We start from the raw sequence: 72,089 nt of genomic DNA on the forward strand, positions 1-72,089 counted from the left end.
GGCCGATTGTGTGAATTTATGCATTAATAGTTGGCGTCATCTATGGAATCGATTTATTATTTACACCGAAAATGAGAAAATGATGATTCCTTGGCTCGTGAGATCATGTCCAAAAAACAAACAGATAAGATTTTTCATACTAATCTATTATTTTCCTTATTTCGTTAACTTGTTTAAAAGAAAACAAAAACTAAATATAAACTGGGGAAGTGCATGGCATGCATTACACATGTGACAGTCGCACTATGCATGCCATGCACAATAGACATAAAGGGTGCATGACGTGCACCTAGTTCTTCCATGTGCAGGATTGCTACCCACCACCTTCATGCACAACGCAATGCAGCTCTGGCCACCCGAACGGACAGCCATACAAAGCCGATAGGAGCCTTACCGCCAGTTCGTCACCACCTAAAGTGCCCTAAAAGCTAGCAAGAAATCAACAGGTCTCCAGTTACCCACAAACCGGTAGGATCACCAACAGCTACCACTAGACATGCCGAAGTATTCTGTCACCAACATAGTGGTCTCAAGCCCCACCGAGAGCTCGAACACAATGCACCCAACAATCTTACCTGCATCTAGTTCGACGATAAAGCCTCCTCGCCACTAGCCCCTTACAAGTGCAACGGTAACATCGAAGGTGCAGACCCACCATCGATAAGATGCTTAGAAATCACCGGGGGCACTATCTACCACCACAATCGTGCTCCTCACCACCATTCCTCGTCATTCTCACCAATGTGCACCACATGAAGCTTGCTCGACACCAACCATCGCTCACCGACAAAACTAGCTCGACCACCACCTAGCTCGCTGGCATACTCTGTTGCTGGCATGGCGATTCCCAAGCGCAACGCCGTCACCGCTCTCCACCATCACTGAACCTCACCACAAGAGATGCTCAACACCACATGGAAGCCATAGGATTCCCATGAAACTGAACCCAATTGTACACACCCCCATGGCGTTGTGAGATGGGCAGCATGCGAGGCATCGGTCTGCCAGATTTTTCTGCGTCCACTGTGACTTTCGAGGCCCCCAATGGAGAGCTCAAAACTGTCGCACCCATTACTGTCGTCTGGTTAAGCACCCACGTGAAGGGGTTCAGTCACCAACACACACCAAGACATCCCGACCTCGCGACTTAGGTACACTGCCCTCAGCCACCTCTTCGTTGTTCAAGGCAGCATCAATGACCTTCCAAGTCCCTCCACTGCCAGCTCCTCCCATGAAAAGAGTTCTACGGGTAGCAACCTTACACCAAGGAAAAAGCAAATGATTTCGACACCAGTCCACACGACGAAGCTCCTCCTCGAACGGCTACGCTTTGCACCATCTTAGAAGTAGCAAGCAAGATAGAAACTACCCATAAATAGCCACATAACTTGGATCCACCACCAAGTCATAATTTGGCGAGCAACTGACCGAGGCAAGAAAGAGCTTAGATGTGAGAATTATTATCTGATGGAGCATGGCGAGCAACAACACACGAACGGGCAACAACTCTGTGGCGAGCAACCAGGCCAACATCTCCACCAAGCTACTGGATGAACGCCTCTCCACTGAGCTACTGGACATACGCCTCTCCACCGAGCAACCAGACCAACATCTCCACCATGCAATCAGACAAACGTCTCCACCGTGCAACCAAATCAAGGTCTCCGTGGCGAGCATTTGTGGTTCCGTCACTGCCCATGACGGTACATGAACGTCACTCCAAGTCCCCACAACAAAACCTCTCCACCACTGTAGGTCCCTTCTTGCCATGAAGTTCACCCACGTGCATCACTTCCCATGCACATGTAGCCCATGCTCTTCATGGCTACTCCAGCATTGTAGCCACCAAACGCACCACGAGTAACGATTGACGAGCAAACCAGTTTGGTTCCAGCACCACTCTCCTCCTCCGTAGCAGCGGCACCAGGTCATGCCAAAGAGAAAGGAAACAAACTCTGCTCTAAGTCACAACCAACTAAGACAAAACCACTGGGAAGCACACGACTTGAACCCCCATACTTAACTCCATCATGAGCAATGCGTTTGTATAGAATGTCTATAAATCAAATAATCTGATCTAAAGCAAACGACTAGGAACGTGAAGACATAAGAGTTGATGAATGGTGCACCTTGATCGCCAATCAACTAGGAGTCCCGATTTAAAAAAAAAAAAAAAAAGACCTCAAACAATATCAATCAACAAGGGTTAAAAGCAATGGCTAAATGGCTTAGGTTTGTCTCTACCAAACTTGCTATTTTATTTACACTAACAAATATAGTTTTTGGAGGTTTTCCACCACAAAACTCCTCAGGTGCCACAGGAGCCCTAGTGGCTACATGCTCTGGGAATATACTTCGTTGAAAACCACCCCTATGGCGCGGAACACCAACTACGAAGCACCTCTTCTGCACCGCTCCAGCATATTGATTTGTTATCATCAGAATAGATCGTTCGGTATCGCAAGCATCATGTGTCCTCATTGTTGCCAAAGCATGGCTACCTATGGGCATCTCCCATGTGTCACCAACCTTCATCACACTCAAGCGAGATGGCTCAAGTTTGCAAATCTCAAACTTGTGATTTGAATTATCTAATCTAACCTGTTTGGTTTCTGAGTACGATCGAGCTCCAAATTCAACCACAAAGTGTGGTCGTGCTTCGACTCCTACCACAACAAAGCAGTCAAGCTCAACTCTAACATTAATGCAGTCGAGTACATCTCCGTCCAAAATCAATGCTCCGCACTCGCACCCATAAGCCTAGTTCCTACACTCACCCCATTTTACATGGTTGAGGCAACCTCTTGCTAACATCTAAGTCGAGTTCCTACACTCTCTCATTTTACACGGTCATCCTTTCGTTAACATCTAAGTTGAGTTCCTACACTTGCCTATTTACGCGATCGAGGCATCCTCCTGCTAACACCTAAGCTAAGTTCCTACACCCTCTCATTTTACACAGTCGAGACATCCTTCTGCTAACATCTAAGTCGAGTTCCTACACTCACCTATTTTACGTGATCGAGGCATCCTCTCGCTAACATCTAAGTCTAGTTCCTACACTCGCCTATTTTACCCGATCGGGTCATCCTCCCACTAACACCTAAAGTCGAGTTCCTACACTCGCCCATTTTACGCGGTCGAGGCATCCTCCATTAACATCTAAGTCAAGTTCCTACACTCGCCCATTTTACACTATGTGGTCGAGGCATCCTCCCTCTATATTTAAAGTCGAGTGACTCCACTCGCCCAATTTATGCAGTTGAGGCATCCTCCCGTTACATTTAAAGCCGAGTGACTCTACTCACCCAATTAACGTAATCGAGGCATCCTCCCACTACACTTAAAATCAAGTGACTCCATTCGCCCAATTAATGTGTTCAAGGCATCCTCCCGTTACACTTCAAGCTGAGTGACTCCGCTCGCACCATCAGCGCAGTAGAGGTATCCTCTTGCCAAACACAAGTCGAGTGTCTCCACTTGCCACAACTGGCGCCAGCGGGTTACCTTCGGGAACGAGTCGACAGGATCAGCAACCGCCTAAGATGGACCCAAAGGGTCGACAGACTCCTTGATCACTAAAGCGCAGGCTACTACAAACAAACTCTTACATCTACACCAAAGTGGAAACATTAAACACCAGCAAAAAATCGCAATACGGGGCAAAAATCCATTAATGCCACCAAAAACCAAAAACAATCACCAAATACGAAAATATGCGCACTTTGCTAACGATAAACAATCACATGCAATCATCAATATACTCAATTATCACGCAAATGTTCTTACAAATAAACTTACCAAAAGCCCATCCTCGAATACCCTTACTAAAAATTTCCCGAATTCTTCTTGAAGATCACCCAGGGAGATCTCCATTACATTTCATAACAGTGGGAAACTATGGACCAGTTCACTGTTGAGTTGAAGATTCTCAAGGCCTTCTTGTTGAGTAAGTCGACCTTAAGAATTACGAGCATCTGTTAGGGATAAAATTGGTTGGGTCCAACCCATTGAAAACCCATCACTAATAATAGGGAAATAGATAAAGCCAAAAGATAAGGCATGGAAGAGATATGGCAAAGAAGAAATAAACCAAAAGAAATTGACTCAGATTCCTAAAAGGAAAATGTTTAACAAGACAAGTTAGACTCAATCACTTCAAAGAAAAAAACATATCTCTATAAAAAAAAAAGGAGATCTCTACAACTTCTCCTTGGAGTGAATGGGGGACTCTCCACAATTTCTCTATGCATATACTCATCTACGCACAGTGATTCCATAGGATCTTCTCTTAAGGGAAGCATCGTCTTCAACCTCATGAAACTCTAAATTTCTCCATTGTAATGAGAGATATGTGAGGCCATGAAATATTGTAAAATCGCCTATTATAGTGAATTTTGCTCCCAAATAACTTGCGAATGTAGGCTTTTATGTCAAACTATGTAAATCTTTGTGTCTCTTTTTATTTATTTTTATTCACTTATTTACTACTATTTTATAGATGAACGCAAAGAACAACGTATGGACACTTGAATCATCATCGTGAACCGAAAATAACTCTTTTTCTCTATTCCATCCTATTGTGCAAATTTACACACTAGCACATCTCTTCTCAACTTTTTTCAACAACCTGATAATCATCTTCTTCCTCAATTTTTTTTATTAAAATAAAATATTTTTTATTAAAAAATAAAACATGACCAATAGTCTAAAAAATATGACAAAAAGAAAATAGAAAATAAATAATATTTAATTCTTATATATAATTTAAATAGATAATCTAATGTTTGATTAGATTTTGAGTGGAATAGATAAAATGTAAAAATGTGATATGAGATGAATTTTGAGTCTCGACTAATGAGATAGTCAAGCTAATGCTAATTAGCATGCTCTTTGCATGCTCTCTCTAATGCCACCACCAAAGCCTTACTACTTGAGTTTTCGAGAAATAATTGTCGCCTTAGCAAGTAATTATTCCAGAAATTGTATTGGAAGACTTATTAAAGCGAGTCTTGTCTTTGTGGTACCCTTTAAGATAGGAAAAACCACTTGTTAGAACCTTTATGTCGCCTTGGCAAATTTGTCACGACAGATATCCACACGTGTTGTCTTGTATAGCTCAATCTCCCAATTTCTCCATCTTATCTGAGACAGTGACAGAGGCACGCAGACGCAGGAAGCGTATTACACGAAGAGAGGGAGCCATGGCGTCCTTGGCTCAGCAATTCACAGGCCTGAGATGCCCGCCGCTCTCTTCCTCGCGACTCTCAAAGCCCTTCTTTCCTCCTAAACAAACCCACAAGCCTTCTGCCCTCTCCCCCATTGTCTCGGCAGCAGTGGCAATCTCAAACGCACAGACCAAAGAGAGGGCCCAACTCAAACAACTCTTCGAGGAAGCCTACGAGCGGTGTCGTACTGACCCTACAGAAGGCGTGGCATTCACTCTCGAGGACTTCCACTCTGCTCTCGACAAATACGACTTCAATTCTGAGCTGGGGACCAAGGTTGGTTGCCCACTCTTTCGTGTCCGTAGTCTGGATGTTTTCTCTTTGAAACTTTGAGTGGGAACTGTTTTTGGAATGGGATTTTTTTAATTGGCATGAGATGAGTCGAGGAATTTTCAATGTGCTTGCGTGAAATTTGTATTGTCGAAGTGAGGAATACACAGATGGTGGTTTCGTAAAAGCTTTCAAAATGGTTGTGGCCTAAAATGGGGAACTTTATGTGAGTTTTTGTGTAATTTGATATTGGGTGTATGTGATCTACTGACGAGTTGATATAGGAAACTGCAAATTGTGACATGTGAAAAGGATGAATTTGTTGATGGCTTGAGTTTGCGTGACAACGAAAATCATTTAAAAAGGAGAACAAGTTTTTTAATTAATTTTTAAAAATATGATCTTGTATCTTCATTGGGTTTCTGCATGCAGGGTTACTCTTCTCCTGAATTATGTGTTATTTTGTCGAGTATCAGTTTGCACGAATTTACTTATTAAAAAGAAAAGGACAATTCATTCTTTATTTTGATATCATAAAAGCGGATTTCCTTCTGAGGCGCAGTCCAGATCAATTTTTTTTCTTAATGAGAGAAAAGAAATAAAGCTATAGCCTATTACTTTTGTATTGCTGCATTATGTTCTTTCATGCCTAATTGCATAGAAATAAAAAAAGTCGCAGACACGCTCAAGAGGAAGATAAGTTTGATGAGTCTGATCATATTTTCTCTCAGGTCAAAGGAACAGTGTTCAGTACGGATAACAATGGTGCCCTAGTTGACATTACTGCAAAGTCTTCGGCATACTTGCCAGTCCAAGAGGCTTGCATTTACAAAATAAAACACGTGGAAGAAGCTGGCATAGTTCCTGGTCTGAAAGAGGAGTTTATAATTATTGGTGAAAATGAAGTTGATGATAGCTTGATCCTAAGCTTAAGAACTATCCAGCATCAACTTGCATGGGAAAGATGTAGACAGCTTCAAGCCGAGGATGTTGTCGTCAAGGGTAAGGTGGGTGCTTGACACCAAGGGTTATTTTTTGTTCTGGTTCTTCTATTGTCTAGAGTATTCATATGTGATCCTTTCCAGTAGTTTTATGCAGGCAATGTGTGAGATGCTAAGCATCTCGAGTATGATTGCCAATAGTGTTGCAGGTCAAATGCTATCTTGTACTGTTGTGAAGTCTAAGTAATCAGTGGAGGAATTTCTTGCCATAAATCCTTCTTTTATGCCTACTCTCAGTATTTCATGAATTTGATTATTCTTGTAACTTTGTGCTTGTAAACAAAATAGAAGCCCAAATGGTTCACTGTGGAATGGCTCAAAACTTGTGTTTAATTCGCATAACTGCTCTATTCTTTCCTATCTTTTTAGTTCCTGGAATCTTTTTGATAAGTAATTCCTGGAATCTATATGCAGGTTGTCAGTGGAAATAAAGGTGGAGTAGTTGCTTTGGTGGAAGGCCTTAGAGGGTTTGTGCCTTTTTCTCAGATATCATCGGTTAGTTCTTAAACATGGCTCACACGTTCCCATGGCTCAATTTGGTTGGCTTGAAACTTATGGTAATCACATGAAAAAATCATAGGTGAAAATAATTTTTAGTAGTAGTTGAATAGAACGAACTGGCTGTAATATTGACCACCCTTAAGCATGTAACAAATGATGATAGAAGTAATAACTATAATAGCCTCACAACAGTACAAGATAGCATTGTCTAATAACAAATCGATATGGGATACAATAATTGAGAAGATTGAACGTAAATTGGTATTAGTGGATTATATTTATTTGAATTAATTCCTATGTTTTATCTATATATTTCGGGTATAGACAGATCTGTACAGCTGTATAGGATTTATATGATTTGTAATTTGAATATTTAGATTGAGTAGATAAGTATGGGAATCACATCTTATCCAAGATTTGAATCTCTTTAGGATAGGAAGTCAGATTTTGAATTTCTGATTTGTGTAATCTATTTTTGGCTATTTAATGAATGAGAAGGAACAAGAGGAGGTATTCAGCCAAAGAAAATTGTTATGGCATTAGAGAAAGGTCAAGAATTCTAGGTTTTTCTGATTCTAAGATTTCGGCTAGGGTTTTTTTTTTTCTGGTTTCCAGATTCTCGGCTAGGGTTTTTCTGTTTCCAGAATTGTGGCTATTTTTTTTTCTCTAGTCTCAAGGGTTGCGGCTAGGGCTTCTTGTCTATCATGTCTTCTGAAATTAGAGATTCTCTTCTGGTTCGATTCAATGGAAAGAATTATGCTGCATGGTCTTTTCAGTTTCAACTATTGGTGAAAGGAAATGAACTTTGGGGTCATATTGATGGGAGTAGTGTGGCCCCGGAGGACAAAGATCAGTGGGCTTCTCAGGAAAGCAAGGATGCTCGAGTCATGTCTTGGATTCTTGGATCTGTTGATCCCCATATTATCTTGAATTCACGCTCATTCAAGAATGTTCGTGATATGTGGAATCATCTCAAGCAGCTGTATACTCAGAATAATGCAGCTAGGAGATTTCAACTCGAACTAGAGATGCTGAATTTCTCTCAAGGAGCTCTCTTTGTGGAGGAGTTTTATTCTGGTTTTTGTAACTTGTGGGTTGAGTATACATATATTGTATACACTTAAATTCCAGCAACAAGTTTGGCCGATATTCAAGCTGTTCATGAAGCAAGTATGCGGGCATAGTTTCTTATGAGACTAAGGCCTGAATTTGAATTTATTCGTGCTAATCTAATGAACCGAGATCCTGTGCCTCCACTTGATATGTGTTTGGGAGAGATATTTCGAGAGGAGCAAAGATTGATGACCCAAACGGCCATGGAACAAGCTACTACAGCTCCTTTGGCATATGCAGCTCAAGGAAAAACCAAAGGGAGGGATTTGAGCACTACTCAATGCTATAGTTGCAAAGGTTATGGGCATCTCGCTGCAAATTGTTCTAAGAAAACTTGCAACTATTGCAAGAAGCAAGGACATATCATCAAGGATTGCCCGATACATCCTCCACATCACCAAAAAACTGCCTATTCAGCTGCTGCTGAGGCTACTAGTGCTGCCAGCTCTATCTTGGCCACTTCCTCTCATGTTCCAGCTTCCACTTCTCAAAATCCCACCTCTATTACACCAGAAATGGTCCAACAAATTATCATCTCAGCTCTTTCAGCTTTTGGTATTTCAGGTAAAACCAAATCTGCCTCTAAACCTTGGTATTTTGATTCCAGTGCCACCAACCATATGACAAGTACCTCTCACTCTCTTGTTAATGTCTCGTAGTATGCTGATCCACTTAAAATTCACACGGCAGATGGTAGTTCCCTACGTATCACTGCCGTAGGTGACATTTCTCCTTCCTTAAATAATGTTTTGGTGTCTCCTTCATTAAATACCAATCTGATTTCTATTGGACAATTAGTTGACAGCAATTGTAGAGTGTCATTCACTTCTTCTGGTTGTCTTGTACAGGATCAGGTGACCGGAAAGATGATCGCGAGGGGTCCTAAAGAGAGTCGGCTGTTTCCTTCATGTTTAGATTCAAAATCTGTTGAGTCAAAGTCTTTATCTTCATTTTCTTGTAATGTTGGTACTTTGAGTGTGAAGGATTGGCATAGGCGGTTGGGCCATCCCAATTCTCATATACTTCATAAGTTGTCATCTTCTGATTTAATTGGCAATAAAGATTTCTATTCTCTTGATCAATTAAATTTTGATTGTGATACATGCAAGTTAGCTAAAAGTAAAGTTTTGCCGTTTCCTTCATAAGGATCTCATGCCCCTCGTGCCTTTGATGTTATTCATAGTGATGTGTGGGGTATTGCCCCGATAGAATCTCATGATCATTATAAATATTTTGTGACATTTATTGATGATTATACTCGTTTTACGTGGATTTACTTTCTTTGCACTAAGAATGAATTATTTCCGTTATTCAAGCGTTTCTTGGCTTATCTCACTAATCAATTCTCTGCCTCTCTTAAGGTTCTTTGCTCCGATTCAAGAGGAGAATATATATCTACTTGAGTTTCAAATGTTCCTTCAAGATCAAGGAATTATTTTTCAACATTCTTGTTCATATACGCCACAACAAAATGAAGTAGCTGAAAGAAAGAATCGTCTTCTTGATATGGTTTGGGCTCTCCTAATTGATTCGGGTGTGCCCTCTCGTTTTTGGTGTGAAACTTCTTCTACTGCTATGTATTTAATTAATAGATTACCTACTCCAGTATTAGACAATGTTTCTCCTAAGTCTTTGCTATTTGGGCACTCCCCAAACTATTCTCAATTGCACTCATTTGGTTTTGTTTGTTTTGTGCATCTTCCATCTCATGAAAGACACAAACTTTCTGCTCAATCAGTCAAATGTGCCTTTTTAGGGTATAATTCTTTTCAAAAGGGTTTTGTTTGTTATGATCCTCGAGCTAAATGCATTCGAGTTTCTCGCAATGTGGTGTTCTTTGACAAACAACAATTTTTTCGTACTCATCTAGACCCTATTCCTCCTAGTTTCTGTGTTTTGCCAAATTTTTCAGATGAGGATACAACTTCTACACCAGCTTCCGCTCGGTTTAAACCTGGTTGTGTTTACACTAGGCGTAAACCATCTCATCCATCAGATCTAACCGCTCTTTTTGCCCCTCCTGAGCATCCGACTGTGGCTCCTGATGAATCCCTTGACACATCTTATGATCCACCATCTCGTCGGCATACTTCTAGAGTCTCCAAACCCCCAAATCGATATGGTTTTTCATCTCATTCTTCTATGTCTGCTACACTTTCTTTTGTTGCTATTCCCTCCTCTTATAAGCAGACTATGGAACATGGAGGAATGCCATGCAAGTAGAAATGGATGCACTAGTGGCCAATGACACTTGGGATATTGTGTCTTGTCCTTCTTCTGTGACACCTATTGGTAGTAAGTGGGTGTATTTTCTAAATCTTAGATCAGATGGGTCCCTTGAGAGATATAAAGCTCGTTTGGTAACTTTGGGAAATAGACAAGAATATAGGATTGATTATGACGAGACGTTTGCTCCTGTTGCTAAGATGACGACTGTTCATCTCCTTCTTGCCATTGCTGCTTCTCAATCTTGGCGATTGCATCAGATGGATGTGAAAAATGTTTTCCCTCATGGTGATTTAAAAGAGGACATTTACATAAAACTTCCTTCTGGTATGCCCCTTTCCTCAGCTAATGATGTTTGTAAGCTGAAAATGTCATTGTATGGTCTGAAACAAGCTCCCAGAGCTTGGTTTGAGAAGTTCTGCAATACCTTGAGTTTCAATTCACTCAAAGTGCGTATGATGCTTCTTTGTTTCTTCATAAGAGTGATTCTGGTTTTGTTTTTCTGTTGGTCTATGTGGATGATATCATTATTACTTGATCCAATATTGAATTTATTCAGAGGGTTCAAATGCATCTTCATAAGGTCTTTCATATGAAAGATTTGGGGCTGTTGACTTATTTCTTGGGGTTGAAAGTTCATAATCAGTCACATGGGTTATTTATTAATCAACATAAATACACCCAGAACCTTGTTCAGTTGGCTAGGTTGGGGGAGACTACTTCAGTTGATACTCCTATGGAAGTCAACATGAAGTATTGGAAGGATGAGGGTGATTTAATTTCTGATCCTACATTATATAGGAAGCTTGTTGGGAGTCTAATCTACCTCACTATCACACGTCCGGATATCTCATATGCTGTCCATATTCTCATTAAACTTATGGACACTCCTCAGCACTTGCATTTAGTGGTTGTTCGTCGTATTATCAGATATTTGATTGAGACTCCTAACCGTGGGTTATTTTTTCCTACTGGCACTTCTCTACAACTTATGGCTTATAGTGATGCCGATTGGACTGGTTGCCCAGATTCTAGGCATTCTACAACTAGGTGGTGCATCTTTCTTGGAGATTCACTCATCCCCTGGATATGCAAGAAGCAAGAGTGTGTTTCTAAATCCTCTACTGAAGCTGAATATAGAGCTATGTCAACAGCTTGCTCTGAGGTGATGTGGTTGCGGGGCATTCTTCAAGAGATTGGTTTTTCGCAAGACAAGCCAACTCTTCACGGTGACAACACTAGTGCCATTCAAATTGCTGTCAATCCAGTATTTCACGAGCGTACCAAACATATTGAAGTGGATTGTCACTATATTCATCAAGCCTATGAGGCTGTCTATTATTCTTCCTCATATCTCTACGGATCTTCAAGTAGCTGATATATTCACAAAAGCGATGACTAGACAGCAACATCAATTCCTAGTTAGCAAATTGATGCTAGTAGATACACCAGCATCAATTTGAGGGGGGTTATTAGTGGATTAAATTTATTTGAATTCATTCCTATGTTTTATCTATGTATTTCGGGTATAGACAGATTTGTACAGCTGTATAGGATTTATATGATTTGTAATTTAAATATTTAGATTGAGTAGATAAGTATGGCAAACATATCTTATCCAAGATTTGAATTTCTGTAGGATAGGAAGTCAGATTTCAAATTTTTGATTTGTGTAATCTATTTCTAGCTATTTAATGAATGAGAAGGAACAAGAGGAGGTATTCAGCCAAAGAAAATTGTTAATTGGCAGGTTGGAAGAGATTCTATTTGTCGAAATGTGGTAGGATCACCTTAATCAAGAGTACTTTGTCAAATTTACCAACTTATTTCTTATGTTTATTCCCAATACAGCAAGTGTAGTGACTTGTATTGAGAAACTTCATCGTGATTTCCTTTGAAGTGGTTTAGGGGATGATTTCAAATTCCATTTGGTTAAGTGGGATAAGGTATGCTCCCCAATCTCTTCTGGTGTGTTGGGAATTAGAAATCTGAGGATTTTCAATTGGGCTCTACTTGGGAAATGGTTGTGTTGATATAATATGAAACCAGAAGCCTTGTGGAAGTCAGTGATTGACTTCAAATATAGAGGTTTTTTTTTTTTTTTTTTTTTTTTTATATTGGGGGGGGGGGGGGGGGGCACTAGGGAGGTACGTGGGGTTTACGGAGTGGAAGTATGAAAGCACATTAGACGAGGGTAGGGGTTTTTGCTTGTCCACTAGACTTGTGTTTGGAGATGGCTTTAGAATAAAATCCTGGTGCAACTTATGGTGTGGAGATAACGCCCTTAAGGTTTCATTCCCTTCAATTTTTAGGATTGCATGTGAGAAAGAAGCTTCAGTGGCTGACTTTATGGAGATATCTAGTGACCTAGTCCAATGGAATGTGAATTTCACTAGGGCAACCCAAGATTGGGAAGTTGGGAGCTTTTCAGATTTTTGACTTTTGTACCGAGCACTCGAGGATCTAACATGTTGTGGCAGGTAGCCACAACAAAAGATACATTCTTGATTCACTCTTTCTATAAGTCTCTCACACAATCAGAGAACAATCATTTTCCATGGAGAAGGATTTGGCAAAATAAGGCACCTCCCAAAGCGGCATTTTTTGCTTGGATTGCTTCTCTAGGTAAGATTTTGACGATGGATAACTTACGGAAATGCAGGGTGATTATAGTGGATTGGTGTTGTATGTGCAAAAAACAAAAAAAACAAAAAAGTGGTGAGACTATAGATCATCTTCTACTGCATTGTGAGGTTGCTAGAGCATTCTGGGAAGATGTGTTCAGCAGGTTAGAGCAAGCCTGAGTTATGTCTGCCACAGTGGTTGAGCTTCTGGCCAGTTGGACAAATTTAGGAGGTATTCCACAAATCACAGCTGTGTGGAAGATGGTTCCTATTTGTATTCTGTGGTGCTTATGGCAGGAGCACAACTACCGGATGTTCAAAGATAAGGAGCACTCATTAGAGGAGCTTAAATTACTTTTTGTTAGAACTTTATTTCTATGGGCCAAAGCTGTAGATTTTAATGGCCTGGTTCTCATGATTTTCTTGTTTCCATTTCTTCTTCCTAAATAGGTGTTACCTCTTGTATAACATCTTGTGCACATAGGCTATGCCTATTCTTATTAATACAATCGTTTACTTATAAATAAATAAAAAACAAGTACCTAGGTTGAACACTTTTTACGTTTCAATAAAATTTTACTTATAACAAAATATGCATGATACCTGTTCGATGTCATGTTGAGAAGTTTCTGCAACACTAGTTTAGGTTAGGTAAGTATTCTACCACAATTTATTTAATTGGATTTTTATCTGGTGTGTATGATTCAAAGAATGAGATCACTTTCACAAATTTTTTCCCATTTGACATACATTTATTTCCAAATATTTTTTAATTATCAAATTTGTCACTCTTTCTTGCATGTATCAGAAATCAACTGCAGAGGAGCTCCTTAATAAGGAGCTTCCACTGAAGTTTGTGGAGGTTGATGAGGAACAGTCAAGGCTTGTCTTCAGTAACCGAAAAGCCATGGCTGATAGCCAGGCACAACTAGGAATTGGATCAGTGGTCATTGGAACTGTGCAGAGCCTAAAACCGTATGGTGCCTTCATTGACATTGGTGGAATCAATGGCCTTCTTCATGTTAGTCAGATCAGTCATGATCGTGTCTCAGATATTGCAACGGTACTTCAACCTGGTGATACTCTCAAGGTACATCCTTAATATGAGTTCTTGGCGGCAGATAATTGATGCTACTCGGTGGATATGAACATTTTTAACCTAATTCTCATGTTGTAGGTCATGATATTGAGCCATGACCGTGAGAGAGGCCGAGTCAGTCTTTCCACCAAGAAGTTAGAACCTACTCCTGGAGACATGATTCGCAATCCAAAGCTTGTTTTTGAGAAGGTATTTTGTGAAAAACAATCCTAAGCCTCACTAGTAGTTGTGTTTTTTTTTGTACAGTAAATTCTAGCGATGGAGACCTGATGGATAGGTCCCTGCCATATTTACCCATTTCATTCGCGATGAGCACTTTTGGTCTGATTAATATCTTGTTGCTTCAGTGCTTAGAGGAAGATCCAAAAGGAAGTCTATTAGCTTGTGTTTCCTTTTTTCTCTGATACATGAAATATTTATCCCGTGTGCAAGCATTTTGGAATTATAGAAAAATATATAGTCATGTTTCTAATTCTGTCCTGACAGTCGGAGAAAATGGCGCTTGTGTTTCCTTTTTTCTCTGATACATGAAATATTTATCTCGTGTCTGAGCATTTTGGAATTATAGAAAAATATATAGTCACGTTTCTAATTCTGTTCTGACAGGCGGAGGAAATGGCTCAGACATTCAGGCAGAGAATAGCTCAAGCAGAAGCTATGGCTCGTGCTGACATGCTTAGATTCCAACCTGAGGTAGTGGTACTTGCTTAGTTATTCCTTAAAAAGTTATACTCAGTTCAAAATAGTAAAGAAATTAGGAGATGCACATAGAAGACCCATATATGATTCGCATCAATTTGAGTTATCAACTTATCAGCTCTTGACCGGCCTTTGCGCCTTGTGGGTGGATGCATGAACTAACAGACCTGAAGGTCAGGGATCCAAGGGCTGGGAGATATTGTTGGCGTGTTTTTTAATGAGATTTTCTGTCCATTCTGGTGAGAGTAATTGTGCATATACTATTTCCATCTGCAGAGTGGACTGACTCTCGGCTCTGACGGAATTTTGGGTCCTCTCACTTCAGACTTGCCAGCAGAAGGTCTAAATCTGAGTGGTGTTTCTCCGGCAGTAGAATCATGATTGAAACTTGGTAGTTTATCTCCTTCTGAATGTTTCTATGTTTACTTAGCTTGTAAAATTATACCCAAGGCTATACTTCTGCCTCTGGCCTAAGATTCCTTTTGATTCCTGATCACAGCGCCTTGATTTTAAAATTTTTTACTTCCTAATGTCACTTAAATGGATTTACTTTCCTGGACGCAGTGATATTGATACTCAATTAGTACTCTTTATTAACTTGGCATTAATAAGCAGCCTAGTCCGCAGAAGTTCTGAAGGCAAGTAAAGTCTATATATCTTGCAAAAAAATTTTGAAATCAACGAGAAGAAGCCCGCATTTGGAGCGGTACTTTTCAGGAATCAAACGAGTATCTGCCTTTTGCTTTCCAGCGAAGCGTTACGCTAATGAATTGCTAGTAGTCACCAAGTGATGTTTGCAGCACGTTGTTGTCGAGATTACAAGCTAGTAAAATTTTCGGCCAGAAAAGAGAGAAGATGACGTTGGGTTGGAGGAGCTGGGAACAAGGAACTTGGATCTTTTACCTGAAAATTAGACTTTTTGACTGAAAACAAAACGAAGGGAGAAGGGAGAAGGACTTGGAAGAAAGAAATGAACTTTTTAGTCACCTTTTAGTTATCGTAAGATTTCAGTTATCTTTTAGGTTAGGGAAAATTATGATCCTAATAAACATCTAATCATTCTAGAACTTTTGGATCAATGGTTGGATCTTTAACATAAAGCTTTGCAATGCATATGAATGAAATCTCACAGAACATAAGTGGAAGTGTGTGGTGACTGGTCTCATGGAGCTTATTAAGGGAAGACTTTTCCCTTTCCCTATACGTAATACCCTTCTCTCTCCATTCCTCTCAAACTAAAAAAATTAAAAATTAAAAATCCAAGAACTGTCCATCCTCCAAAGTTTTTTTTTTTTTTTTTGTTTTTTTTTTTTCCACTTTATTTACTGTCTAACGATGTGTGTCAAAGATCTTCATATTGTTAAAAGACATAATCAACATATAGTCCATGTACTGAATCAATCACGTGACGTAATTCTTGGCATCGACCATCTGCAAACATGCCAACTATTTATCCAATTTTTTAGCAATTGTAAATGATAATCCCTAATATATAGCTCCTACCAAATATATATATATATATATATACACACAAATAGGTCCATTGTATTTTATTTTCCAAAAAGCAGTTGTGTACCATGTAGCACATTCCTCTTTGTTAAGAATAATTCTACTTATCATCCTCACACACCACACCTATTTTAACTTTTTTTTTTCATTTTTTCTATAACAAATATGTGGTGTATGGATAATAAATAGAACAACTCAATTAGTTTAACAAGCATAAAATAAAATAAAAAATAATATTAAAATATGTAAAGTGTGGTGTGGAATGATGAGTAGCATCCCTAGTTGGTTAAATTGTCCTAATGGAGTTATTTTTTCTTCCTTAAAAATAAAAAATAAAAAGTGAGGAAACGAAAACGCCTACTCAAAAAGCAGAAAAAGAGGAAGTCATAACTTCATAAAAGGGACTTCACACACCCTAAACAATATAATTTACACATTAAAAGTCATCTGTTTTAAAATAAGCTTGCCAGCCACGGACTTCCATAGTGGCTCAACCAATGAGAGAATTCAAGAATAAATATCATTTATTATGGCCACACAACGTTATTGAAATCATTGATTCTACACCTGTCTTTTGCAACAATGAGAATTGCAGCTGCTGCTTCTAAGGAACATTTAAGCTCCATGCAGACTATCAGAGATGTGTCATTTACACCATCATCATATATTTAAAAGGTTAGAAAATGAGGGTAAAAAAAAAAATGAGAACACTGCCTAAACATCCTACAAACCCCTACTACTTATACATGCAGTGTCATCCCTTCTCATTTACAGAAATATGTCAATCCAAGTTTTAAAAGATTTACAATCTACAAAATGATGACATTTATATGACCATCTAGCAATGGTCTTGCATGTGTAGGCTTTAGAATGCCTCCATCCATTTTGCAGATTATCCCACATATGTACATTTTAAACTCGAATAAGCAGGCTGGCTGGGAATCATAACTTACATGCCCTTTTATTCAGCCTCCAATCTGCCTTTAACATCTTCAAAGTCTCCTAGGAAGCTCTTGTGGTTATCAACACTTCCCCCAAGAGTGGAGAGTTATATAACTTTAAAATGGTAAATACCATATCTAATGACCGTATTCTTCTCCACTTCCATTTGGCATAGTTGGTCAATCAGCTCAAATCAAAACCAGCATCTGCATTTATAGCATATAGCAACTTCGTTTCCAGTTGCTCTTTGCTGTTTAAAAAAAAAAAAAAAAAAGAGTCGATGATGTTCAATAAAAAGCTGAGGTAAGAAATATTGACAACAATTAATAAGAACAAATCATATCTTGAAGTAATAGTTACAGATAAATCTGCTTCAAAAAGAAAAAAAGAGGATAGTTTCAGATTGATCAAGATTTAAGGTTCTAAACTAATCAAACTAACACACTTAGGCTACATTTGGCCTTTCAAGAAGCAAGTTTCTAATGGAAACATGTAGTTAATTAAGTGCAAAATATAAAATAGAAATCAAACTTTCAAGACACGCCCCAAAGAAATAAACCAATTTTCTTCAGAAAAATGATGAGAACCTTTCTTGGCAAGATGATAGTTGAGACAGATATCCAGAAGAGAATGAAAGAAAGATTTAAAAGATGAGACACTTTGTACACCTAAACTCTGAAATAATACATATCCTCCCAGAACTACTTATTAAAAAACAAAAATCTGGGAGGATATGTACCATGGTACTGTGGGATTAGGCTTCTAACATTGACACATGACAAGTTTTTTTTTTTTTTTTTAATAAGTATTGGCACATGACAAGTAGAAAACTTTTATTTTTTTATAAGTAACATGACAAGTAGAAAACTAAGCCAATAGGTTTCAATCTTTTCAATCAATAACTGGGATGACTGCAGTTATCAAAGCAGCCTGACTTGAAACCAGAAGGTTTTTGAATAAGGTGCCAAGTAGTGCTCCATAAAGTAGCACACGAATCTGACAATGCTCTTTCTTTATCCTGTGTTTTATTCAAGTTATCTTCTGGCAATATGAAGAATCTTTTTAATAAAATCTATGTCACTTTTCTTTGATAGATTAATGGAACATCATATGCGTACAAGATTAAACTTGTGACCTCACCCTCCACATCTTGTTTATGGGAGAGGGGCCAATGGCTCGCCATTTGGTCCCAAGACCATTGGCAGAATAAAATCCCTTCCATTTTCAGAAAGGAAGTTATGATCAGGAGATTCAGGACAAACCTTCTATATGGTGGAAGCTTTAGAAGATTCATACAAGTAGCTGATGTTGGTAACCGGTCAAGAGCCTCCTCAGAGGCAATACCAGCAGCCCTGCAATTAGAGAGACCAACAAACTGATAAACAGAGAGAGAGAGAGAGATCTGGTAGAGGCTCTCTCAGAGCCATTTGGCTAAGATCACCTACAATAATTCTTAGTAAACTGTAGTTGGTGCATTTTTTTATGGGAAAAAAAATTGATTGATAAGGGCATAGCCAAAGTATATACAAGAGAAAACATCTAGTTAAGAAATAGAGAAATTCGTATAAGTTATTACCTTTGTATGCAAAATAAAGGCTCGAGATATCTGAATCCAAGAAGGGGTCCTCGAGAGCACCCAGTGACAAACCTGGAAAAAATATGATCCAGTTATTTGACCATCTGATATCCATTTCCTTTAAAGCTGACTAAACACTAGTAACTAGAGCAGTCAACATAAATAAACAGTAACGTGATGATAGATGATCTCCCTCACTTCAAAAATTTCTTCTGATTTTCCAATGAAAAGCTTTTCAGAACTTCCCAGAACATCTCTACGATGTAATGTTCCTGTGAAAGCAAATAGTAAAAAATTAAGTACTCGCAATTGCAAAGCATATAGTGACTAACAATTGGTTCTCCACGCTAGGTAATGGTACACAGTTAAGTATCACTACCATCTTGTTATCAGACCATCAAACACTTGCATACAGTAATTATATGCATCAAATTGTTTTCTTCTTAGAAACAAAATGCGGAATTTCAAACCAGATATTCAAAATAAAAGCTCTGGTCATTCAAAATGTCATAGGGATAGGCAGCAAGAATTTCAATCTTCATCATGCCTATGAGCTGTAAAGCACAGGCAACCAAGTTAATGTTCTTATAAAATACAAACAAAAGAAGGCAGAATATATTGAGCGAGCACAAACTTCATTGCATGCAAAATCCATCTAGGACAATACACCTGAGCTATGCATTCATTGCAAATACAAATTATCACATACAACAAAAAAGGAACATACTTTATGATAGCCGCCTACATAATTGGTATTCAATCTTAGATCATCAACATCCAAGCTGTCAACTGAACCTGATATCAAAAGCTGTAAAAAAGAAGGTGTCAAAGAGGTAGGAAGTACAAAACATATTAGGTTTCCAAGCGGTTCAAACATGAGCTGCAATCTAGGACAGATGAAAACACCTAGTGGCAGGTAACCACATTTCTATTATCTGAATACTGAGATGGAAGGAAAACATTTCATGGCAAAGAGTTCGGCTTGTAATTATCAATAACAATACCAATTGTTTGAGTGGAAATTATAGTGATTTCAAGATGACAACGTCCATATCTTTGGATGGCATGTGTGTATCTTTGTTAGATGCTTTTTGATATCTATTCTATCTATCGATTATATCCTGCTTATCAAAATCTATCAATTATGTCATGGTCTGTTTAATTGTCTTCCCTGATTGGACTTTGTAATGAAATAGATGGTACATTTATTAACTACAGAGTTGATTATTAGATTAAAGGATCTGTCTTTGTTCCATATCATGTAAATTCTCAACCTGTTCAGTGCATTGAGATGAATCAAGCAATCCTAGCAATAAAATTAAATTTCAATGGATCATCTCAGGGTGAAAATATTGCTGGTCTGGATGTCACTTCTCTTTAAGAACCAAACCTTCACACTGAGGCTATCACAAGGATTTGCCATGCAAAGGTGATTGCATTGTTTGCTGTCTTCATGATACGCTTGGTTTAGAAGATTTACCACCATGACTTTTTATTTCTGGAACCAAGACTTTTCATTTGATTACTTTCTCTTGTATAATTCTTTTCCTCTGATCATCAACTGAACTGGTGTCATTACATTCATTTCTTTGATGCTCTCTTAAATAAATAGTTGTAGGCTTGGTTATTTGCCATTTTGTTATTTGTTGATAATTATTACATACGAGTTTGCACTTGTGTTGTAGCTCAGCTGGTACGGTTTAGATGTATGGTATGATTACTTAACAGCTTTGGAGTTTCTTTCCTCTACTTGTAAAAGTGTGTAATAGAAGGTAAAAGATTTAAATGAGTCTCCATCTGCTTGAACTGCAATGTGATTCAAGAATATGGAAAAAGTCATTCCGCACATAATGACTCTAGATTCTTAATTGGATTACCGGACACTACCTATGAGCAAGACACATCTTGCCATGGGTGCTCTCATACTCATACGATGGGAAAGAGAGCATTGTCTAACAGAGGAAGAAAAACAAAAGAAGTGAAGCATGTTAATGGTCCAGAAGAAACATATTGCCGTAAGCACCATTCATTATGTCAAAATAGCTTTTAACTTCAGAAAGAATGGTTTCATGAATGATATCGAAGTTTCATGCAACTAAACATAATTTTTGGCAACTAGGAGTTACAAGAGTACCTGAAGTTCATGCTCATTAAACATGTCAATCCAATCTTTCTGTATAAGCTGCTGAAACCCCCTCAAGAAATGAGAACTTTGTTGACGTATCTGAAAACAATTTTATTTTATAAGTATATTTGAAAGCAATGTTAGTAATCATGTCATAACAATATGAAAAAACATAAAGACCTGGAAGAAACTTGAAAGAACTAATGATAGAAGATAAAATACCTGAAAATTCAAACGGTGATTGGCCACAAGATGTATAAATGTAATAACGTTCTCATTGGAAACACGCAAGTTCTTTCCTCCAGGAAGTAGCTCTTCTTCAGTCTGCTCTCCATATTCATTATTGACAATAACAAAGTACAGTTCTAAATCTGAAATGTCACCTTCATAATGCTGCGGATCACAGATAAGGGATGAAAGAAGAAGAAATTAAGATTAGAATAATCATTAAGGAGATGAACGGACACCATATGGAAATATAAACATCCCCTGTAGTTTTCCCTATCAACAAAACAAAGAAAGAACAAAGAAAATGGAGTTACACGATCTTCTGCATAAGCATTTGATAGATTCATCTCTCTTTTTTACTAATAAAAAAGAATAACTAATAGAAATAAAACGGACTTGTTCCAAACTCTCTTTTAAAGAAAGGGGGGGCTGTTACTGTGGGACCAGGCTGGAAAGTCCAGGTTTTCTGTTAGTTCTTTTTATAAGGTGCTGATTTGTCATTCTGGTTGTGCTTTCCCTTGGAAAACCATTTGGAGAGTGAAGGTTCCTACTAGGGTGGCGTTTTTCAGTTTGGTGGTTGCTCTAGGGAAAGTTTTGACCACGGATAGCCTTAGAAAATGTGGTATGTGCATTGCTGATTGGTGTGTCATGTGCAAGAAGACAGTGAATCTGTAAATCATCTCTTTCTTCATTGTGAGGTGGCAAAGTCTTTATGGTATGAGGTTTTGAGTCGGACAAGTTTATATTGGGTGATGCCAAAGGAAGTTGTAGATCTTCTTGCATGTTGGAGAGGTTTAGAGGGAAGGAAATGTGTAGCTGCTAGATGGAATGTGAATCCTTTGTGTTTAATGTGGTGTATTTGGCTGGAAAGGAATGGGAGATGTTTTGAAGACAGAGAGTTCTCTTGGAGAACTTCGGAATTTTTTCTTTTCTACTTTGTGTTTGTGGGCTAGGATTTTTGTAAGGTATGATGATAATGTACTGAATCTGTTTGTCTTTTTCCTGCTTCTAGAGTGTAGTAGGTATTTTCTTTGTAAACTTCATGTGTACTTGGGTTGTGCCTATTCTTGGTAATAAAATCTCTCATTAATTATCAAAAAAAAAAAGAAAGGGGGGGCTAATTTAAAATAAAACCCCAATTAACCTTAAGTTAAGCAAAGATTGCTCAAGGTCAAAGTAAAGAAGGCCGCTTTAGGAGGCGCCTTATTCCTCCAAATTCTCCTCCATGAAAACTAGATGTTTGGTGAAAGAGTAAGGGACTTGTAGAAAGAGCGAACCAAGAAAGCACCCTTACCCGCCGGTGTCCACTTCTCAATCTTGCACCACTCTACTAAACGTGACATTCCACTGGACTTGGTCCCCTGATCGAAGCATGAGGTTCCCTACTGAGGCTTCTTGATCACATGCCACTCGGAATATAGCTGGAAAGGAGTCCTCGCACATTTGTCCCACCAAAACTTTATCAGGGAACCCTCGCCCAATACTAATTTGGAATGGTGGTTAAACACCCCCCACCCACGCCTGATGTGCTTCCAAACCCCCACTCCATTAGCCCCACTTACCTCTCTTGTACACCAACCACCCCACAAACCTCCATATTTACAATCAACCACCAATTTTCATAAGGCTTCTGGTTCCATGTTATACCTCCATAACCACTTCCCTAGTAGGGCCCGATTGAATGTTCTCAAATTTTTTATACCTAACCCACCTGACGAGATCAGCCTGCACACCTTATCCCAACTGACTAGGTGGTATTTGAATTCGTCCCCCAACCCACTCCATAAGAAGTCACGGAATAGTTTTTCAATCCAAGCCGCCACACTAGCTAGAATAGGGAACAAAGACAAGAAGTATGTAGGTAAGTTAGAAAAGACACTCTTAATAAAAGTTAACCGACCACCCTTTGACAAGTACAATCTCTTCCACCCTGCCAATTTCCTTCCTATCTTCTCGATGACTGTATCCCAAATGGATGAAGCCCGTGAAGCAGCTCCCAAAGGTAATCCCAAATAAGTCATGGGGAGAGAGGCTACCTTACACCCAAGTATGCTAGCTAGTTACCGAGTATTGCTGATGTTCCCCACTGGCACTAACTCTGACTTATCGAAGTTCACTTTCAAGCCTGACGCTGCTTCAAATCATAGTAAAAGTGTCTTCACTGCCTCCAACTGGTTTTAATCTGCCTCACAGAATAACAGAATATCATCTGCAAAAAGTAAATGAGACAAAGAAATAACACCCCGATTGGGGTCACCAACCAAGAAACCGGCCACAAACCCATTTGTAACCACCGTCGAAATCATCCTACTGAGGACCTCCATGATAATCACAAATAAAAGTGGAGAGAGTGGGTCACCTTGCCTTAAGCCATGAGAACTACTAAAAAAACCAATGGGACTGCCATTAATCAAGGCTGAGAACTTTGCCGTTGCAATGCGCACCAGTTTATCCACTTTCTTCATCTCTCCCCGAAACCACATCTCTCCAGCAAATAAATAAAGGAAATCCCAGTTTACATGATCGTATGCCTTCTCCATGTCTAATTTGCAAATAATCCCCGGGGAACCAGACTTTAATCTATTACCCACGCCTTCATTCGCTATAAGGACTAAATCAAGGATTTGGCGACCCCGAACAAACGCATTTTGCGGCTTCGTTATTATCTTCCCCAACACCTCCCCTATCTGTTCGCGAGCACCTTGGAAATAATTTTGTATACCCCATTAACGAGGCTAATGGGCCTAAAATCCTTTACTTCCGAAGCTCCAATCTTTTTTGAGATTAGTGCAATAAAAGTAACATTTAAGTTTTTCTCAAACTTCCCAGTCAAGAACAATTCCTAGAACACATTCATGATATCCACTTTTACCACATCCCAGCATGTTTGGAAAAAGCCCAAGGAGAAACCATCTGGCCCTGGTGCTTTGTCTTTAGTCATGCGTCTTACTACATCATATACCTCCGCTTCCTCAAACAGATGCTGAAACCATGATGCAGTATGTGGCTCAATAGAGTCAAAACCAAGGCCATCAAGCTTTGGCCTCCACCCCTCTCGTTCTGTCAGCAGCTATTCAAAGAAATACACCACATGATCCTGGATCACTAGAGCCTCCTTGCACTCAATACCATTGATGTTCAGCATTTCAATAGTATTATTTCTTCGATGAGAGTTAGCCACTCTATGAAAAAACTGTGCGCTTCAATCCCCCTCTTTCAACTACAATACTTTTGACTTCTAACACCATGAAATCTCCTCAAGAGATAATACTCGCTCCAACTCAAAGGCCAACTTTGTCTTCCGCTCTACTTCTTCAGGAGAAAGGGCTCTATCCTCAAGTACTCTCTCAAACTACTGAAGCTCCTCCACCGAGGTTTTTTTTTGCTCCCCTATGTCTCCAAAAGAAAGAGAATTCCAAAGCTTAAGGTCATGCTTCAAAGCTTTCAATTTGCCGACAAGAATGTAGGAGGGGTTACCTTCAAATTAATACGATGATCACCATTGCCTAACCCTTTCCACAAAACCTTTCACTTTTAAGCCACATATTCTCAAACTTAAAATAGCGACGACCACCTTGGATTCCACCACAATCCAGCAAGATAGGAAAATTATTTGAGCCAAGGCGAGGCAACCTCTTTTGACACACCTCAGGAAAATGCACTTCCCACTCTGGGGAGGGTAGGTTTGACAAGTGAGATGAGACACAAAATTCTCATCTCATCTTATCATTACAACTTTTTCAAATTCTCACACAAAATATAATAAACAATTCAACTTTTTTAAATCCCAATTCAACTTTTTCAAATCCCAAAACAATAATAATATTAAAAAATAATATTTTAAACCTTCATCTAAAACCAAAAATTATTATCTCACTATCCAAACCTACCCTAAAAATCTATCCAGCTGGAACCATGTATGATTATTAGACCAAGTAAAAGAACCTCCCATGAAAGGGATATCCGACAAGTTTAAGTCAAAAATACAATTTGAAAAATCTATCAGTGTCGGGCGCATCCTGCTATCTCCAGATCTTTCATTAGGGAATCTAATGATGTTAAAGTCCCCACCTATGCACCAGGGGAGATTCCACCAGCTATGTAACCCAAGAAGTTCCTCCCATAAAAGTCTTCGATCATTGTCTACATTCGGCCCATATAAACCTGCAAACGCCCACAAAAAGTTATCTTCCACACTCTTAAAGGAGCAAGCCACTGAATACTCCCACAAAATCCTCTATTTTCTCCACAACTTTTTTATCCTACATCACTAAAATACCACCCGAAGCCCCATTTGATGCAAGGTAAACCCAATCTACGTAAGTGCAACACCAAACACTACACACTATTCTCCTAGAAACCAATTTCAGCTTGGTTTCTTGTAAACATACTATGTCCGCCCTCCATTCCTGAAGCAAATTATTTATACGAAGTCGCTTATTTGCCTCATTCAACCCTCGGACATTCCAAAACACAATTTTCGGCTTCATAAAGGAGATACCAGCCCTTCCCTTTGGATCTAACCCGGCTAGAGTTGCCCTCATAATTCAACAACCAATTGAGTCACTTAAGCTGCCACTGTTTCTTAGATCCAGATTTCTTGGACTGTGAGTGACCCACTTCAATGGCAGTAAGAAGGGCCATAAATTGTTCTTCAAAACCCACACACTCCATACCCACACAAAATTGAAGTTCCTTTACCTTGCGGAAGACCCAATCTGACATAGTGAATTCATCCGGTAACATACGACTCAGAGGAGTGGGCTCCCCATCACCAGGAACCCACTGCAAAAATGCAGACATCCCCTTAGTGATAAAACAGTAACAAAGTGATAAAACGAATTCACATTGGGCATTAGACTCTTAATTCTTAATGTAGTGGTGTAAAAACAAATGTAAAACCTGAGAATAAATAACAATATTATCATGGAAGGGTCCCAACTAATAGGTCTTCTTGTAAAGAATACTAGTGAATTCCTTGTATTAATGGTCCAAGTATGGATGTTACTTATAAAAAAAAGTATGGATATAGCATAACCCCCCACAATGGCGTCGACAATTTTCATATCCTGGACGTATAATAAAAAAGTACACATCATTCATTAAATTGATTGGAATATAGGAAGCATTAAATTAATATAGGTAAGACAGATGAGAAGATAAAAGAAGAAGAAGAATCATTACCTTCAAGAAAATAAGATGGCGATACAGTTCCGGGTCCAATGAAGGTAAGTCGTTCAGATAATTGTACCTGTTTAGTTGACAAATAGTACACGTAAGATATGATACTCAAATGGGAGTGTTCTTTTTTCTTTGTATTAGAAAATCAAGAAGAATTTGCAGGTAAGGACATAAAAGGGAACATCAGCTTACTATAAGTTGTGAGATAAATGGTAAAATATAAGATTAGATACTACAGAAAAAAGGAAGGATTCAAGCTAGTTCAGCCAATAGCAAGGGAATGAAGTGGAACGAAAAGATCAATTGATGAATCCATCAAGAGGAAAACACAAGCCATAATGGTAAGAGCTCCATAAACAAATGTCTTCCTGCAACCAAGCTTTTTTCTTTTTTTTTAACAACCTCTTCAATTACTTATCCAAAAAAAAATCCATTTAGACAATTCCTACAAGTCACTGGTATTTTACTTGCAACCCATAGCCAGTATAGATATTTGGGGCTCTCATCAGTTCATTCATTTCATATAATAAAGAAATAGGATATCAATCTATTTGAAAGCTCCAAGGTAGAGTGTAAACAAGCTAAGATGAGTGAAGCTGACCTTTAGGCTGTGCAGGATATGCACAAAAGAGGAGAATCGGCTATCATACACTTACTCAAGCTTGGTTAGCAGTATGGTTTGCCGGGCTCACAAACAGGTCATGGCTTCATAATTTTAAAGGCCCACAACTGATCTTAAAAAAATGGGCATCTTATTTTAAAAGATAAGGAGGCTCAAAAATTATGAGGGCAACGTGAGACTATGAGACAAAACTGCTAATTATAATAGCTTTGCACTCCCTTGTTCTCAGACTATGAGAAAACACTGTTAACCGTGAGAATAGAGAAGAGTGCCTCATAAACAACTAACGCTTCTTGTTTTCCAATGTGAGACTAGCAAAAACAAAGAACATGATCATGTCTTAATTCATAAAGAGACTCCGAAAAACACCATTATAAACTAATATATATGGCTCTCGATTTGGCATGAACCGTAAGTATAAAAAGCGGTTACTATCATATTTCATCAACTAATGTGTGTGAGTCTTCAATACTAGAAGTGGTTTCTATTATATTTCTTCAATTAATCTATATGAGAAATTACATTTTGCACCCTCAAACTACCATCATTTTGTCAAGTGTACCCTAAAATACCAAATTTTTGCAATTACTAATTAGCATCCTTGGTTAAGATCTAACAATTAAGATTATACCACGTGCCATTTTTTATCTTGACAATCAGATTTTAACTGAATGTGCAAATCGTCAAAATTTGATAGTTTAGGGTGATATGCCATTTTCCATTTAGACTGTTATGCAAATAAATAAAAAAGGGTGGTAGGTCTGAGGGAGAAAATGTAGTTTCCCTGTACAAACATACAAACATACATACTTATATATATATGTGTGTGTGAGTGTTTTAATACATATGTATATCAACATCTGCAGCAGATCTATGTGTCTAGTCTCATTCCCCAAGGATAATATGCTCTGATACAAACTTAAATAAGCTTACCTAATCTTTAATCGCACATATAAGGTGCAGATGATAGATTATAAGAACAATATAACTATAGCCATAAACAATTTGAGAAGGAAAAGAAAAGAAAAGAAACTATTGAAAAGAATAGGGCAGGAAGTCTTTCTGAAACCTTACTTCTGCTTTAATTTGCTCAAGAAGAATGTTGCAAATGGAATATCAACAAGAATCCCTTCAAACATAGCCTTCAAGTAGAAGAGAAACATGAGTTCGCACAAGGAAGCATGGGCAGAATTAAATTAGCACAAAGACATTAAATTCATCCTATACTTTAGGGTTGTATATTGGACGTATGAAAGTAAATTGATTGGGCAACCTACTATGTGAGACAAACTGCTAATTGTAATAGCATTTGCTCCTGTTATGGAGCAGAAAAGATTTTGTCACCTTAACTGCTAATAAAAGAAGTCAATTCATGGAAGTTATTTCATTTTCTTGCTTCATTTAGATTAAATATGGCATATGGATAAAGACGCCAAAAACATTGAAAGTTCTTCAAGCTTCCACCAAACCACATGCAGACCACACTAAACGACAGAAAGAAGGCACTGGTAATTGAAAACACATCTTACCTTTGCCAGAAGACTTCCAAGAAAATGGAAAAATTGGAGATGTTGTTCATGTATCATTCCAGATCCAGGGTTAGGGTAGAGCAGGTGATCAGCTGTTTCCTGGATATTCCAAGCCAAGCAGAGAATCAGTGGAACACAACCCACATTTCTTTTTTACAAGGAATGTAATTTCATTAAAAGTGTAAAGGGGCACAACCCAAGTAAAAAGGAACACATATTTTGAATAATAAAACATTGGAAGACATTGACAAGTATCTAGAATGAATACATTTGAAGTCAGATATGAGAAATAATTCAACTGCTTTGGCCAATGATTCATCGTATCAGGCTACCCATATTGGTTTTAGACAAACGTCTTCCAGATTGTGTTGGCAGCTAATGGGAAAAAAAAAATGGGATGTCTTCTAAGGTTCTAGCATGACTTGGTCACTCAGGGCATTCAGCAGGTGAAGTTCATATATTCTGTGTTTCCCCTTTCTCCCCAAGCAATTACAAGTGCTTCATTAATGCTTCATTTGAAATTTTGATGGCCTTGCAGGAAATCAATTATTAGGCAAAGTGGAGTAGAAAGAAAATAAATGTTTATTTTCCATAACCTGTTGGTTTACAAGAAACCTTAGAGGGCCATGATCTTAATTTTCCCATGACACTTGAGATGATTTGAGGAATTTTTTTTAATAGTAGAGAAGATGATTTGAGGAGAAATGTTTCCTGCAACTGCAAGAAACTTGTAACCAGCGGGTTCCACATCCTTTCCAAACCACTAAAAACAGGAAAAGTGAATAAAAACAAGTTTTCTTATGAATCAAAACAAGCCTTAATGTTGGAGTTACTGAGGGCAATGAGAAATGACCTTAAATAAACCATACTGGACATCAAAAGCTGCTCGAGTAATATTCTCCATGAAATCTTTGAAAATTCCACCACCATCAATACCAGCCTCCTCAACCCCAAATTCATTGACAAACGTTACACGAATCTGTAAGTGAACATAAAACAGTAATTATACTGGTATTGTATTAATAATAAAAATAAAAATAATCTATAGTTATCTTCTGTGACAACAACCAAGGGGTAGAGAACAATTTTCAGAACTTCAAATAGGTAGTGTGATTATATTTTAGTTGCGCGCGTGTGTGTGCAGAAGAAAGGACTTACAACTCCTCGAAGATCCTCTTCAGACAATGCACTCATCTGGTTATAGGCATCTTCTAAAATATGATCCCTTCGTATTCTGAATCGGTTCCTAGTAAAAACAGAATGAGACTCTTGTCTTTGCCGAACTGCCGTTAACTGTGACTGGTAAATGGATGGGAAACAAAAAAGTTGTAAAAATGAAAGAATCAAGTACAAAAAACAATTTTTAAGATTGCATTCATTTGTCTCAAAAAAGAATATGACTAATTCATATAAAAGAAGGAATTCCAAAAAATGACACCACTAATTATACAGTAATTTCTATGACCTATTATTAATGGCATTCTGGCTCAAAATTGAGTGTAAACAGTAAAACACTTACAGTGAATATTTTAACCCTGCTTGTAAATGGCACCAAGAAAGGAGCTTGCTTCAATATATCATTTGCTCGGGTATTTTCTATTAGAGCCTGGGAAAAAAAGAAAGAAAACATGTTTGGAACAAGCAGACCAAGAGATTTTGGTCGTGGGAGCCTAAAAATGCAACAGAAGCTATTACCTGGGAAATGAAAAATTCATTAACACCATCAGCATGGAAGTCACTGGGGGATGTAAATTGCCGTCTATTGTTCCAGTCTTGCAACTATGGAAATGGCATACAACAAATTATAAGTACAAACGGAGCATAACACTCTCAATACATCGTTATTTTCGTCAAATGCATTTGAACAACACTTTTTATTAATGAAGAATAAAGAAGCTCTTCTGACCTACTGGGACTATAACCGCATGGAAAGCCTTAGAATGTCACACGATGAACTCTTAGTAGGAAATAGGATGTACCAAACAAGAACACAGAAATTCAAGAACTCACGCTTAAATATACCTGTGAGAGGAGCACAGAGGCTACAACGCTAACCCTTTCTTGAATGAATTCTTCAGGATGCCTCTTATTAGTAGAGGTGTTGGCGGCGAGTTTCACAGAATTAGCTGGTGTTGCAGGATTGATCCATAGAAGCTGCCATAGCGCCTGCAGAAAAACAGCACAAAGAATTGAAATTGTCACAGATCTAATATTACCAGTTATTCTAGTAGAACAAATAGGCGGCCTCCACTACTGCCGATCATGGTTATCATATTGCTGCTAACCAAATGATACAGAGTAATGCTACTTAGCACACTCCCATCCCACTTTCATCCCACTATGTAAAATGTGGCAATTTTATCGCCCTTGGATCATATTTTAATTTTTTTAAAGAAAATTTCAAAGGTCAATGGGCAATGTCACTTCATCATAGTGGGGTGGAAGTGTGGTATGTAGAATTTTCAACGATAAATGGATTCAAAAAGTATCCAGACATCAAAAAGTGCCTTCAGGTGAAGATTTTCCAACAAGTTACCTGTCTTAGAATAATTATAAGGCATCTAATATCCTTCAATGATAGTGGTTTCTCCTGCTCATAGAACTCCTCATTATCAACTATCATAAGCATGTGCCTGATCAACCACAAAAGATGATCAACTGGTAAATTTAACTTGTATCAGCCTCAGAAAAGCATGTCAGTTTAGCATTAACACAACTGCACTGATCAATACAACCGGTGTACTAAAAGGAATTATCAGAATTAAAGAGGGGTCTTACTTGTACACAGGACAGAAAACAGCCAGGGGCAATAGCCAACCAGGTGCATCTCCAGACAGATATGCAAACTGCTGTGACAAGGATGACCATTTCTGATTCTCATGGCACCGCTTCATAAAATTCCAAAGCACAGGAACAAGTTCAGTTCTGTAAGCTAGTACAGTCATGATTCGCTCAAGAGGTAAAGTGTTAAAAGTGACATGCAGAAAAGCACAAGCTGCACCGACAGCTGCCACCTCCTTATCATCAGGTCCATCGTGTGAACCACCGGCAAGAGAAATTCCTCCAAATAACAAATTTGTCTGCACCAAAAGCATAAAATTCCAAGTCGTTTTATTTTCATTTTTATTTTTAAAAACGTGAAGGCTGTTCTTAGTGATGTAAAATCTTCATTCTGGAGACTAATATGCTGTCTCAAGAAGGCATACCAATTGCAGAAGAAATCGAGGATCTATAGCATTGCATATTTGTCGTTCCAAATCCTTATTCAAACCTATTTCTATTGCTTCATCACCTGCAACTGTGTCATCCTCAACCAGCATGGAACCTGGAGTGAACATATATGTTTCAATCAATAATTATCAAAGAACAGATAAAAGGTTACACAATTTCACTTACAAAAGTTACATAGCCAACCGTTCAAACTGAAGACTTAACGACAAAGTAACTACCATGCAGAGCACATAATAAAAGAGAAAATAATCAGATCTCTATATAGCTTTCTGACTTGCATGCTTGTAGCAAGTATCAGCGATGTGTTCAAGAGATGGTATTGAGGAGAGGGAAACTCAAGCATATAACAAGGAAGAACCATACTTTCTTTACTCTCTCTGCTAGATGATTTCATGGAAGGAAGTGTCTCCAACAAAAACGTTGTAACAGCAGCAAGGTCCACAGCCTGGTCATGTTAAGAGTACAAGAATAAATTTAGCTTTAAAACCAAACAGAATCACTGCACAACCAGATCATGTCATAGAACAAACTGACTTGTTACAAATCTAATAAAATTAAGCATTGAATTCCATCCCTTGGAAGAAAAACTGATATAAAAACTAAGCAATGCTCACAAATTCCTTACCATTTTCATTCTTAAGAGAAATGAAGAATGACGGGTGGTAATCTAATTATTTTTAACAGTTCCTTACCATTTCAAATGAGCAGTTGGGCTGTGATAAAGCAACACCAGCAGTTTCTAAAATATTCCCAAGAAGGCAGGCATAACTAGGATATTCAGCGGATACATCATTAGGAAGTATATTAGCACTATTTTGCATACAAAATGCCATCTGATGTATGTAATGTTGGCTAAGCCCCCGACTTGCAAAAACCTGGATAGCAAAATATCACTCAGATTAGAACGGGCAACAAGCCTCGACAAGAACTAAAAGAAAAAAATAAAAAGGAAAACAAGAAGAAGAAGAGCATTCTGAAGTACTGCAACATAAATAAAACATGAATCAGAAAAACTACACTTTGTTATATTAAGCAGAAACAACTAGGGTTGAGAAAATAACTCAGTGGCTCTTCAGCACTTTATTTTCCACTAAATCATGTGCCAAATGAAGCTAAAAATAAAAACCAAGGGTTATATGGAAAAAATGCTACCTCTTTTAAGTATGGGAAAAGCTGCCACAAGAAAGGAATTGTAAGAATCTGGGATGAGAAACTCGATTGTGGGTAGGTATTTGGACAAGTACATGGCTTCTGACCAACGTGAGGAATTATAAGGCCAAGCACATGCTCCAATGACAAAACTGTACCAATGGCATTACCGGTCTTAGTACTTTCCTGCAGCAAAACAAGAGTGAATGAGTTAGCAAAGGACCAACACAGAATAAAAGAAAAAGATCTAGGAACACAATTACAAGCAGAGTTAGACCAATCATAACAAGAATGCCGACAATAGTGACACATATAACTCCACCTCAATTTGGATATACCAAAAGTGTCCAGAAACCTCTAAGGCCAAAAGGTTTATGTTCCAAAGTTAAAGTTGTAGTGGCTAACATGCAAGTTGCTGATGTATATTTTAAGTTCTAAAGTTCAGAAATCTACATGAACATGACTGAACAGTAGATCTACTTTGGGGTGGAAAAAACTCCATAAGGCTAAAAAGAGGCTGCTTACAACACTCGACTCTTGAGTGTGTCTGGTCAAGAAAAACCACAATATAATGGCTTTCATCATAATTCGACGATTAAAGCTTTGGGATACATCTTAACATGGTATCACAACTACGCAGTTTAAACTACTGAGATCCTTGTTTACCCCCAACTATTTTCCCCCTAACTACTTGAGGGCAAAGATGCAAATTAAAGAAAAAATGATTGCATGCAAAAGATTCATTGTAAATAATAAATTAACAAAAATAAGAAATGATGATATAAGAACCATACCTTCCATGTAAGTGCAATCTCTCTAAATAGGGTGAATGTATTTCTTTGCAATAGATAGCCAACTATATTACAAGCCCATGGAAGTTTTGGATTTATCAATAAAACTACTGTTTCTAGCAAGAGACTCGTTGATGTGCTAGATTCCTCAGGCGACATCAATACTTGCTCCTCTAACCAATTTCTGTCAAACAAAAATCTGAATAAGCAAAACTTGCATTTAACACCAACACCAACAATGAAGACAAGTTTTATTCCCAGAGGTTTAACATTAAGTTCAATTAAATATAATACAATATTATTTATTTATCCAACATATGTGTCTACAAAACTCTATAAGGGTATACTGCACATGTATAATTTAGAACACTTCATCCGTCAACAACTTCCTATACTCTCAAGAAAAGAAAATGCTTTTGGCAAGGAAATGGTTTGTTACAGATACATTTCATGAAACAACTTTTCTAGCATTAGATACAATAAAGCAGGGATCCAACAATAAATCAGCATACTAGTTTTCATATCAAATTCATATAGGCTACACATTTATAGAGAAGCTTAGCTGTACAGGGTCATAGAACTACAGTCTTCGATAGCCATTACTTGGCTGGACAAAATAAGGTGTGTGGAATAGAATGACTCCACTAAGGCAGTAACTACAGTCAAGATAAATGGCTGACATTAATTCCAAATATATTGATTGAACACAACAAGCCCACACATAAGATACAATCAGCCGTTGTATTCAAAGAAGCTGAACCCTCAACAAATTGATATCATTTCCAAAAACAAAAGGCCGTGAGCCAACCTATTCTGATGCACAGCCTGAATACAAGCATATGCAAGTTGCTTCACTCTGTAGTCCACCAAGGTTCTGTTGGATGAATAATCCTTGCCGGCAAAGAGGCCTGCAATGTTCCCTGTTGCGTGATCTGATAATGTATTTTTATAAGTAAGAAATATTTATTAATAAGCACAAAAGAACAACCACTGCACAAGTAAGCAGGGGAGACACTAATCTCGAAGTAGAATGATAAGGTAATGTTCGTACCACCAACTAAAGTTCTAGGCAGCAAAGGTTTCTATGAGATACTGTAAACCCTGTCAAATCACATTTTTCTCTCATAGATTCATACATGGAAGAGAAAAAACTGACAAATACGAGCTTGAATATCATGATAAGCATCATATACAAAGTGGAGAACTGCAATTCAGAATGTATGTTATCCTTTTTTCAAAAACATATATAAATTTCCAAGGATATGATGTTTGAAACATATTAGATTACATATTGTAACACTTAAAAATAGTTTGGATAATAATTAGTTTTAGTATTTAGAAAATACTTCTGGATTTTATCAAGAGGATATTTGATAAAATTTAAAAAAATACAAATAGATATTGTTTTTTTTGTAAGTAAAAAAAAACAAATAAAATAATAAAAAAAGAAAAGAAGAAGAAGAAGAAGAAGGGGATAAAAAAGGTGATGTGGGGAAGAAAAGATAAAGAGTCGTTTTAAAGAGCAAGATACTGTAACCCCCAAGGAAAGACCAAGCCACATCTAGGACCATACTACAAAGGTACTCAAGATAACAACTAGAGCCCCTTGAAATTACTAAAAAGAGCAAGAACATCTCCTACCCGAGCAATGTGATCTCATTCACCACTTTCCTATACTCAATACGGGGTATTAGAATCTCACCCTTACATACCTGACATCCTCGTCAAGCTATTCTATCATAGGTAGCACAGCATCCTACACTTCAGGTTAGGATTGACTATAATGCCATTTTGTAATGACTCAAGAAAAGCACAAGCCACATCTAGGCCTATACTCCAAAAGGACGATCAATGTTACAATTGTAGCCCTTTGGAATCATTATAAAGGGAGAGAACTTCTTCCCAAACAATATGAAGTCTCATCCACCACCTTCTCATACTCAATACAGGATATTAGAAATCTGAAATTAAGTAATCATAAAATAAATACAATTCAAGCCTTAAAACCCAGCATTGTTTACGAGTACTTTACATACATAATTATTGAGAATAGAAGACGGTTAGTGAAGGTGGTGGTGATGAAAATGACATTAATGGTTAAGATGTAATGACCCAAGGAAGGCACAAGCCACATCCGAGCCCATTCTCCAATAAGACTAGTCAATGTTGTAACTGGAACCCTATAAAGGACTTGAAATTCTTCCTCCCAATTAATGTGGAATCTCATTCATCACCTTCCTATACTCAATCCTATCCAGGGAATTACATATGATTGCCATGATGGAAGCAATAGACATTTCAGGTTAGCAATGTGGCAACTTGTAAGACTGGGAGGATGATCTTAATAGTCAATGTGATGGTGGTCATGGTAGTATTGATACATTGATGGTGGTTGCAGTGGTGATGTAAGGGCGATGTGAATGAAAATACTTTTGACAATGCCTTTGATAATTAAAAAATGTTGCAAGGTGGTCTTGGCAACAATAAGAAATGCCAGAGGGTGGTGGTGAAAATTTTATCTCTGCAAACAGGATTCAATTATAAAATTTTCACTCCACCAGCAGCATTTTTTTCAATATTCAACATCAAGAAATAGTTAAGTTTTCAATAACAGAGTTTTTCATGTTATTTAATTCCATACCTCCGCCAATCTTCAGTTAGTCCTGTTTGCCACGTGGCATTAGTATGCCACGTGTCAAATCTTTGATTGGCTGACATGGCATGCTGATGCCACGGTTCAGACAATCAAAGATTAACACTTGGTGTACCATTAATTTTCTAATACCTGGGAAGCTTATCAAACAGCCCATATTCCTAGTAAGGTTTCAGAAATTTAATTGTTGCCTTCATATGTTATGTAAATCAGCAAGGCACATATTGTGACTTGATTTATACTGACCTTATAAACGGACCACCTAGACAAAAACATGCCTATATTATTTTCTCTCTTTTTTTCTTTTTTCTTTTTTTTTTTTTTTTTTTGGATAAGTTCATGGCTATATTCCAAGAGACAAATAACTTTTTTTTTATACATATTCCAAGAGACAAATAACCAAACCAAAAATGCTGCAAATATGGGTTATATTCATAAGTTTTTACTTAAAAAAGACAAAAGATATTCACAAACTTTTTGGACGGGTGGGGGTTGGGAAGAAAATACAGGATTGAAAAATAAAGGCTCCACTAGAAAAGCCTCAATGAAAAGTTTCAGGAACCAAAATAGAGGTCGAAATAAAAAGCAAATGACAAAACTTCGAAAAATAACACTGGTAAAAATTACCACTATCACAAAAAAAATTGCAGAAATAATCGGTGGCATGTCTCCACAAGGATTGCAAAATCACCAAAATTTTGAGCATTAAAGAAAAAAAAGCAACCGGCAGAGGACCAAAAGGCAAAACTTTGAGAAATAACACTGCTAAAAGTTACCACTATCACGAACAAATTGCAGAAGTAATCGGCATGTCTCCACAAGGATTGCAAAATCACCAGCATTTTGTGCATTAAAGAAAAAAAGTAACTGACGGAGGAACTCTGAGTCTGGGCCAAAACAATGCCTGAATGGACAAAAATAATTGAAACAAAATCAATTAATCAAGTGGAAGAAGAACCCATGAAGCATAAAGATGATCAATAGTTCAGAAATAGCATTGCTGAATATACAATCACAGAGATATTAGGAGAAACTAAGAGTAAAGAGGAAATTAAACAGTATTGTACAGTGGCTACAATGGTAAAGAGGATACAACACTGCTACCTGTTTACATTTTGGCAGTGCTTCCCATAGGTTTCATAGAAATGCTCTCGCGCCTTAAAATGTTCAGCTTTCACTGCCTTCCTCCCTCTGAAGCATTTCTGTAGCTAGTAATCAGTCAAAACTTTGCAATAGATTAAATATTTTAATCCCATTTAGGGAAAAAATTAAGTAAGCCCAACAACAGCTGCCTGTATTTGAAATCATATTTTAAAAATAAACTACTTCCTATGATACTAATAAAATAAATAAACAGATATCGGTTCACTCTCAAATAATCACTAGCATTCAATACTATCAAACTTATTCCAATGTTAGATACAACTAAATAAAAAAACTTACAATGCTCCAACCCACGATAAATGATAAGATATTTTTTATGTAAGTAATAAGAGAATTTTATTACCAAGTAAATAGGCATAGCCCAAGTAATTCCATCTTGTGGGGGGAGTGGGAGAGGAAAAGAAATTCCATCTTGTGCATTGGAATAAAGTTTGTTCCCCAATTTTGAATTGAGGATTGGGCGTGTGCAACTTGAGGACTTTCAATAAAGCTTTACTGGGGAAATGGTTATGGAGGTATCACTTGGAGGGGGAATTGTTGTGGAAGGAAATTATTGATTTGTAGACACGGAAGTGCTTGGGGGGTTAGTGTTCCAATGAAGTGAGGGGAGGTATGGTGTGGGTTTATGGAAATTTATCAGGAAGGGTTGGACCAGCTTTGTAAGTCATATCCGTTTCGTGGCTGGAGTGGGTACCAGAATTAGGTTTTGGCATGATGTTTGGTGTGGATATTGCGCTCTTAACACAGTTTTTCCAGCTCTCTATCGTATTGCAGCTAATAGGGATGCTACTGTGGCGGATATCTTCTCATGGTCCTCCCCAGTGGAATATCCTCTTCAATCGAGATATTCATGATTGGGAATTACCCACTATTTCAGATTTTTTCATATTGATATACTCCATAGGGAACACCATGGCACAAGGGGATAAGATGCAATGGAGATCTAATGGCAGCAACAAGTGTACAGTCAGAGCATATTACAAATTATTGAGAGCACAAGCCATTCATTTCCCTTGGAAAAATATTCGGAGGTCTCGTGTGCCCTCTAAAGTGGCCTTCTTTGTATGGACTGCTGCTCTTGGGAAGATTTTGACCACGGACAACTTGAGGAAGAGGGGTTGCGTCGTGATGGATTGGTGCTATTTGTGTAAAAAGAATGGAGAATCACTGGACCACTTGCTATTGCATTGTGAGGTGACAAGAGTGTTGTGGGATGAGATCTTTAGAAGAGTCAGCGTCGCATGGGTAATGCCTCTAAGGGTGGTGGATTTATTGGCCTGCTGAAAGAAGATTCAAGATTGTCCTCAAGTGGCAGCAGCGTGGAAGATAATTCAGTTGTGCATCATGTGGTGTATTTGGTCGAAAAGAAATGAGTGGTGTTTTGAAGATAGGGAACATACAATGGCGAAGCTTCAAAAATTTTTTGTACACACTTTAATGCTTTGGTTTTCAGCCATTGTACTTAATGGAAACAATGTGCATGACTTCTTGTCTTTAATCTCTTGATCTTAGAATGAATTTAGGTATTCTGTTGTATACTTCCTATGTACACGGGCTATGCCTATTTCATTCGTATCAATAAATTTACTCACTCTTATCAAAAAAATAAAATAAAATTATCATCTCATCTCATTCTCCTAGCATCTCCTAATTCTCAATCATAATTTCCAATATGAGCACTTCGTCCAATATGAAATTTGTGGCTGATAGCAAAACACCCACTCCCCTATTGAGACCTAATTCGATCTTCATATATTTCTCGAGATAGTTTTTTACAAAGTTTTCCTATAGCATCTATAATAGCTTCCGGTTTAGGTAGACAGCCTGGCAAATAGACATCCACAGGAATTAGCTTATCGACTCCCCAAACAGTACTATAAGAATCGGTACAGAACATCCCCCTGTAATTTCAGTTTTGAAGCATACAAGATGGAAATAGAGTTGTTTGGTAATCTTACCAAATCAGTTTGAAAACAGTTTCTTTTTCAGATAAAAAATAAGTGCTTTAATGCGTGGACTGTAAGCCCAAATGGCCATGGAGAGATACCGTCTGTGATCCATGGATCTCCAATCAGGAAACCGTATCCAAGCTCTGAGGCTAGTCTGCGCTCTTTGGCTCACTTTTCAGAGCTGCTCCAAGCTCACACTAAAATAATCACATTGGATGTTTGCAAGAGACAGAAAGACCCAAATAAGACATAAGTTTTTTTCTAATTGTTCCTTCTAAAATGATCACATTGGATGTTTGCCAGAGACAGAAAGACCCAATAATTAAACAAGAGTAGCCCCTCTAAACACTTGAACATATCTAAAGGGAGTTTACCATACATGAAAGACACCCTGATTTTACCAAAGCACGTGCAAAACCAATGGCACTACTATTACTAACTACGATCTTTTATTCTCAGGTTTACTTTTATTTTTGATAGATCAACTATGATAATAGAATTTGAAAACCTGCTTTCTTTATTTTCATACCATCCCATTCCATCTAGCCCAATGGGAAGTTAAAAAAAAAAAAAAAACACTTTCGAGCACAAACATCCTTATGCATTCGCACTATTGGATCTGCCCTCTATCTACATGACAGGTCCACTATAATGTATCACCAATTGGACACAAGAACAACTCATCTCACAAAAAAATAGTCCAAAAACCATGTCATCTTTAGCTTCTCTCAACGTTTTACATTAAAAATCAGTTGTATACAAACATTTCATAACCAAGTCTTGCACTCTCTTTTTCCATATAATCTAACCATATCGCACCTAAAGTAGAAGACACGTAAACTGACCGATTCCACAGCAAAGTCTAATTGAGCAAACGCTTCCAATTCCACGACTTAATAGGAATTAAGCAAAGAACATGGCAGTTGATTGCATTAAAAGGAAGCTTATACGCATTACCTAATGTTACCACGCCATTCACACAGTTATCTATCGAATTCTGAGCCCGATGCTAACAAGCACTATAAATTCTTCAATAAAAAATTAAAATCCGAAGATCGAAAGTATGCGTGTGATCGCGCGAAAACCGAACCTGGATTTTGAGCGCGGCCGAGTTTTGCTGGCGTAACCACAAGCGCCGGTTGCGCTCCAACCTCGTCTGCTCCAGAAGCTTCTGCCTATCCCTTTCCTTCGAACTCCGGCCCCCCAAATCGACTCGCTTCCGAGTCGATGGATCGCCCGAGAAGAACATTATCCCGAGTCGACTTGGCCGGCTCTACGCCCTAATTACAATAACACAAAAATAGGAAAGAAAAATCTCAAAGCTCTAACAATTGTTTCCGATTGTTACCGATTGCTTGATGAAGGGGGGGTTTGGTGGGGAGAGTAAAAAAACAAAGAAGCTACCCTAGAATCGGAGGAAGGTACGGTGATGGAGTGAAAGAAAGATAGGGAGATTTGTGTTTAGTTGGATGGAAAATGGAAAAAGGGAAAAGAGAGCTTCTCTCGCTTTCTTGACTGGGAAGATGGAGACAACGTGAGTCGACTAGTTGGGCTTCAGAGAAGTTCACGCTCAAAGGAATTAATTACGCGTAGCTGTACTGCATATAAAGCCAGTGAAAAACGAGCTGGGGACTTTTTTTGTTTTTTTTTTTTTTCGCGAAAAATGTTATTCTTGATTTTTGTTTTTTTTTTTTTTCGTCACGGGATATTACGACGGCGCTGCGATTTATGCCTATGACGTCGACAATTGTTCGTATTTACAAATCAAGGCATGGCTTGAATGTTTAATCATGTTTGGATGCACAAATAATTTTATCCCAACTAATTTTATCATTATAATTTTTTTAAATGTATACATAAAATATAATAAATAATTTAATTTTTTCAAATTTCAAAATAAATATAATATTATAATAATATTTTATTCTACTTTTAACTTTTATCTATAATTATCTCATCTTATTTTACTATTCACTTGTCAATCGATTCCACTAGGGGTGAAAATCGACGTCGTCAGCGTGGTTTTTGGGCAAAACCGACGCCGATCGACGTCTGGAAAAATGAGAGAGGCGCCGTCCGTAACCAGTTGATAGGGAGGAGGACACCAATCGAGGCAGTTCTCTAGCGGTTCTCGATCGGTATAGGTTCTCTGGCAATTCTACTAAAGACAGAGAGAGATGCATAAGAGAGAGAGAGAGAGAGAGAGAGTTATAGAGGAGAGATAGAGAGAGAGTTATAGAGGAGAGATAGAGAGAGAGTTGCAGAGATCAAATTTTGGAAGAAGAGGATTCGGGAAGAAGAAGACTCATCTCGAAATGACACCGTTCCACTTAAGCCGTTCCACTTAAGTTTAAGTGGAACGGCGTCGTTTCAGACTTATTATTTTTTTTGTCCTTAATAAAACGACGTCGATTGGTTTGATGTCAAACGGCGTCATTTCCATTATCTGTTGTAATACTTATTAACTAAAATGACGTTGTTCCACTTAAACTTAAGTGGAACGACGTCGTTTCGATAAAGATATATTAAAAAAAAAAGATTTTATTATATCGGTCGGTTCAGCAGTCCGGTCAGCTTCAAACCGAGACCAAACCACTGAACGTCGGTTTTTTGAAATTTCCACCGCACGCCAATCGATTCTCCACCAGTTTCAACCGGTTCCTAACGTAGCCGATTGGTTCGCATCAATAGCAGCCGTTGGCATCGGTTTCTGTACAACCCTAGATTCCACGACGCATTCTTCAAGCCGACGTTTTCTTTCTTCTTCCTTTCTTTCTTCTTCTTTTTTTTTAATTTTTTTTTTTTTGAAATTCGAGCCGACTTGATCTGTACGATCATATCGCGGTCACAGGTACTCCAACAATAAGAATTTGTAAGAATTTGTTATTTTCTAATAATATCTATTAAATTATTATTATTTAAATAACAAATATTTAAAGTTATCTAAAATATGTTAAAAATTTACTTTGTTCAATTTTATGAGTTTCATTCGACATTGTGATTTCATAGATAACTTGACCATCAACTTAATTATGATAGACATAAAATGTGAGTAAAGATGATAGTTAAAAAAAAGTATTGCTCACTTAAGTCCGTTTGAATAGTAAAATGAGATGAGATAGTTTTATCTAAAAATTAAAAGTTAAATAAAATATTATACGTTAGAATATTATTTTTTATTATTCTTATTGTTTTAGAATTCAAAAAAATTGAATTGTTTCTTATATAGTATGTAGTAATTTAAAAAAGTTGTAATGATGAAGTGATATGAGATGAAATTATTTGTATATCCAAACGAGACTTAAACAATTTTTAAAGCTACGGCCTAACTAAGATTGGCATATCTCTGTTTAAGGTAAATATAAATAAATATATTGCTCAATTAAGAACATGATGTTATTCATTTAATTTTATATTATTCAAGCTATAGAAAGAAATTGATGCCTATTGATACAGATTTCGACCCCCGGCAAAATCTTCAATATTTCATTACTCCGCTACCTGCAACAATTCAGTACTAGGGTTGGTCCGGCTCCATATATACACCTCTGAATATTTTATTTTTTACTTTTTTATTTTTTTAATAAACAGAGTAATGGGTGCTCCTTCAAAAGAAGAAAAATATGCAGGTTTAGAGGTGAGATAAGAATTTTATATTTTGTTTGAAAGTTTAAAATATTATGTTTTAATATTATTATTGTATTAGGATTTGAAAAAGTTGAATTGGAATTTGAAAAAGTTAAATTGTTTATTATATTTTGTATGAGAATTTGAAAAATATATAATAATGAGATGAGATGAGAATTTTGTATCTCATCTCACCCCCCAAACCCTAGAAGATTGTGGTATTGATACGCGGTGGTGGAATCAGGGAAAATTATTCTCTATTGTGCATAGGACCATATTAAGGCTGCGTTTAGATATTGAACTGAGCTGAGTTGAGATAATAAAATATTGTTAAAATATTATTTTTTAATATTATTATTATTTAGAATTTGAAAAAATTAAATTGTTTATTATATTTTACGTTAAAATTTAAAAAAATTATAATAATGAGTTGAGATGAGTTAATAAGAGTTCAAGATCTAAACATACCAATTAGTCATTCATTGAATGATCCATCAAGTCACTTCCTCATTGATTATCCTATTTTGAAGGTTGATATCATCCCATGCAAAACAATCGTGGACTCTTTATTGGGAGAGCACTCCCCTTCGACGAGGGTTTCCGCTTAGAGCATCCTCATTTGAACAAGAAGTTAGTTAAAATTTATATAATTGATGTTAAAAATATTTTACATTGAATTTGACAAATCTAAAATAATTTAGATTTTTACTACAGTGGTTGACCAAATATGGAGAATCATAATTGATTCACCAAATATTAAAATATTAATTTCTCATTCCAAACAAATATTAAAATATTAGTTTCTCACTCCAAGTAAAAATGCTATTTGGTTTGTAATTAAGATGTTTAGATAGAATTTTAAATGAGTTTAATCAAATATTTTTTATTATTAACATTAAATGACTTTTGAAAATATGTTTTTTTAATATTAATTTAATCAGAATATAATTATTATTAACATTTAATTGGCAGAGATACAAAATATGATAAAAATAAATTAAATAAAAAATTATTAAATTAATAATATTTTATTATTATATAGAGAGTGAATGAATAATCTAATGTGGGGTTGAATTTAAATAGAATAGGCAAATGTAAAAATGTATGATATTGGTTAAATTTTAAAGATGAATTTAACCAAACCAATGAAGATGCTCTTAGACGAGCACTTAACCTATCGCGGAGGGATGATGAGGTTTTGCTATTCGTCTTTAACTATATGCTAATTTTTTAGCGTGTCCTGCCCTTATGCCTAAATGGTGGGCTATTATTATTTGAGTTTTATCATAGGATTTTCCGTCCTAACAAAGCCAATTTATGCATTTATATTCTTGTCATCAATTTGAGTTTTATCATAGGATTTTCAGTATTTTTGGCACAATTACTAGTTTCACTCAATAGCTCATAACAATTAGTTAGATCAAGGTTCGAGTCCTACATTACAGTTATCTTGAAAGGGAAAAAAAAAAAAAAAATCTTTCCATCATTTTTATATTTTCATAAGTTGATCTTCTAATCCTCTTAAAAAGTAAGATCAACCTGTAGAGAATTCTCTTTCTCCAAAATTGGACATGCATGATGCATATATTAAAAAAAAAAAAAAAATCAAGGATCCGGCCTTATAAAAAGCATTATTAGTTGTTTATCCATGATTAATTATTGATAAAAAATAAAACACGAGCTCAATAGATCGTCAACCCACTTTAATATTAATTAATTTCGTACATAAGCTCTTTAATATTTGTTGCTCTAAATAAACCTTTTAAACTTAAAAGCTTAATACGTAGCATTCTATATTTACAATATATTATTATACATAGTACATACAACCCATACACACATGCTTACTTAATAGAGGACAGGTTCATTTATATTAAGTTTAGATAGTGAGTTGAGATAAAATGAGTTGAGATAAAAATTAAAAATTGAATTATTTCACGTACGGCTACTATACTAGTGCATTGTATATTTAATTATTATTTGAATAAAATACTTTATAGCTTGTGTATGTATACACATTATCGAACTATATAAACCTTGTGATTAATTTCACTTTTTTTTTATTCTCTTATCCTTTTTAAGAGAAATGTTATATATATATATAATATATATATACTATGCTCGCATTTCACTCGCATCTTAAGTAATGATATATTGAATCTAATTGTCATCTATCAATTATTGAATCTAATTAATAACTGATGAATAGTCATATCAATATAATGGGACGAAAGCGAAATGAAAAGGCAGTACCCTTTTAGAAGATGCTAAACATGCTGTTATCATGCGGCTTGAATGCCGAGGTCTGCTAAAATGCCTTTTGGGTAAAGAGTGTGAGTCAATTTAGAGCACCCACATTAGACGAATGATGGATTTAGGCCTGAGATGAAGCCCAACAGATACCTAACACAATCAGAAGCAGAACCGCAACCTCGGTTTTATATGGAATATTTACGGATTTATACAAGGCCCGTAGGCTGCTCAGCATTTAACTAGGCCACATCGACTTGCCTACGAAACTCAGAACCTGGATTTGTCATTTAAAGATGTAGATGCAAGAGTTTGGTTATGATTAAGTGATTAACATGATAGATTTATCTTATTTATGATTTTGTAATTTGGATGAATGTAAAATATTTTAAGTTTATTTAGAAGTTATTAGGAAGTGTTTTAGATAAGTCAAGAGTGTGAAAATCGAGTACCAATGGTTCTGTAATTATCCATAGAAGAGTTTGAATGAGAAACTGTTATTGTTGAGAAGATTAAGTGCCAGGTGTCAGCCTCCCATCAGGAGAGTCCCTCGCGACAGAGCCGGTCCATTTGCAGAATTCTACTGCAATTCAAACTGCTTTCAGATTTGATAAGAGAATAAGAGATTTCAGCTTGGAGATATTAGAGAGTATATTCTGAGTACTTATGTGTGAGAAAATTCTCTTGATCGTTTTTTCTCTCTTCAAGTGTGATCATGCTCCATGTTGGAGATTGAGTGACCGTAATTCAGCCACTGGAGATCCAGGAGAAAAGTCAATATTTGAATATCGTCAGAGGTTCTGACTGCTACTGTGGTACAGACAAACAAGTCATTTGTCGTGTCAAGTTAGAGAGTCAATTGACAAAGGTTTTGTAATTGAAACTTGCTTATAATTGATTTTCAAATAATAAAATTAATTTTTCTGGGTTTGGTTGCCCCATATGGGTTTACCTTTAAAAAATTCTTTAAAGAGTTTTCCTTTCGTTACCAATATTGGTGTTATACAATTTATTTACTTTATGTTATTGCTTTATTATTAAATAAGTGTGTGGTTGACGACTAATCAATTTGTTGAGTGAATTTGTATATATTTTCGTTAGTATACAGGAACATTTGGATAATTTCAATTGGTATCAGAGCATGGTTCACTCATTCGAGTGTGATTTGTGCCCCTGTAGATCATGTCATCATCGTTGACAGCCCTACCATACTTTGATGGGGAAAACTATGCATATTGAAAAGTTCATATGAGGGTTTTCCTCAAGTCGTTGGATGAACGAATGTGGTATGTAGTTAAACAAGAATGGACTAAACCCGAGACAACTCTTGGTGCTTGGATGAAAGATAAGATTAACAACTGTAACCGGAATAACAAAGGATTTAATGTTCTCTTCATGGTTGTATGTCCTGAATAATTTAAAAGAATTTTCATGTGTAAAGTTGCTAAAGTAGCGTGAGATATTTTGAAAGCTACACATGAGAGGACAAGAATTGTAAAAATTTAAAATTATAGTTGTTAACCTTAAAATTTAAAGAGATTAAGATGCTGGAAGATGAGAGTTAATGATCTCTATGTTACACTTAGCGATATTGTAAATTTCAAGTTTAATCTCGACAAAAATGTGAAAGAGTCAAGAGTTGTGAGAAAAATTTTAAGGTCCTGCCTAAAAGATTTTGCAAAGGTTACTGTCATTGAGGAATGTAAGGATTTGAATGCTATTAAAGTTGAAAAACTAGTTGGTTCTTTGCAAATATATGAGTCATCACTTCCTCAAACAAGAAAATGTAAGTCTATTGTTTTAAAAACTGTGAAAGAAAATCGAGAAGATTTTTCTAATAAAGAAAATATGAACGATGAGGATATAGCTCTCATTGCAAGGAAATTCAAAAAATTCTTGTTTAACAATAAAACTAGTGAAAAACAAAAACAAGGTAAGGAATTTCTTGCAAAAAAAAAAAAATTGATTTTGAAAATATGGAATAAACAAAAATCTAAGAAAAAAAGATAAAGTAAAGTGCCATGAATGTCCAGGATATGGTCACATAAGAGTTGAATGCCCAAACTTTAAGAAAAAAAGGGAAAAGCACTAAATGTCACACTAGTGACAGATCAGAATCTAAAACTTCTAGTTCATCGGCTGATGATGAAAATCGTTTTATGGCTTTTTCCACTATTGTTAGTGATGTTTCTAAAATTGTGCCAACAAAATCTGAGAGTGAATATGATGACAGTGACTCTGATATACCTCTTGTTGATGCTGATCATGAACTAAGTATACCTGAAACTTATAATGATTTAGGTGAAGAAATGGTTAAGCTGAAAAAACTTAATAAGAAGTTGTACAACAAACTCACAGTAGTGGAGAATGAAAAGAACAATCTTTCAGAAACACTAAAAATTTCTGAAGTTGAATATTGAGATTGAAAGCTCAAAAGGATGCAATAGAAAAAAGAACTGAAAAATTCCCAAGAGTGCCAACAAAAATCTGCAACTAAGAAATTGGATAAAACGTTAAGCTTTCAAAAGTCTAATTGTGATCGTATTGGTTTGGGGTACGCAACTTCTGTAATACCCCGCCCAATTAACCATTAGAATTCATCTTTAAACGCCCTTAGATTAAGTTAGATTAAGTTTATGATTTTGGGCTTTAAATATTTTTTATTTTTATTACTATTATTATTATATTATTTTGTTTGTTTATATTATTTATTTATTTGGGGATAGTTAGATTTATTTAGACCATAACACTTAGTGTCATTAATTATTAAACATTAAAGATTAGAGAAGCAAGTCCATTAGTAATCCTATTAAGGCCTTTAGAACTTTAGGACATTTATGGGTCAAGCCTTAGAAACCTTAAACCAAGCCTCATGGGAGTACAAGTCTTGGTAGGATAGTCTTGGCCTAAGTATGAGTAAGGCATAAGCATTTTGGGCTAAGATAGTGTAGGTTTGACCCATGGTCCAATTATGTCAAGGTAAGCCTTTCAAGCACCGTCTGCGTGGATTTTGAGGCCTCTCTTAATCCCTCAAAATCTTGAAACAAGGCCTCCTATCCACTCAAACCCAAAGCCCATGGACCATTAACCCACACTCATGGCCATTTTAAGCCTCATAAGGCCAAAAGCCTTGTTTTGCTTCTATTCACTCTTCAATTTGAAGCCCAATACACCAAATCATGAGTTTTCTCAAGTCCATGTTATACCCTAAGTACCCAAATTAAGTTTTGAAATTGGGTTAAAAATATTAATCAACTTATCCATGATTAGTGATATTTAAACCATATTTTGGAGCTTAATTTTCTTTCTTAATCTTTTTAGTCTTTTTTATCTGAAATTTTTTTGTTTCATTATTCAGTTAAATCATTCTTAGATCATATTAGGACCTTAGATAAACCTTTACACATGTCATTAGAAGAAATGACATATCAAAACCTCAAACTACACTAATCGGCACACATGTGTGCCTTTGTGTACAATGGACTAGTTTGTGATTAATGCATGAAGTTTGATTTATTCTAGCTAGGCTTGATGATTAAGTATTTAGAAAACGTTCTGATTAGGATAAGAATGAAAATACATGTTTTGGGTGAGTTTTGAAAGCATTTCTTTGTGATTTACACTAGGAACATCAAACTTGGTTAATGGAGGATTAATGAATATTAAGGTTTTTAGCTATGATTAAGTGTTGGGATGAACTTGCTCACCCAAGACTTGGCCTTTACCATATCATTAAGGATTATAGTGATTAGTTTTTACTAAAGAATATTTGCATAAACATGTATTCATAGAGATCAATAGTTGAAATCACACTAAGACATCAACTAGAGTGCAAGCCACGGGTTGGAAATGTTTAAGCTAGTTGCACTTTTAATTTTACAATTTTAACGGTATATATGATTTTAAAATACAAAAAATATGAGGCCCATAAAGTTTGGTTAAATTTGAGGTTTGTTTGCAAATAGTGAAAAATTTAGGATCTTAGTGGTAATTTTTGAGAGTTTAAGGGCATTTTTGTAAATATCCATTTTTGAAACATTTGATTATGAACATCTTCTATAGCGGTGTAAATCATAACTTAGTATGAATTTGATTTCAACCGCTACAACTTTTCAAACTTAGGAAGTTTGTAAGTTGGTCTTTAACTTATACCTTGATAAGTTATTTATGATTTATTGATAAATGCTACATTCATATTATAATTTTCAGTTTGAGCATAAAATATCATGTTATATGATACATTGAGTGCATACTTATGTGGCATGTGATATTTTTACCATTTTAGCATATTGCATCTATAAATGTCATTTTCACATGAAGGCTTATTATATATGCATATGTCATGAAATACATTTTTCAACATAGTATGCAAAATAATTTTTGTCGCGAATCCAAAGGCTAAGATGAAGAATTATCCTAGTGGAACTCATCTGTCCACTCCGGAGTGTTTAAGAATGGAGTAGTAACCCTTGAATTGACGAAGAATAGTCAACAAGCTTCGATGGGTTCTTTTGAAAAAACGCTGGAGCGAAGTCAAATGTTATGAAGGCTGGTGAGTGTACTTGTTATGATGTTATGTTATGTTACCAATGTATTAAGAACTAGTCTGCAGACAATGTAATTTCAACGTGAGTTGTACTACGGTCACCGGCAGATACTCACAGTACATATGGGGAACTGTGACGATACTACACATTATGATGTTACGATTAAGAATGAATTGCTAATAATGATGAAACATTATGATTATTTTTGCTAGTAAAGTGAAAATGTTCTCTAAAAGAAAATGTGTATCTCAGTTTTTTTGAAAAATGTTGAGGAATCTGGATGGTAACACACTGATTTTTCTGCATTACATGCATTTTATATATATCATTCATCATGCATAAATTTATCTTGTGCACGTTGGTCGTTTAACTTACTGAGATTTCAAGTAAATCTTATCCCTTGTAGACCTACTATCATTCCACTCGGAATGATAGAAGTTGTGTCAGGACTCGAGGAGAACAGACTAGATGGAAATATGGATCCAACTGATTGAGGAGGAGCCATACCTCAAGAAAATACTTGACCTTATCCTAATATTTATAGCACTAGTCCTTCATACTCGAATGCATGAAGAAGTTGATCTAGCTTTAGAGACTTTTTATGATGATTAGCTATACTAAGATTATGCTACCATTTGGTTTGAATGTATGATGGTTATTAATGAATTGAGAAGTTCTTAGTTATTTTGGCTTAAGCTTTATTTTCATCCTTAATTCGCTGCAAATATTGCATTCTACTAGTTGCACTTATAAGATGTATTGCATGTTAACTGTCATGTACGGGGGTACGTAACCTTGTGTTACATGTCTCGATGTTTTAAGTCTCCGTTCTATCCCAAGTGGAGGTTGGGACATCACAACTTTCCAAGGCAAAGAACCTCTAGCCTCGTCATTCGCTACCATTACCTCTAAGGTTATTGGCCTTGTTAAAGGAAGCCAAGTTTTGGATGCTCCAAATAAAGCCATATCAAAGTCAAATCACTCTAAAAAGTCTCATGAAAGATCAACCTCAAAGAAGCTGAATCTAGGTAAGTTTGTTCATATTTGTTATCATTGTGGTATTTGTAGCCATATAACGTCATATTGCTTTAATTTGAGCAAAGTGTAGAAAAATGGAGGTGAAAGAAAATCAAAAAAGAAGGAAAATTTTTTAGAAAATCAGGTTGAACAGTTAAGTCATCAAATAAACTCCATAAGTCTCAAGTTTGGTGAAAATCAAACTTTTGTCTTCACAACAAAGAAAAATCATAGAAAGTGGTGTTGATGAAAATAATAAATCAAAACTCAAAGTAATATGGGTGGTCAAAAATGATGTCGTATGCCTAATTGCTCACACAGCCCTTAAATTGATGGACAATTACCTTTGGTACCTGGACAACGCATGCTTAAGACATATGTCTGGAGACAAGACCTTATTCAAGAAGATTGAATCGATTAGTGAAGACACTGTGACCTTTGGAGATAGTAGCAAGTCCATTATTGAAGGGAAATGGAGTATTGAAATACCTGGACCGCCTATTCTTCATAATGTTTTATTTGTTAGTGGCCATAAAGCAAATTTGCTAAGCATTAGTCAATTTTGTGATGATAATCTTTTCATGCAGTCTTCAAAGGATAAGTGTCATGTCGACAACCAAGTTGGAGAATAGATTCTAAAGGGCATTAGTTTTATTGGAAGAAGCCGAGCTGTGTCATCAACGACTTGGTCATATCAACTTTAGACAGTTGTCAATAATTTCAAAAAGAGAAACTGTAGGTGGGTTGGCTAAGTCTCTTAAAGCCAAAAAGAAGATTTGTTGATCATGTCAAGAGGGAAAACAAACAATAGCTTAACACAAGAAAGTTTCTGATATTCTCACCTCTCGGCCACTTGAGCTGCTTCACATGGATTTGATGGGCCCAACACAAACCGAAAGCATAAGTGGAAAGAAGTACATTATGGTTGTTGTGGATGATTTTTTCAGATTTACATGGACTATCTTTTTAAGAGAAAAATATGAAATATTTGACTTTGCTAAGAGACTGTTCAAGAGACTACAAATAGAGAATGATATTTCTATCTCTAGAATTCATAGTGATCATAGCAAAGAACTTGAGAATACTAATTTTTCCTCTTTTTGTGATGAACATGGCATTCATCAAGAATTTTCTACTCTTATCACTCCGCAACAAAATGGAGTGGTGAAAAGGAAAAATAAGGCTATTCAAGAATTGACACGAACCATGTTGAGCAGAAAAAAATGGTTTTATATTACTGGGGAGAAGCTGTGAATATGACGCATCACATTCTAAATAAAGTTATTCTAAGGCCTGGCACCAAACATACTTCTTATGGTTAGAGTATTCGGCAGCAAATGCTACATCTTGCAAGATCATGAAAAACAAAGCAAGGCTAGCAACACAAGGCTACACTCAAGTGGAAGGGATTGATTTTGATGAAACTTTTGCCCCAGTTGCTTGTCTAGAATCTATCCGCATACTTCATCTCATTGCTTGTCATCTAAATTTCAAGTTATATCAAATGGATGTCAAGAGCGTATTTTTTAATAAACTTCTACAAGAAGAGTTATATGTTGAACAACCCAAATGTTTCATTAATCACCTCTACTTTGATCATGCTTGCAGGTTAAAGAAAGCACTCTATGGACTGAAACAAGCACCTCGTGCTTGGTATGAAAGTTTGACAGCTTACTTAGTTGAACATGGTTTCACTAGAGGACAAGCTGATAGGACTCTTTTCATTAGGAAATCAGGTAAGCAACTACTCGTTGCTCAAAATTATTTTGATGATATTGTGTTTGGAGCAACACTTGATTCTCTTTCATATGATTTTGCGACTGAAATAACATCTGAGTTTGAAATTAGCATGACTGGTAAGTTAAATTTTTTCTTGGGCATCCAAGTAAAACAAACTAAAAAATGAATTTTTATCTCACAATCTAGATATGCTAGAGAGCTCGTTAAGAAGTGTGGGTTGGAAGAAAAGACTCATGCTCATACTCCTATGAGCACTTTAGTAAAAATCAGCACAGAGTCTACAGGTAAAAATCTTGACCATACTCTTTATAGAAGAATGAGAGGAAGCCTGCTTTATATTACAGCTGGTAGATCCGATATAGCTTTTAGTGTTGGTGTGTGTGCTAGGTTTCAAGCTAATCCTAAGGAATCTCATCTCACAGCAGTAAAAAGAATAATTAATTATCTAAGATAGATTAGAAAATAATTAATAAAATACGAGCTCAAAATTGAAAAGCTCAAAAATCAAGATTCTAAGGTTCATCCTTGTATTCAAATCAGAAAGTTCTTAAAATCAATCCATAATAATTATAATACATGTTAAACAGAAGCTTAAGAGAGCAAGAAAAACAACTAACATCAAAGTTAAACAAGTAGGAAATAGAATAGCCTAATCCGAATGGGTCTAAGCCAAAAACCTCAAAATTACAGCATAAAATTCAAACTAAGAGTAAGTAGAAAGTTAGGGAATGCAAAGAGCAAGTAAGATGGTTAGGGATGGAGATAGGAGGCAGCAGAGGAAGGCTGGACAGCGGTGATTTGGACCTCAGGAGGAGCTCTTCAAAGCTGGCGGTGTGTGTCCATTTTTCTCCCCCATGTGCGTGTTTCTTTCCCCCCAGCATGCTAGCATGCGTGTTTCTTTCCCAGCATGCGTGTTCTTTTCCTCTGCGTGTGTGTGTTTTCTTTCCCCTCGTGCATTTTGGAGAGGAGAGGTGCAGAGCTTCTCTATCTCTCTCTCTCTCTCCTCTTAAGCATCAGTGCATGTCTTGGCCTATATGAAAAAGTATAAGCCAGAAAAAATTAAAAGGAAAAATAAAATCTTAAAAATGTGTTGTGCATGTGAAGAAATATTGCCCAATTAAATCACAAATTATAAAATTAAGTATAAACCATACTATAAACGAATTTAAATTACAATTTGGATTTATGCCTCTTAACCATTTTTCTATCTAAAACCAATAATAATGTCATGACATAATTGAAATGTATTGGTTCTAAATGTATAAAATATGTAATAATTTAGCTCAATCACACTTTCCAACTTGCAGTTTCCTAATCCCTGAGCAAAATAGTGAAAATTATTTGAGATGGATTTTGCATAAAGATCAAAATGCAAACAGAAGCAATCAAACACAATTTCAACTTTTCACAAAAGGTGACACATGACTACTCAACCTCAGGAACTATATCCACCAAGACTGTCTCAACACATAGAATTAAGGCAAATGTCTCAGAACTCAAATGTTTGTCTACCTAAATTAGCTGTGTGTTCTTCATTACTAGCCATGATTTGTCCTATTATTTTTCAACTTTAAGATTAATCATTGATGATTGTAACTACCTCAAAGCTCAAGGGACTAGCAGTTTTCACGCCAACTCTGTTGACTCACTCAAAAATGAGTAGCATAAAGGCTACCCCAAGTGCAGGAGGGTGTCGCGTAATAACTAGGAATAAATTCCTAAATCGTCTCCTCAGGAAAAGTTACTTAAAATCAAACTTGTTTAAAATGGTGAAAATATTCACAAAGAGAAAATAAAAATGATGGAATGTGCAATGAATGGAAGAGTGCAACAAAAATGAAAAGGGCACTAGTCATGGACTAGATTCATATTTTTAGATTTTTGAGTGTCGAAATGAAATGTAAAAGACGAACAAATTGAAATTAACAATCAAAGAATCAACTGAACTAAACAATCTTAATTAATCTGAAAATTAAATAATAAAATTGAAATTATTTAAGTCATACTTAAGGTTTAATCAATCTAATAGCAATGGAATTAAGAGATTAATAAAACTAAGCTAAGAATTAAATTAGATTAGAAAATAATTGACAAAATATGAACTGAGAATTAAAAAGCCCCAAAATCAAGATTCTAGAAATCATGCTTGTACTCAAATCACAAATTCTCAAAATCAATCCATAGCAATTGTAATCACTGTTAAATGAAAACTTAAAGAAACGAGAAAAATAAATAACATGAAGTAAATAAACAGCAAATAAAAATGCCCAAATTTCTAAGCCAAATATCTCAAAAATACATCACAAACTTTAAACTAAAAGTAAATAAATAGTAGAGAGTGAAAAGAGCAAGCCAAATAAATGGAGATGGAGGTGAGAGGCAATGGAGGAGAAAGCTAAAGCGACAATTGGACCCTGGAGGAGTTCTTCAAAGTGCGGCGCTTCCCAAAATATATGTGTTTTTTCTCCCAGCCGAAAAGTTTCTTTTTATATTTTTCTTATGTGTTGCGTCTCACATGCATCTTCCTTTGCGTGTGTGAGTAGTTTTTTTTCTCTCTTTTCCGTGCGTCTTGCAGGTCTTAAGTCTCTTTTAGAGATAAAATCCTTTTTTTTTTTTCTTTTGTTACTTCCGTCCACTATCCAAACACCAAGAGGTTGGTGTCTTTTTTACTTCTTTTTAACTTGCATTTTTTTTTTTTTACTTTTCTCATGCATTTCTTTGCCTATGTAAAAATAAATAAAAATTAGAAAAGAAATAAAATAAAATAAAATAGAAAAGAAGAATAGAATATATAAAAAAAAATATGTTGTGCATGTGAATGAACATTGTCTAATTAAATCACAAGTTATAAAATTAAGCATAAATCAAGCTATGAACCAATTTAAATCACAACTCAGATTTATTCATCTTAACCATTTTTCCATCTAAAACCAATAATAATGTAATAAAATAAATAAAATATATTGGTTCTAAATATATAAAATATGCAATAACTCACCTTAATCATCTGTTTAAAAGTTGAACACTCAACTCTCAAAGTTTTGGGTAACTGTTTCTAGCCATTTACATAGGAAAGCTCCATGAGCCGCCTTTGTCCCCCTTTTTTTATTTTCAGATTTTTATTTTATTTTATTTTATTCTTTATTTGAAGCATGTGATATAAAATCAAAGTAAAATAGTGAATATAGATAAATGTCAAAATGTAATTAAAGAAAGCCGTAAAGGGGAAAAAGATAAAAAAAAACTTTCTTTGGATCTTGCAAGATCTCTTCTTTGGGATTGAAGGGAGTCATAAACGATTTGAGACGTTTTCATTGATAGTGAAGCTATTGCCATTCTTCGGATTGACAATGCCTACGACGCCGTGAAAATGGACCTTCTTTACAATGTAAGGTCCACTCTATCGAGATTTCAGCTTCTCGAAAAGAAGATGCAGTCTTGAATTGTAGAGGAACACTTTCTGATCAAGGACAAGATGTTTGTCATGGATCTTCTTGTCATGTTTGACATGGATCTTCATTCACTCCTTTGCCAATCGGGAATTTTCGTAGGCCTCCCTTCTTACTTCATCAAGCTTTGAAATCAAGGCTGAGCTCCGACTCCAACAGAGTCGGAGCAGCCGTTTCCAAGCTCTGACTCCAACAGGAGTTGGAGTGAAATTTTTGCTCCGATTACGACTCCAAATGGAATCGGAGTCTGACTCCGATCAGAGGTCGGAGCTCCGACCGTCTATTGGACTAAAAAAAGATAATACTAATAGTACTTAAATAAATAATGTGGTCAATTTCTTTTGTTAAATAAATTATATGCAAAAATAAATTTGATCCATTAAGACTAATATGATTGCCAACGCCCAAGTCCAAACCTGTAAAAAAAAATAATACTGAAAAGATAAAAAAACAAAAAAGAAAAAAAAACTTAAATACAATAATTTAAAAACTAAATAACATGTATGATGTAGCCATAAGTTATAACAGTCTAATTTATAACGTAATAACAACATTGACATAAATATTTAATGTTCATGTCACTCAAATCTCAATGGTCTATTGATCTGTGATCATGTTTGAAATGAAAATAGAAAGTCGGAATCAATAAATGAAAAAAAATTGATAAAAAAAAACTGAAAACAGTAAAAGTAGAATTTCATTCTTACCAAGAAATAGGGTTTTCCCAACTCCATCTCAACTCTCAAGGGGCGTCCATCTCAGACTCTTAGTCATCGGCAATAATGTTAGGGTTCACAATTAGATTTATAAAATCATAAAATGTAGAAGTTAGAAACATTAAAAATAATTAAATAATCATTTAAAAGTATATAAAGTTATAAACTTACCCGATTCAAGCCTATACCTCTCGGCAACAACGCCAACGATATTTAGTCCAATGAGCGTTTTACTTATCCAATTTTGTGTGCAAACGAGGGCCACCACGGTTGACGGTGACAATGACCTTCGATAAGCATCCAACCCGCGGCCTCCAGTGCTAAATGCAGACTCTGAGGCAACTGTAGTGACAAAAATAACTAGGACATCTCAGGCTACTTGGAAAATGACTGGATATTTGGTGGAATTAACTTTCCACCAAGTTAATAGCTGAAATATATCATCAGGTGCCTCGGTAGCTTCCATAAAATAATGTTCAACCTTAGATGTACAATACATAATATTTTTTGTTGATATGAGTTGATGATAATGCTGGATAATACGATGGCCTCTAACCCCTATAAATGGGTCAGTATCACCTGAGGAAGCTGTCGACCTCGTCGGCCTTGAATGTGAGGAGCTACTAGCTGCGGATGAAGGCTGACAACTATGGTTGTAGTGATTATATAGGTCATCAATATCACTTTTTAGCACTCTAATAAACTCTACAGCCTTCACTGCCCCAAGGACTGAATTTACCCCAAAATTCTAGAACGGCCAGCTTATATCGGGGGTCAAGGATCACAGCCACAAATAACAATCTATTTATCTTCTCAATATTTTCCTAATATTTATCATATTTGGTATTCATCCACGTAGCCATAGCAGATAACAATCCACCAGAGTCCGTACAACTATTTTCTAAGTGGAAGTAAAGCTTCGAGAGCTCGTTGAAGAATAAGTTCGCAGTCGCATATTTGGATCCAGATAGCCGCATGATTATGTCATAAAAAATTCTTAAAAATTCGACAAAGTAGCTCACATTGGTCCAATCATGTGCATCCGGCGCTCCGAGCCCCTGTCCTGCTGGCTCCAACAAAGCATACCTCAAGCTCCCATCCTGGACCTTCATCCGCTTGAAGGCTTTTTGGTACTTCTGTGCCACATCCAAAATCATGAATGTAGAGTTGCATCGAGTTGAAACGTCCAAGCACAACATACTAGAACATTCAATCTTAAGATCTTTTGTTATTGCCTTAAACTTGGCAAGCTTTTGAGGGGAACCCCTCACATATCGTACAATGCTGCGGACTCGGGTAATGGAATCATCAACCTCTTTTAACCCCTCAACAACTATGAGGTTGATGATATGAGCACAACATCGAACGTGAATAAACTCATAGGCCTAAATGACATCATCTCTCACCGTCGTGTTCCGCTTAAACCAATTAGTTGATGTTTCATTGGCACTGGCATTGCCAACTGTAATACACAACACTTCAAATTTTTCAGTCCTTTCAACAATCATCCATCTTCGCCCCAATGGATGCACTTTTATGATCCACAATATCTTTAAAACCAATAATTTTTTTTATGCAAAATCCACTCACTGTCAATGTAGTGTGCTGTGATACACATGTAACAGACGTTCTGTATGGAAGTCCATGTGTAAGTCGTAAACGACACTCTCTGGCCAGTGGTAATAAACATCTTCCTCATCTCTGCCTTGTCTTTCGCATGCCTCTTCATACAATCTCGCATCACCGTATACCTGTGATGGAATGAGAAATCGTGGCTCAACGAAGTTTAGAAACTTTCAAAAGCCTCTTTTCTCAACTGCGGTAAAGGGCATCTCATCAGTAATTATCATCTCTGCAAACATGTCCCTCAACATCTTCTCATTGTAGTGAGAGATGACCAATTTCTTAGTCTGTGTACAATCAGTGGCTATAGAAGTTTGGTAACTGAGGTTGGTCTGATCAATGGTCGCCAATCCCTTCACTATCTTATATCGTTAGCAATCATTTAGATGTGCTATTAACACACTGGTGCCTTGCTTATTTGAATGGCATCCATAAATTGATCCACAGTAATGGCATCTTGCTATCAGGTTCGCAATATCACCAGGAATTTTGGTGAAATGCTATCATGTCCACAACCTCTTTTTAGAAGGCCGTGGTGGTTGATCTTGCTCAATGGGCATCTCATCCTCTTCGTTGAACATATCCTCATCATCTATATCTACTGGGAGTGGGAGTCGACTACTCGCACAAGATGTAGCTGCTCTAAATGTAGCTGTCCTAGATGTGGCTCTAGGGGTGGAAGTACCCACCGATGTAGGAGTTATAGCATTGGCATCCACCACATCCCCTTGTGGACGATCCATATCACAATTAAAGAAGCTGAAAAAATAAATTAGAAGCAAAAAATTAGTTTAAAAAATAACTAGGCTATATTAAACATTTAAATTAATGCAAAGATATATGTGGTCTTCCAATATAGACTCCACTGGAAACATTTTTTTTTTACTTGAGTATCGTATTTATTTATTTTTTTTCAAAAAGATTATACAGCGCTTGCGCATTTAACGATTACAAATATAATTTCTTTTATCTTTATTATTTGTATTGAATTTGGGATGAACCATGAGTACCTCTTTCTAAATGAATTTCAGTTGTAGCCTGCTAGGGAATGGATTATTTGTTTTATTCAAAACATGGTATTCAGTTAATATAAAATATAAGATATTTTAATAAATCTATTTAATATAAAATTATTCATTGCAAGAGGGCATATGTAAATACTATTCATGTCAATGATGGTACATGGGTCTCATGCACCAATAATGAGGCATGCCAAAGACCCCATTTGATAAAGCAAAATGTTGATCATAACACACTGGTGCCTTGCCGAGGGATGTGTGAGAACATCACAACAATTAATAGTTATATTTATTAAGTTTTACTTTTGAGAATACACTTCTAAACAAAGTACATAAGTAAAACTTAACGAGCATCAGTACACTAGTACTCAAAAAATAATACTACACAAAATTTATAATGTTCAATACTTGCTCCAATATACAAAAAAATAAAAAAGAAGAGTAAATTTCAATACTTGCAGTCGTATATTTGCCCAGCCCGAAATCATAAAGTTACACTTTGACCAAATTTCATGTTTGAAAACTACTAAGTTAAGATTATATTGTAAAGAACATATGTGAATTTAAATAAGAGTGTTGAGAATTATACTTGCAAGTGTTCATTAGTCGGAGTAACATCTCTTATACATTTTATCAAATACTATGCATGCATACAACACAACTTACAAACACATCATACATTTCATTAAACACATTTCCTTACTACAAATTTACAAAATCAATTCACAAGAATCACAACAAAATACCAATTCACAAGAGACGTGTACATAAAATTAATTAATTAAACTACTTGATTTAATTTTAGGGCTTGGAAATTTGAAACCCCTCACTCTCACCGTAGGCTAAAGCTGAACGGAGGCTGAAGCTCGGCTTGAAGTCGCACGGAGGAGCAATGAGGAACAGCGACAATAGAGATGCGAGAGAGACGTGAGACGCAACAGACATTTCACTGGTTCAGACTCTTCAAATGTGAGACGTGAGAGAGAAGGGATAAGGTAGAAGGAAGAAGAGAATGGGGGGGCCCACCGCCCTCGTGCATGAAAAAACGACGCCGTTTTAAGTGGAACGACGTTGTTTTACATCTGGGTTTTTTTAAAAAAATTCAGAGTCGAAGTTCGGAGCTTCATAGAGTTCTGAACTCCGACTCCGACTCCGAAACCTATTCGGAGCTACTCTGAACTCCGACTCAAAAATTTGAGATCTGTAACTTTCGAAGCGGATGTCGGGCGGAGTCAAAAATTTCAAAATTTTGCCCAACCTTATCTGAAATCTGTAACTTTCTTAAATCTTTGGCAACATCAAGTGAAAAATTAATTTGCTTAATGCCCCATAAAGTACGATGCTAAATCTCAATGGGTAAATGACAAGCTCGACCATAAACCAATATATAAGGTGACATCTCTAAGTTAGTTTTTAAATGCAGTCCTATAAGCCCAGATAGTATAAAGCAATTTTATAGAGCAATCCTTCCGAGTGGGACGAACTTTTTTTTTCGAGAATGAGCTTGATCTTTCTATTGGCCAATTCAACTTAACCATTATTCTGGGGTGATATGAAGTAGAGACCTTGTGGGTCACTCTATATTTCTGCATAAGTTTTTGAAAATATTTGTTACAAAAATACGAACCCCCATCACTAATGATTGCCTTGGGCATGCCAAAATGTACAAACAATTCTTTCAAGAAACAGATGACAACTGTATGATCATTTGTTTTCTATAAGGTATGGTCTCTACCCATTTTGAAACATAATCCACATCAACTAAAATGTAGGATTTCCCAAATGAATTTGGGAAAAGTCCCATAAAGTCAATCCCCTAACAATCAAATATCTCAAGTCTAAGGATAGGGGAAAGGGCATCATGTTACGTGCTGTGATTTTTCAAAGTTTCTGACTAGGCTTACATGCCTTGTAGAAAGACTCCACATCTTTAAAGATGGTGGGCCACTTTGCAACAGTTTGCAAAGTTTTGACAACAAAATGGCCTCCACAGTTTTCTGTGGAGTCCACTTTGCAAAATTTCGACAACAGTTTTCTTAGCAGTAAAATGGCCTCCACAGGCCCCAGTATGATAAAAGTGGAAAGCAAAGGCAAACTCGTCATCAGGAATACAAAGACGCACCAGCTGATCAGCACAATACTTAAAAAGATAAGGAGTGTCGAAGTAATAAAATAGTACCTCTACAAGGAACTAACGCTTGTCCTAAGCTTTCCAAAGCTCTGGCATCCGGTTAGTGACAAGGTAATTCACAATGTCCGCGAAGCATTAAGCGTGCGACACTGCAAAAAAGATGCTTATCAAAAAAATCGCCATTTAATGAAGGAGTGGATGTAGACATATCAGGTGGCTGCAATCGTGACAGATGATTGGATACCATATTCTTGACTCCGTTTTTATCCTGAATAGTAATGTCAAATTTTTGGAGCAAAAGAATCCAATGAATCAGCCTGGGTTTGGCACCATTCTTTGCCAAAAAATACTTAAGAGGAGAATGGTCGGTAAAAATGATAACAGGGGGACCCAATAATGTAAGAACAAATTTTATTTAAGGTAAACACAATAGCTAACAACTTTTTCTCGATGGTGGTATAATTTTTCTATGCATCATTCAAAGTACGATTTGCATAATAAATGACTGAATGCTTGTTGCCCACTCTTTGGCCAAGAACGGAACCAAGAGTGAAATCACTAGCGTCAGTCATAACTTCAAACGCCAAGTCCCACCGAGGAGATTGCATAACAGGAACAACTGTTAAGTGTTTCTTCAAGGTCTCAAAAACATGCTGGCACTCATCAGTCCAAACAAAAGCAGTATCATTTTGCAACAAAGTACTCAATGGTTTTGCAATACTACTAAAGTCTTGAATGAAACGCCGAAAAAGTCAACGTGACCAAGAAAAGAATGAATATCTTTCACTGTCTTAGAAATAGGTAGTTGAGATATTAAGTCGATCTTGGCCCTGCCAACTTCTATGTCGCATTCAAAAACTAAATGTCCAATTACCAAACCATTAGTGACTATAAATTGACATTGCTCCCAATTCAGCAACAAATTTTTCTCCTCACATCTTTTCAAAATAGCCGTAAGATTTTTCAAACAGACATCAAAAGATTTACCAAACACAGAAAAATCATCCATAAAAGCCTCACAAATGTCATCAAGCAAGTCATTAAAAATGTTCATCATACAGTGCTGAAAAATAGCAAGTGCATTGCATAAATCAAATGACATTCTTCTAAAATCAAAAGTACCAAAAGGGCAAGTGAAGGTTGTCTTCTCTTGATTCTCTAGTGCTATGGAAATTTGATAATAACTAAAAAAACAATCCAAATGACAATAAAAACATTACCAGCTACTTTCTCTAAAATCTGATCTAGGAAAGGTAATAGAAAATGATCTTTTCGACTAACCGAATTCAACTTTCGGTAATCAATACACATTCTCCAGCCCGTTACCTTCCTAGTCGGGATCAATTCACCATTAGCATTTTCAATAACAGTCAAACCAGATTTTTTTTAGACGACCTGTGTAGGACTTACCCACTTGCTATAGGAGATAGGATAGATAATGCCCACAACTAACAATTTCAGCACCTCTTCCTTCATCACCTCCTTCATGGTGGGATTCAACCTCCGCTGTGCATTACGAACTAGTTTCACATCTCCTTCCAGAAAAATGTTGTGGGTACAGATTGAAGGGTCAATACCCTTGATGTCGGCAATAGTCCATCCTATCTCTCCTCGATGTTGTCTCAGCCTATCGCTCCTAAAAGTAAGCTGAGAAGAAATGACTATCGGAAATGTGCCCTCAACTTGGCCCAGAAAAATATACTTCAAGTCCTCGGGTAGTGGCTTCAAGTCCAATGTTGAGACTTCTTCTTCTGATGACTTCATGACTGCCAGTAAATCAAGAGCTTCAAAGATTGGCCTCATCAACTGCTCATGTAACTCACATCTGATAACTGAGGAGAAACATCTATCTCTGTTAACTACCCCTCTTATTCTGTCAACTTTAATGACGAGGGAACTGTCTCAACAAGAGCGTTGGATTGCTCGGAAAAGTCATCCTCAAATGCACTCTCAGAATCAAATACCGATAACAACTCCGAAACATCAAAATCATATACTATATCAACTGCATGCACCTCTGAATCGTCGCATCCACTAGGCATCTTACAAGCATTGAACACATTCATCTCCAATGTGAACTTCAGTACTCCACTTTGACAATTGATCAGTGCATTGGAAGTAGCAAGGAATGGGCGTCCAAGGATGATAGGCACATGGTAAATAGTGGAGACTGGCTGCTGCATATCAAGAACTACAAAATCTACTGAATAGTAGAATTTGTCCACCTAAACCAATACATCTTCAACAATACTCCTCGGTACCTTGACTGATCTGTTAGCCAACTCTAGCTTGATGGAGGTCTTTTTCAGCTCACACAATCCCAATTGCTCATATACTTAGAATGGTAGTAAGTTCACATTGCTCCCCAAACCAAGTAAAGCTCTCTTAATGCGTGACTCACCAATCATAATGGAAATATTGGGAGAGTCGAGATCTCTGAGCTTCTGAGGAGTCCCACTCAATATCAATGTACTGACTTGCCCTGTTAGTAAAGCTTTCTTCTTTACATTCAGCTTCCTATTCATTATGCATAAGTCATTCAGAAACTTTACATACAAGGGAACTTCTTGTATGGCATCTAAAAGTGGAATGCTAATCTTCATTTGCTTGAAGATTTCTTGATTCTCAGTATGGTATTTGTTTTTTTGGCCAGCTGTCAATCTTTGAGGGTAAGGAACCACAAGTTGGTATCTCTTACTAGTTTCGACCTCTGCACTCATAGGCTTCTTTAACTCTGGTGTCACTTCGTTTGGTTCTTTTTCAGCTTTATTAGTTTTTGTTACATCTTCAGGTGTAGGAGCAAGTACCTGTCTGTCCATAGTCATCTCAAGTTGAGGAACTTCCTTTCCACTTCTCAAAGTAATAATGGCATTCGCTGTCTCAATAACCTCCCCTGAAACATTATACACTTGTTGTGGTTGTTGCTGGTATACATGAGGATTAGACTAAAGCTGTGCTAGAAATTTCCCTCTCTTTAGAGTGCTCAATGTTGTGTTCATCTTGTAAATGGTGCTCCATAATTCATTTATGGCTTGGGTGTTCTGATTGTTTGCGGTGGCCTGAATCTGCATGAATTGTTGAAGTGTATTGGTCATCTGTGTCATAATATCTTTAAAAGTCTTCTTTGGTGGAGCAGATGGTTAAGGGCGAGAACTCTGCGTTGCTACATGAGACTAAAATCCTGGAGGTGTTACGAAAGGATAGTTCTAAGACATCTGATATGGCTGATATTGATGTTGAGGAACAACCTGATGAAATGGTTGTTGAGAAGGTAGCGGAGACCAGCCAAGTTGATCATTCCTCCAGGAGAAATTCGGATGATTCCTCCGCCCCAAATTATATGTGTTGGGGAAAAGCTAATTATGTGTTCTGTTAACCCAGTATTCTGATTGCATCTGCTCAAGCCCATTTTCCTGAAATATTGGCATAATCAGGCAATCCTGGGTATTGTGGTTCGAATTAGCGCATAAAGAACATGCATCTACTGCTTTCACAACCTTCACTTTTTCCATCTCCATAACCTCCAATCTTCTAGTCAATGCAGCTATTCAGGTTTGAACGTTAATGTCGTCTTTAAGCTCATATTTGCCCCCACCAGTAATAGCCCTCAATGGCTGTATTGTCAACGAAACTCGATCAGTCCGAATGTGTCACTATTGTGCGCTCTCGGCAAGATAGTAAAAAAATAGTAATACTTCATAAGGCTCCTTGTAACACCCAGGTCTAGCATCAAGCCGCTTTCTAAAATTTTTTTAAAGAATTTATATGCATGAAGGACCAAGTTAATTTTTGAGTATTATTCTTTTTATACTGATTGCGCGTCCAAATTGTATTTTGGCGGGTATCGAATTTTTTTAATGGGCTAGCTATTTTAGTAATTTTTTTAAATATTTTTTGGTCGGATGGAAAAATATTTTTATGGGCCGAGAAAATTTATAGAACAAGTATATATATTTTTTTAGGATGAGTAGAGACCCAAAACTTAGGGAAGAACCCATTTATTAATTTTTTTGGCTCACTAGGAAATATGAGCCAAATATTTGAAATGGGCCAACAGACAAGCCCATGAGATCTAGGATCAGCCCCCGCAGACTCCTCTTCATGCACAATTTTATCAGATCCATTTTCCATGGCATGCATGATGGATTACGTTTCTTCCTCTCATTGTTCTCAAGGTTTTACCATCACCTACACACACACACACACACACACATGTAGTCCTCTACTACACATAAAGAAACTACCCAAGCCGCAGCATCCTCCCACACCCTACATGTCTACTTCCACTACGGTTTTCAACAGTAACTATATACACCAAAATTTAGATAAAAAAAAAACCATATTTTCTCCCAGTATAGCGTTGCCGCAAACCTCCACTGAAGCCTCACTTCCCACATCGTTGCACTGTGGATAACCAAGACCAACAGCTTCTCCACGCATCACCTTCAGAACAAGACCATTGTGAAAAACCCACGCCGTCCTAGCACCACCATAGTCCAGATTTCATCCAGTCGAAAACAAGAGCAAACTCTTCCTTGAAACCACGTTGCGCAGCCGTTGCTGCCCTTTTTAGCCACCACGTTGCAACCACGGGAAAACCAGACTCTACAATGCGAGACTCAACGACAGCTACCAATACGTTTAGCCATAGTGAACCCAACCTTCTCCTCAACCACCCATGGTGCCACCATAGTAACCCGGCCAGAAACTTACAAGTGGAGCCATCGTTGTTCATCACGTAAGCTCTTTTTTACACGCCAAAACAGGGGAAGTATTCCCCACCGTGAGACACATCGCCAACCCCACCCCGATGTCTCCACTTGCACAAAAAGCGCCACCGGGCACTTCACGCCACTCCAAGCCGTCGTTCTCTTCTTCGATAAATCCACGGCCGACCCTCCTCCGTATCTTTCACTCACGTTACATCTCTCTCTCTCTCTCTCATCACTTTATCTCTCTCTCTCTCTCTCTCTCAATCTTGTGCCACCACGCCGCCCACCTCACTGCCCGCTGTGATTCTTCTCCTCTCGGTGAGTAAGCCTAAGACTCTGTCTCACAGTTTTGGTTTAGTAGCTTTTATAATCTCATATTTAATTTTTTTTCCATGGTTTTCCCAAAAGCCCATTGGTTATGAGTTATTTTCCAAAACGCCCTTATCATTAGGATGGTTCCATATTGGGCATGATTTTTTTTATTATTATTAAACCTGCTTTGTGTGGGCTTTGTTTGAAGTATAAGAAATTATATTAAGAATATTTATGGTTTCAAATTAAATTATAAAGTATTTTACTACTAATTTCAATAGTAACAAATAAGATTTTGTTTTTGCTTTAAATAGTTTGAAGCTGATTTAAGTCTATCTTATTAAATGACTTTTCGTTGTTTACCGTATTTGAATTTGATTTAATTATTTTATTAAGTTATAAATTGTAAGTGTAGATAGGCTAGTATAGAATTTAACTAATATTAGTATTTATTGATTTTCTATATAACAAAATAATTATTAAAGTTATTTCCATTTTATGTATCCAATCAAAAGGATAATTGTTAGAAGTCTTTTTAGAATTTTAGTAACGGTTAGTACTCTGTATAGGTGACGATTAATATTTGTTTAGCACTGTTGTGGAAAAAATCTGAAAGGCTAAAAATTTCAAGTAAACGGGATTTCTGTGCTAGACTTTGCATAAAAGCAAATGAACTGGGGTTATTTTATGGAAAAATATGCATGTTTTGTTATAAAAAGAAATTTGAAACAACCTCAGTTATTTGTTCTGCATTTCTCATGAAATTTGTATAAGAGAAAATTATTTTTGCCATGACTGGTGTAGACACGAGCAAATTTATTGCATCCTATTTCTGACATTGCAAAAAGAGCGAATATGAAATCTGAAAATTTGTGCATGTTATGTGAAGATGCTCTGAATCGGTTTTGAATGTGTGAAAATGATATGGAATTGTTTAGTACTCTGTTTTGATATGATGTGACATTCTGAAAACCTTTGACATGACTTTCTGATTTTACATCTGATTTCATTTCTGGCCATGATCTGATGATTCTGATTCTGTTTTGCTTTGATATATAGCCCTGTCACTAGTGATAATTGTGACCTCTGGCCCTGTCACGAGACATAATAGTGACCTCTGGCCTTGTCGCGAGACATAATAGTGACCTCTGATCCTGTTACGGGATATAATAGTAACATTTGGCCATGTCACGGGATATAATAGTGACCTCTAGCCTTGTCACATGATATAATAGTGGTCTCTGTTCTGAGTGCAATCGTTTTGGTATCATGGTGATTTATGTTTTGCTTGGATTTTTGCATAATGCACAACTTTACCATGGGGGTTAAACATAGTTTCTGTTATGATATGATACTCTGATATGTTATGTTATGTTATGATATGATATGATATGATGATATTCGGTCATGTTATGTCAAATGACATTTTTTAATACGAACATTTTGAACTGTCGCTCTGATGTTCTGATAATATATTTTTTGGATCTGCAGCTCTGAAACTAAAATATCTTGTTTTGCATTCTAAACTCTGTGAAAAAGCTCATGTTTACATACTCATGTTTACATACTAATATATGTTCTCTGCTTATTGAGTTATTGATAACTCATCCCTTATCTCCACAATATTTTTCAGATGATTTGAATATTTCAACTGAGGATCAAAATTTTGGAGTATGAGTGACATGAGTTAAGCATAGTGAATTAAGCATATAAGGTTTATATGAGTATTGAGGAAATTTTATTCAGTAAATTTATTGTGCTCTAATGATGTGATATGTTGGGAGATTGACGTTTATATTAAGAATTTATGGTGTTATTAGTTATTATTTGAAGTAGTCGAATTAAAACAGTGAGATCTATGTGTAGTTGAGAGATTGACGTTTATATATATACTGTAATATATGATTTTAAGTGAAATGTAGTAACTCTCCGAACCTATTCGGGACTGGGGCGTTACACTCCTTGCTAAAGTATTCCCCGTTGCATATAATCTGAACAAACTGCTTGCATTTAGGAGTTAGACCAGTGTAAAAATAATTCACCAGCCTCCAAGATTCGAAACCGCAATGCGGACAGATGTTTACCAAATCTTTAAACATTTTCCAACTGGCCTGGAAAGTCTCGTCAGGTCTCTAATTGAACTGGTTGATTTGCTCTTGTAAAAACTGAATCTTCTGAAAAGGAAAAAAATTTCTATAAGAATTCACGCTACATATCAGACCAACTAGAGATAGAATTAGGCCTCAAATAATTAAACCAAGTTTTTGCTTTATCCTTTAAAAAGAAAGGAAATAAACGAAATCTAATAAACTAATCCGTAATGGTTCTATTGATAAAAGTACTGCAGACCAACTCAAAATCCATCAGGTGCACGTAAGGACTCTCAGAATCCATTCCGTGGAATTGAGGTATCACAAACATCATGCCATGCTCAATAGAAAAATTAGGTGCATCATCAGGTAAACCAATGCATGAACGTGTAGTGGTGCGAGTGGGCTGCAAATAATCCTTAAAAGTGTGTGGTGCAGGTGCAGCCATGGATTGTTTAGTTTCAATATTGTCGCTTGTAGAAGAGATAGAAGAACTATCTATCTCTAAGTTGTGTATATTATTCTCAATGCTTGATGTAACTCTGAGAAACCTATTTGAACTATCTCTCACCCAAGACATGAAATATCAGTCCAATTAGCAGAAGTAAGATTCAAATGACTGAGTAATAGGTGACAATTGAAATGTGAAATCAGAGATAAAGATAGCGAGAAACAATTGAGAAAGAAAAAAAAAAAAAGAGTTTAAATTTAAGTCAAGCAAACTTTTCCGGCAACGACGTCAAAAACTTGACTCACTCAAAAATTAGCAGCACAAAAGCTGTCTCAAGTGTATGAGGGTGTCATGTAATAATTAGATATAAAATTTATAGATTGTTTCCTCGGGAAGGTTGCTTAAAATCAAATTCGTGTAAAAATTGTGAAAATATTCACAAAGAGAAAATAAAAGTGGTAATATGTGCAATGAATGGAAGAGTGCAATGAGAATGAAAACAACACTAGTCGTGGACCAGATTTATATTTTTGAATTTTTTAGTGTTGCAAGAAAAAGTAAAAGACTAAGATGCAAAACGGTAAACTAATAACTAAACTAAAATCGCTGAAATTAATTAAGCAAGAAGCAACTTACAAAACTAATTTAATTAATACTACATTAAACATTAAATCCGAAACTAATTAAACACCAAATTATAAAGCAAGCTAACTAATTTAACATTAACCAACTAATGAGGTAAAACAAAAAATTTAAATATAAATTACCCACATACTAACCAACGAAAATTGCCAAACTAATTGCAAGACTCAAAATTAACAACTAAATCTAACAAATTGAAATTAAACAATCAAGAAACTAACTAAGCTAAACAATCTTAATTAATATAAAATTAATTAACAAAATTGAAATTAATTAAGTCCTAATTAACCCTTAATCAATCTAATGTCTAATGAAACTAAGAGAATTACAAAACTAGCTAAAAACTAAACTAGATTAGAAAATAATTGATAAAATATGAGGTCGAAATTGAAAAGCCCTAAAATCAAGATTCTAGGATTTATCATTGTATTCAAATCACAAAATTCTCAAAATTAATCCATAACACTTGTAATACCTGTTAAACGGAAGCTTAAAGGAGCAAGCAAAACAACTAACACCAAAGTTAAACCTGCAGGGAATAGAATAGCCAAAACTGAATGGGTCTAAGCCAAAAACCTCAAAACTACACCATAAAATTCAAACTAAAACTAAATAGAAAGTTAGAGAATGAAAAGAGCTAGTAAGATGGCTAGGGATGAAGATGGTAGGCAGCGGAGGAAGGTTGGACAACAGTGGTTTGGACCCCAGGAGGAGCTCTTTAAAGCTGGTGGCGTTTGTCCATTTTTCTCCCCCCCCCTCCCCCTCCCACCCTAGCATGCATGTTTCTTTCCCAGTGTGCGTGTTCTTCTCCTCTGCGTATGTGTTTTTCTCCCCACAGCGTGCGTGCATTTTCTTTTCCCCACGTGCATTTTGGAGAGGAGAGGTGTTGAGCCTTTTTTTTTTTTTTTTTCTTTAAGCATCAGTGCATGTCTGGCTAATATGAAAAAGTAGAAGTCAGAAAAAATTAAAAGGAAGAATAAAATATCAAAGATGTGTTACGCATGTGAAGAAATATTGTCCAATTAAATCACAAGTTATAAAGTTAAGCATAGACTATGCTATCAACCAATTTAAATCATAACTTGGATTTATGCCTCTTAATCATTTTTTCATCTAAAATCAATAATAATGTCATGAAATAATTGAAATATATTGATTCTAGATGTATAAAATCTGCAATAATTCAGCTCAATAACAAGCCAATCAAACTAGAGCAACAAGTTGCTGTAGTATATTCTGATTGCATACAAACAAATGATAGACTGGTTTAACTATCCTTGGATGTGAAGCAAGTAATGGAGAGCGTTATGGATTCAGATGTGGAGTAGGCAACCCTTGACAAATTGATGACAAAAAGGGGGAGTGCAGCAGCAGTAAATAATCCTTATATTTTGATTTCATATTAATTCAGTAGTTTCTAAAGTTAATCTGAGTTGTAATCTGAACAATTTTTTGTTTTCTTGCATGCTTTGATTTATTTTGGTTTGCTGAATATGTTTTGATGGTGACTAGAACATTAGTAGATTTCGATTATTTCGAACTTTGTGATGTTATTGAAACTAATGTTAGTTAATGTTCTAGATCAATATTTTTGGTTAATGATTATTGTCTTGGATTTTCTACTCGTTTTTTTTGTCTGTTGTTTGTACTTTTGACATATTTATATTACATCATCAAATTGGTTTTGTCACCAATTTGCCAAAGGGGGAGATTATAGATGCAAGAGTTTGGCTAGGACTAAGTGACTAAGATGATAAAATTTATCTTATTTTTGGTTTTGTGATTTGGATGAATGTAAAATACTTTGAGTTTATCTAGAACTTATTAGAAAGTGTTTTTGATAAGTCAAGAGTGTGAAAATTGAGTCACAATGGTCTGTAATTATCTAGAGAAGAATTTGAATGGAAAACTGCTATTGCTAAGAAGATAAGTGCCAGGTGTCAACATCCTGTCAGAAGAGTCCTTTGCGACAGAGTCGCTTCATCAATACAATCCTACTACAATTCAAACTGATTTTAGATTATTTATTTAAGGGATTCGATTGGATAAGAGGATCAAAGATTTCGACTTGGAGATATTGTAGAATATATTCCGAGTACTTATGTGTGAGAAATTCTCTTGAGAATTTTCTGTTTATTTTTTATCTCTTCAAGTGTGATCGTACTCCATGTTGGAGACTGAGTGAGCTTGATTCAGTCACTGGAGTTTCAGGAGAAAAGTTAATATTTGAAAATCGTTAGAGGTTATAGCTGCTACTGCGGTAGAGACAAACAGATCATTTATTGTGTCAAGTAAGAGAGCCAATTGATAGAGATTTTGTAATTAAGACTTGTTTGTAATTGATTTTCAAATA

The 72,089-nt window shown here is 36.4% G+C and overlaps 3 protein-coding genes across 8 annotated transcripts; 1 reads left to right on the plus strand and 2 right to left on the minus strand.

Annotated features, from left to right (window-relative positions):
• The first annotated feature begins 5,073 nt into the window (after nt 1-5,073).
• LOC121237701 (30S ribosomal protein S1, chloroplastic) lies at nt 5,074-15,251 on the plus strand. 2 transcript variants are annotated; one of them, XM_041134564.1, is made up of 7 exons: nt 5,074-5,504; nt 6,230-6,505; nt 6,914-6,994; nt 13,772-14,053; nt 14,141-14,251; nt 14,669-14,755; nt 15,038-15,251. In XM_041134564.1, the coding sequence occupies exons 1-7, from the start codon at nt 5,205-5,207 to the stop codon at nt 15,140-15,142; spliced, it is 1,242 nt and encodes a 413-aa protein (XP_040990498.1). In that variant the 5' UTR covers nt 5,074-5,204; the 3' UTR covers nt 15,143-15,251. The 2 variants fall into 2 exon arrangements, with proteins under 2 accessions (XP_040990498.1, XP_040990490.1); XM_041134556.1 differs by having other exon boundaries at nt 5,091-5,504; nt 14,669-14,758.
• A 1,525-nt stretch (nt 15,252-16,776) lies between these two features.
• On the minus strand, nt 16,777-40,996 carry LOC121238129 (E3 ubiquitin-protein ligase UPL6). 5 transcript variants are annotated; one of them, XM_041134979.1, is made up of 27 exons: nt 40,501-40,996; nt 37,402-37,499; nt 37,074-37,201; nt 34,453-34,564; nt 33,648-33,828; nt 32,857-33,039; nt 32,397-32,579; nt 32,068-32,149; nt 31,680-31,798; nt 31,252-31,553; nt 31,010-31,106; nt 30,496-30,639; nt 30,169-30,252; nt 29,993-30,079; nt 29,632-29,772; nt 29,327-29,452; nt 28,474-28,572; nt 28,019-28,086; nt 26,326-26,392; nt 25,843-25,926; nt 21,136-21,306; nt 20,923-21,012; nt 19,516-19,596; nt 18,987-19,060; nt 18,789-18,860; nt 18,475-18,564; nt 16,777-17,462 (listed from the first exon to the last, which is right to left on the minus strand). In XM_041134979.1, the coding sequence occupies exons 1-27, from the start codon at nt 40,657-40,659 to the stop codon at nt 17,396-17,398; spliced, it is 3,189 nt and encodes a 1,062-aa protein (XP_040990913.1). In that variant the 5' UTR covers nt 40,660-40,996; the 3' UTR covers nt 16,777-17,395. The 5 variants fall into 5 exon arrangements, 4 of the variants coding, with proteins under 4 accessions (XP_040990913.1, XP_040990909.1, XP_040990919.1 ...); XM_041134975.1 differs by having other exon boundaries at nt 34,453-34,576; XM_041134985.1 differs by lacking the exon at nt 25,843-25,926 and having other exon boundaries at nt 40,501-40,995.
• Nucleotides 40,997-61,996: 21,000 nt separating this feature from the next.
• On the minus strand, nt 61,997-64,348 carry LOC121236897. Its single transcript, XM_041133436.1, has 5 exons — nt 63,887-64,348; nt 63,428-63,706; nt 62,940-63,335; nt 62,517-62,592; nt 61,997-62,259 (listed from the first exon to the last, which is right to left on the minus strand). The coding sequence occupies exons 1-5, from the start codon at nt 64,346-64,348 to the stop codon at nt 61,997-61,999; spliced, it is 1,476 nt and encodes a 491-aa protein (XP_040989370.1).
• Between the last annotated feature and the right edge of the window lie 7,741 nt (nt 64,349-72,089).

Source organism: Juglans microcarpa x Juglans regia, chromosome 1D (assembly GCF_004785595.1).
Source record: "Juglans microcarpa x Juglans regia isolate MS1-56 chromosome 1D, Jm3101_v1.0, whole genome shotgun sequence".
In the NCBI taxonomy this organism is placed as follows: Eukaryota; Viridiplantae; Streptophyta; class Magnoliopsida; order Fagales; family Juglandaceae; genus Juglans; species Juglans microcarpa x Juglans regia.

Excerpts from the sequence above, each read along its gene's own strand:
- LOC121238129 (XM_041134975.1), bottom strand. The coding sequence starts at position 40,659 with ATGTTCTTCTCGGGCGATCCATCGACTCGGAAGCGAGTCGATTTGGGG. Across the intron at positions 32,580-32,856 it reads TTTTCCCATACTTAAAAGAG|GTTTTTGCAAGTCGGGGGCT; the intron begins GTAGCATTTTTT and ends TTTGCTATCCAG. Across the intron at positions 30,640-31,009 it reads TTATAATTATTCTAAGACAG|GCGCTATGGCAGCTTCTATG; the intron begins GTAACTTGTTGG and ends GTTTTTCTGCAG.
- LOC121237701 (XM_041134556.1), top strand. The coding sequence starts at position 5,205 with ATGGCGTCCTTGGCTCAGCAATTCACAGGCCTGAGATGCCCGCCGCTC. Across the intron at positions 6,995-13,771 it reads CTTTTTCTCAGATATCATCG|AAATCAACTGCAGAGGAGCT; the intron begins GTTAGTTCTTAA and ends TGCATGTATCAG. Across the intron at positions 14,054-14,140 it reads AACCTGGTGATACTCTCAAG|GTCATGATATTGAGCCATGA; the intron begins GTACATCCTTAA and ends CTCATGTTGTAG.
- LOC121236897 (XM_041133436.1), bottom strand. The coding sequence starts at position 64,348 with ATGGACAGACAGGTACTTGCTCCTACACCTGAAGATGTAACAAAAACT. Across the intron at positions 63,336-63,427 it reads CCAACGCTCTTGTTGAGACA|TTGATGAGGCCAATCTTTGA; the intron begins GTTCCCTCGTCA and ends TTACATGAGCAG. Across the intron at positions 62,260-62,516 it reads GGATGATTTTTCTGTGTTTG|ACTTTAGTAGTATTGCAAAA; the intron begins GTAAATCTTTTG and ends GTTTCATTCAAG.